General features: G+C 39.7%; 2 protein-coding genes and 1 long non-coding RNA gene across 7 annotated transcripts; 2 read left to right on the forward strand and 1 right to left on the reverse strand.

Moving 5' to 3' along the window:
- The first annotated feature begins 305 nt into the window (after positions 1-305).
- PPA1 (inorganic pyrophosphatase 1) lies at positions 306-33,130 on the forward strand. The gene is made up of 11 exons (XM_036438245.2): positions 306-519; positions 2,682-2,740; positions 18,254-18,307; positions 19,169-19,288; positions 21,757-21,843; positions 23,044-23,170; positions 27,442-27,569; positions 27,836-27,921; positions 30,645-30,714; positions 32,165-32,207; positions 32,785-33,130. The coding sequence occupies exons 1-11, from the start codon at positions 456-458 to the stop codon at positions 32,814-32,816; spliced, it is 870 nt and encodes a 289-aa protein (XP_036294138.1). The 5' UTR covers positions 306-455; the 3' UTR covers positions 32,817-33,130.
- LOC123652368 lies at positions 32,991-34,474 on the reverse strand. The gene is made up of 2 exons (XR_006741669.1): positions 34,372-34,474; positions 32,991-33,367 (listed from the first exon to the last, which is right to left on the reverse strand). It is a non-coding gene; the product is annotated as an uncharacterized LOC123652368 (long non-coding RNA).
- Positions 34,475-46,197: 11,723 nt separating this feature from the next.
- On the forward strand, positions 46,198-62,353 carry SAR1A (secretion associated Ras related GTPase 1A). 5 transcript variants are annotated; one of them, XM_036438256.2, is made up of 8 exons: positions 46,273-46,307; positions 46,338-46,367; positions 50,875-50,948; positions 51,089-51,208; positions 52,079-52,144; positions 54,735-54,838; positions 58,428-58,559; positions 59,941-62,353. In XM_036438256.2, the coding sequence occupies exons 3-8, from the start codon at positions 50,891-50,893 to the stop codon at positions 60,055-60,057; spliced, it is 597 nt and encodes a 198-aa protein (XP_036294149.1). In that variant the 5' UTR covers positions 46,273-46,307; positions 46,338-46,367; positions 50,875-50,890; the 3' UTR covers positions 60,058-62,353. The 5 variants fall into 5 exon arrangements, with proteins under 5 accessions (XP_045437724.1, XP_045437722.1, XP_036294149.1 ...); XM_036438257.1 differs by having other exon boundaries at positions 46,292-46,312; positions 46,343-46,367; XM_045581766.1 differs by having other exon boundaries at positions 46,200-46,367.
- Positions 62,354-64,118: the final 1,765 nt, after the last annotated feature.

Below are 64,118 nucleotides of genomic sequence, written 5' to 3' on the forward strand. Positions count from 1 at the left end.
CTGTGAAGAAGGGTGTGTGGGAACCAAAGGTGAATTCCCAGTGTGTGCGGTTGGTTGGGAAGAGGTCCACGGCCAACTCCCAGCGGGTCCAAACCGAGAACTGGGGCTTTCGCTCTGCCCAGTCCGTGCCCCAAAGTCCGCGGGCCAAAGGCTGGAGCCACCACGGGCCGCCGGCCACGTGGCCCAGCCCGGCAGCCAGGGGGCGGGGCCGTGGGGGCGGAGCCCGAGGGGCGGGGCTGGGGCTCAAGGACGCGCAGGCCGGGCGCAGTGCGACTGCGCGCGAGGTGGGCGGGGCGGGGGTGGGGGAGACCAGCGGGCGCGAGCCGCGTTAAAGGCGGCTCGGGGCGCCGCTCCCAGCCCAGTCCCGGCAGTGCGCAGGCGCGGGCGGCTCCCCTTGTCAGTCGGCGCCGCGTGCGGGTGGCTTTGCTCGGTGGCTGCGGCGGGTCTTCGGCATCATGAGCGGCTTCAGCAGCGAGGAGCGCGCCGCGCCCTTCTCCCTCGAGTACCGCGTCTTCTTCAGTGAGTGCGGCGGCCCCGCGGCCCCTCCCCGCCCGCCCGTCCATTCATTCCCGGGCTGTCCCGCCTGGGCGCCTGCGGCCCGCGCTCAGCCCCCTCGCCCCGGGCGCGGGATGGGCTCCTCCGGCCGGTCCGTGGGGCCTGGGCCTGTCCTTTGGTCCCATTTCACAGGTCCGGCCCGCGGGCGGGACGGCATGAGCTCGGTTGGACCCGAACCTGGGCCAGGCTAGTGTTGCAGGTGCCGGGCAGTGTGTGATGGGAAAAGGAAACCTCTGAGTCACCCTAGAAAGGTTCCTGGAGGGAAACTAATCCCTTTAAGAGGATTGTTCAATTTGGAAGAAAAGATGGGGGTTAAGGGGAGACGGGGGAGGTTCCCTAGGACCTTCATTCCTTCCTTATAGCTCTGACTTGCCGCCCCTCGTTCTACAAACGGGGAGACGGGGGCCCAGACCCATCCATCCCTCCAGGGGGATTTGCTGGCAGCGCTCCTGCCTGTGCCGCGTGTTTTCCCGCTGCCCTGATGCTGGGAACCGGCTGTGAAACAGAAAGCCATTCCCTCCCAGCGCACGGTGACGTCAGCCCGGCCGGCGGGGTCAGAAAGCGCCCAGCGCTGACCCCTGTGCGGGGACCGGGCGTCTGCGGGGCGCCTGCCCGAGCCCACCCGGAGCGGAGGAGCTGCAGGCCGCGGAGCCCCGCTCCCCGGGGCGCACCCCCTTCAGCCTTGTAGGTGCAGGAGAGCTACCCCGGCTTTATCCTTACTCTCTACCCCCGTCCCCAACCCGCCCCAAGCCATTAGGACTCGGTGATCGGAGTCGTTCAGCACTGTGTCACCAGAGGCACTTCTGTTTCACCTTCTTTACCGATTTGTTTGGAAGGGAGTGGGCAGGTGCACTCATTTCTGGGAGTTCCCCATCCAGTGTGTGAAGGAGGGCAGGGAAGAGCGGGTTTACAGGGAACAAATGGGATTACGGAAAGAAAGAACAGAGCTCCTATCCAAGAGTAGCCCGGGTGGGAGGAAAAGGTAGGTGAACTCTCCAAGTGTACACATCTGGTTGAATATTAGACTAAAATTCAACGTGTAATATTCAGCACGGCTGCGACTCACCACTATTTTAAACGTTCGAAAAAGCATCAAGGGCCTTGCAGGAACGTTTGGGACGTCACTGAACTATATTTTCCAGAGTTCCTGTTGGCACAGGAATTCCTCAATAGGAGGGTTTCAGAGGGGTGACTGGTTTGAAGGACTGGGGATGGTTTGGGTGATACTCCAGTTATGTTTGCAGAACAAACACAGTTTTTTAGGTTGTGTGTTAATTGCAAATATTTGATAGCCACTCTGGAAGACCAAAGCCACTCCTTGACTTGGGCACTGGCTAAAGTAACTTTTCACTAAATGGAACTCTCTGGAACTTAAGAATACCAATAATTAGATCCAATTATAACGTTATATCATTTTAAATGTTTGTTTGTTTTTTTAATCCTCTGTAAAGTTACATTTGCCAGTCTCTTTAAAACTGAGAGTGGGTCAGACAGCGGTCACAGTGACTGGATGGGATTGGGAGTGGTTGGTCACTGTTGGTTTCTAAACCTGAATGGATGCCATGTGGACTGACTCTGAAGTTTCCTGGAGAAAAATAGGGAAGTTTTTAAATTACTTATGGTAGTTTTATCTCCAGAATATAGAGTGTTGAAAAGTCAATCTCAGCTGGCTCTGTCTTCCTGGAACATTATTTAAGGCATCCTGGTTTATAATTCAGCAAACTGATCCACCTCCCTTCTCTTTGAGCCCAAGTATGAGGCAGTCCCTGTCCTTATTATAGAGGTTAGTACCTCTTAGATGCCTGAGGAGTGCAGAGGATGAACACTTAACCCAGTCTTGGGGCGAGTCAGGAAAGGTGGAGTGTACAGCCAGCTTTTTTGTGGGAATAAAATCTTGGTGTAAAATGTGTGCTGTTCCATTCTGGTGAGTGGTGTTGACAGTAGGGCAGGCTATGCATGTGTGGGAGCAGGGGGGGGGGGGGGGTATGGGAAATCTCTGTACCTTCTCCATTTTATTGTAAATCTAAAGCTGCTCTTAAAAATTACGTTTCTTTAAAAGTGTACTTCATCTATCTGGAAATATAATTAACCAAAAAAGTAATAACATTTTCTAATTTATTTTGCAGAAAATGAGAAGGGACAATATATATCTCCATTTCATGATATTCCAATTTATGCAGATAAGGTAAGATGTTCTTATCTTTTGAGCCTAGTCTCTTTACTGAGGTCGGATAGTTCCACATTTGGATTTTCTTGTATCTTAACTAGAGTCCTTAGTGGCTGCCTGCTGCCACCACCACCACCACCACCAATGCTGCCACAGGTGGCCAGGGCAGGGCTGGCCAGGGGGAGGGGCCAAGGACGGTTGGCTGGCCAACCCCACCCCCTGGTCAAACTCCCAGTGGAACACCTGATTGAGGGGACAGCTTGCATATTAGGCTTTTATTAGATAGGGTAAGGTCTTAAAATGCCTCATTGTGCTGTGAGCTAAGGGGCATCGACTAAGAAAGAAGTCAGTCTTAAATACAGATTATTTAGTTAAAGAAGCAACTATCGCTTGGGAAAGGAGTATAGGAATAGAAGCCAATGTTTTAAAGCTGCCTTGATTAACAAAAAAATTCACATTGGTCTTTTTTGTATGTGTGTATGGAACTAAAATCTTAGTGTTCCATTTGTGGTTTTAAAATTAAGTAGCCAGCCCAAAACTTGGGCTGTGGAATATTTACTAAATAATAAAAATTTTAAAAAACTAGATTATTCAGTGAATACAGAAAAATTCAGTACTTTTATTGGACTGGTAGAGTTAAGATCTGCAAATAGTGTTAATAAAGGTAAGTCCACAGACTTCTAAAAAGAGGTGCCTGTTCCTGTATATACAGTGAGCCAAACAGATCTAACTTTAGCACAGATTGGTAGGCTTACCACAAAATGGTAAGAATCTTTACTTCCCTAAGGAAAAAAAAGTCTTCAACTACATATTTCAAAATAGTCATGATCCTTGGGAAGTAACCTTAATTGCTAGTGGGTTACTTTCATTTTGCCTTTTTATATTTTCTAACCTTTTTATAAAGATCATTCAAAATTTGTACATGTTCAAATAGTCATTTAAAAAGAAGAAAACATGACTTTTTTTTAGCCTTCTTCCTAATAGAAGTTTGTACTGAATTTAGAAACTGACACAAAAACAAGTGTTCGATTCTTTTCTCTACCTTTAAAACATTTTTTAATTTTCATTTAATCAGGAAGCTTGATTCACAGTGAGTGCAAATCTTTTGGAGTTGTAAACACTACATAGGTTATTGATCTTCTTTAGCTAGATGTCTGTACATGAACACGTGAACATCATATTCCAGCGCACATCTAGAATACTAGTAAAGATGACATTTTATCCTTGGGTGTGCTGTCTCACTATTTGTCCTTATTTATCAGAGAGAAACAGACGAATTCATTTTACTACTACCAGGAAGTTAGCTGCAGGTTGGTATTGACACTTGGATATTGGCAGAAAATCCAACCTGTGTGTTGTTTCCAAGGAGACTACCTGAGCTGGGGCTCCAGCCGGAAGCCATGGAACAAACATCCCCAGGCCAGTGATGTTGTTACAGGAGGGACCTCTAATTGGCATGTGTTCTCCTGAGAGATTCTTAGAGTGTATTTACTCAGAGGCTCTACTTTGTTACATCTGATTTCCTTGGAGTTGATGTGGACTGCAGGATCCTTCCTCCTGAACAGGCATCATTTGAATATTTTTTGTATAATTAGTATGCATAGCAAAGTACTTTGCGGTAACATCTTACACCATTTTGAGTAATGAAGAGGTAAAAAGTGATGACCCTAAGTTTATTGATGGTACCTTGGCATACAGATGTACTAAGGAAGGAAAACATTTTCTTGACATACGGCTGTGTTGTGTTTTTTATTTTTATTTATTTATTATTTTTATTGGTTTGAGAGAGGAAGGGACAATGAGAAAGATATAGAAACATCAATGATGAGAGAGAATCACTGATTGGCTGCCTCCTGCACGCCCCCACTGAGAATCAAACCATGACTTCCTGGTTCATAGACTGATGCTCAGCTACCGAGCCACACTAAGCCAGGCTTGTTGTGTTTTCTTTAAAACAATGCTCCTGTCTTAATCCATTTGGGCTGCTGTAACAAAATTCCACAGAATGGGTAGCTTATAAACAGCAGACATGTATTGCTCACAGTTCTGGAGGCTGCAAGTCTGAGATTGGGGTGCCAGCGTGGTCAGATGAGGGCCCTCTTCTGGTTGCTGACAGCTCAGAGTGTCCTCATGTGGCAGAGGAGCCCAGGGCGCTCTGCAGAGCCTCTGTATAAGTCACGAGGGTTCTACCCTCATCATGTCTTGACCACTTCCCAAAGGTCCCACCTAATATGCCATCTTCTTTGAGGTGTGAATTCTGGGGGAACACATACATTCAACATACGAATTTTGGACTTCAACAAGAATTTCGGGGGGGGGGGGCACAAACATTCAGACCGTAGCAATAAGTGATTTGACAATATTCTAGCCAAGGACTATAATGATCGTAGCAATTGTTGTATCTAATCTTATTGCTTCAAGTTTCTTCACAATGGGAAACTGAAGACTAGATTGGTGTCATGTAAAACATCTTTACTCAGGTTATTCTGTGACTCTTTGAAGTCTCATATGGATTGGTTGGGATTACTTAAATGAAGACGTTTAGCCCTGGTTGGTGTGACTCAGTTAGTTGAGGATCCTCCCATTCACCGAGAGATCGCCCGTTCAATTCCTGGTCAGGGCACATGCCTAGGTTTCAGGCTTGATCCCCAGAAGGGGACATGCATGAGACAGCTGATCCATGTTTCTCCCTCTCTTTTCCTTTCTCTCTAAAATCAATAAGAACATATTTTTAAAAAATACTTTGCTCTTGTACCACCCAAAAGGTGGCTCAAAAAGCACAAGCTCTTGCAACAACTCTGTTTCACTAGTGTCCATTTCTCGGTGAACTTCAGTACTTCAGATTCCTGCCTGAGAAACAGGAAAGCGTCCTTTTGTTTCGTTTTTAAGGAAATTCACTGCGTACAAAACGAGTAAGGGTGTGGTACACATAAATTATTTTGGATTGTAGCCTAAGTAAAAAAACAGATTGACTCCATTGGTTACAGAAGAGTGTGATTTTAAAAAATTTTCCGCCCTAATTGGCCTGCGGACTGAAGGGTCACAGGTTTGATCCTGGTCAAGGGCATGTAACTCGGTTGCAGGCTGGATTCTGGCCTCCCCGGGTGCTTGCCAGAAACAACCAGTTGATGTGTCTCTCTCACATTGATGTTTTTCTGTCTCCCTCTCTCTCTAAAAAATAAAAGGAAAAAATATTATTGGATGAGAATTAACAACAACAACAACAAAAATTCCAATGTAATTAAATTTACATACATTTTTGTATGTGTGTGACCATAGGCCATATCCCTAACATGTTCACCCATTAGGCAGATGATAATGAGAGAGACGGTACCTCTAACATAACGCACTCAATTCTACTAAGGAAAATGCCCAAAGGATTATCCTACTCCAAGTCAGGACCTTTCTGGGTGGAGAGCGTTTGACTTGGGATACATGCCATTAGGTCATCAGTCCAGCCAGTCCTGGGAATCCTTATAACTCAGACACCCTGCTTGGATTATTTCCAAATCCCGTTGGGTGGAAGAAGGCAAGGGCAAGGACTCACTGACTTTTGTTGTTTTTTGTAAGCATGTCCTTTGCTCTTGGGTCTATTTGGGAATCAAATGTAAATGCACCTGTAGTTCAAAGTGTCTTCTGGCTTAAAATTTCTAAGATACCAGAAATTTTTAAAATACAAAAGAGAGTATAAACAGTGTGAAACATTGACTAAATTAAAACTTTATCTAAATATGAAAATATTCAAGTATGATTTGATGTTTTAGAAGTTTGATATTTTTTCTATTTATCTTCAAGTTTGACATTAAATCCTAGTTCTGTCAATATAGGCATGTGTTTGCTTTTCAGCGACTGTGGGGAAGCATATGTAAATATGGAACTATGTTTCTTTTCTCTCTTAAAAAAAAGTCAGACTTCTAATTAAATGGGTTGATGCTTGAGAAATATAAATATTTTTTGCAGTGTGTATTATTCTTAGCTTTTTAAAGATACTATCTCACTCTACCCAAATTTTTTGCCTTCTTTTAAATTTTCTATTTCTGTTTCATAAATTGAAGTTGTAAAAATATCACAGAATCTTACCTAATAAAAGAGAAACATGCAAATTAACCATCACTCTGCTATGCCCACAGCCAATCAGCGTTTGTATGCAAATGAACCCAACAAATATGGAGGTTAATTTGCATATACAGGTGCAGAGCAGAGTGAAGCTTGCTATGAGGAGAATTGGGGCGGCCAAGAGAGCTACTGGAATGGTGCTCTGGACCAATTGGGGTGGCCCGGGAGTGAGAAAATGCTGGTTCCCAGGTGGCTGGGGAGAGGGGACTTGCCAGCTCCCGGGCAGCTGGGAATGAAGCCAAGGGAAGGAAGGCCTATTCTTGCACAAATATCGTGCAATGGGCCTCTAGTTAATGATATAAACACTGTCTTTTTCAGCTTATTATTTATGTAGAATCGTTGGGTTTTCTGGGTTGTTTTTGTTTATCTTTTGGTTTTGCATTTTCGAAACCAAAGTTAGAACTCAAAACATAGATGAAAATTATCACAATTAAACATAATTGACATGTCATAAATAAGAATAAGCTCCTATTTCCCCCTCAGAGGAGCTTTAAAAATGACTAAAAATTGAAAATAGATATTCTAACCATGATTTCTGTGATTTATCAACTTTATAAAAAATTAATTTGTCCTGATTAAATATGTGTATATTGTTCTTAAAGCAAGTCTCAAAACACAATAACCAAACAAAAATATATTGATTGTGTTGATCACAATGATTGGTTATATCTGAAGACTTTGAGAACTCTATTTTATGGATAGCAAATCTTGATTTCAGTCCTGGTTTTATTACTGACTAGTTTTTTTGTTTGTTTGTTTGTTTTAAATATATTTTTATTGATTTTGTACAGAGAGGAAGGGAGAGCGATAGAGAGTTAGAAACATTGATGAGAGAGAGTCATCGATCAGCTGCCTCTTGCACACCCCCTACTGGGGATATGCCCGCAACCAAGGTACATGCCCTTGACCGGAATCGAACCCGGGACCCTTCAGTCCCCAAGCCGACGCTCTATCCATTGAGCCAAACCGGTCTCGGCATCACTGACTAGTTTTATTATGTTGAGCAAGTTACTTTACCTCTGAGCACTGTTGGTGTTGGTGGAATTTTATGTTATATTCTACACTGACAGCTCATGATTCTATATATATTTAACTTGCTGTTGAAGTCTTATTAAAGATTTTTATTTCAAAAGTCAAATAATATTGTTAATATTTATTGAATGCTTTCCATACCTTAGGCTCTAGGCTAAACCCTTTATGTGGATTATTCCCTTTAACCATCATGTCATTCTCTGAGCTAGGTTCTTTTATTAACCTATTATCTGGGATCACTGGCTAGAACTCATAGGCAATAGTCAGGCATTCAGGCTCAGAACCCGTGATCTTAATTACTGAGCTATACTACTTCCCATGAGGCATGTAGGTGGGTGGATTTTATTTAGTGCCTTTCTGTTTTTTTCTACAGTAAACATCTCTTTGATAATGCAGGAAAGAAAAACTTGCTTAATTAAAAAAATTTTTTTTTGTTTTGTTTTAGCTTAGAATGCAAAGGAAATAAGTAAGAGCTTTCTTCCTTTGGGGAGGCCATAAAGTTTTGTAGTTCAGGGTCCTTAATGGCCCTGAAGCCCTGGAATGCCCATTGGATGTCTTTCTGAGGTTCTGTGAATCCTCTGAAATTGCATTTTGCTATAAATATGCATTTTTTTTCTCAGAAAATGTATATTTATAGTAAATTGTAATTTTCTAGGGTCAGAATTCTCAGTTGTTGAAAATTTTAGAAAAGTTTTTAGATAACTGAAAATGCAGACTCTTTGCTTGATTTTTATAAAGAAAAGAAAGTAAAAATTATGGTTGAAATATCTGTTTTTAAAATTTAGTCATTTTAAAGTTCATCTGAGGGGACAGAAACAGCTTATTCTTAGTTATGACATCAATTAAGTTTGTTTACTTTCTATAGGTACACATGGCTCTAGGTATAATAAAACATAAGTGTTTATTGAAACTGCTATAAGTAGAAAATCTGTGTAATTGGGAAATAAATGAGTATTACTGAAAGGTATTGATTTTTAAATTTTAATTGAGTAACTATCTTCCCTAGACTCTCAACACAATCCTATATAATCCTATATAATAAAAGCCTAACATGCTAAGTGTCCAGTCATCTGTTATCCATTTAACCAATCAAAGTATAATATGCAAATGATATTCTAAAGCCGCTCAACTGCTGCTATGACGTGCACTGACTACCAGGGGGCAGATGCTCTGACTGGTAGGTTAGCTTGCTGCTGAGGTCTGGCTGATTGGGACTGAGTGAGTCAAGCCAGACATGCCCGCCTTCCCGAGGTCCCTCACCAGCTGGCCAACCTCCCAAGTCTCTTCCTGGCTCTGATTATGCACTGATGGGGTCCCTTGGCCTTGCCTGCACCCTCTTGAAATCCAGGACTCCTCAGGGGATGTTGGGAACAAGTTTTGGCCCAATCCCACAGGCCAGGCCGAGAGACCCCACTGGTGCATGAATCCATTTATAATATGAATGAACTCCAGGTTCATTCATATTGTTATAATTTGTAGGAATTCCTCTTTTTAGGCTGAATAATAGTCCATTGTGTATATATCCATTCAAGTGTTTACAGACACTTAGGTTGTTTCTATGTCTTAGATAATTGAATAATGTTACAATTAACAGCGGAGTGCAAATATCTCTTGGAGATCCTAATTTTATTTCCTTTATACTTACCCATCAGTGGGATTGCTGGGTTGGATGGTAGTTCTATTTTAGTGTTTTTAAGGAGCCTCCATACTGTCTTCAACACTTTTCTAATTTACAATCCCACTGACAGTAAATAAGGCGGAACCCATTTACTACTTTCAGCAACTCAGAGTTTATCCTATAATCACAAAATCTACTTTCAAGCCAAAATTTAAAACTAAGGGTTAAGAGCCATTTTTATTGGGTGAGCATTTTTTAAAAAATATATTTTATTGATTTTTTTTTTTACAGAGAGGAAGGGAGAGAGATAGAGAGCTAGAAACGTCGATGAGGGAGAAACGTCGACCAGCTGCCTCCTGCACACCCCCCACCGGGTATGTGCCCACAACCAATGTATTATACATGCCCTTGACCGGAATCAAACCTGGGACATTTCAGTCCGCAGATCGATGCTCTATCCACTGAGCCAAACCGGTTTTGGCTGGGTGAGCATTTTTAATAAGATATTATTGGAAATGATGAAATGTGCTGACCCTTTTAGCACCTTTATGGGAGTAGAGCATTTTCTTATCAACTATACAAGCTCTTCTGGTAGGGATTGTATGCCCAAAACTACTCTAGGAGTTTTTTTTAAAAAGCAAGATGACTTTGTTTTTTTATTAGCCTCTTGCTGTATATCTAATAAATTTATAAGATATAATAAATTTATACATTTATAATAAAATTAATAAGATAAATTTAGAAGAAAATTCTACCACCACTGTTTCCAAAATTTTATTGCAAAACAAAAATAAAAGGAAGGTTGGTAGAGTTGTGATTTTTTTTTATTTCTTCCTATAATCTGATATTTACTTAATTGCTGAAGTTATCTAGAGAAACTCATGTTGGATCAAATAGGAAATGCTAATTTGAGCCATGTATGTAATTTTTCAGTACAGCATGTCATGTTCACTAGGCTTCAGGTTCAGTGATGGAAACAGATCATATATCATGAGGCATTCATAAACCTCTCAGTAAAGATACATTTAACTTTATTGCTAGGGTTCAGAGATAGAATGCAATTAAGAGCATGTTTCTTGTTTATACATACTTAACTACATTACTAATAATAGCCACAGTCTATTTATTAGTAAATGACTTATCAGACTACTGACTTGATCCTCAAGAAAACGAACCAGTTTGGAGATGAGACCTAGGACTATTGTGCTACTGTTATATTCCTGTGAATTGATGAGGTTATCGGCCTAATCAAGGTATAGGTTTCTTGCTGGTTATATACCATATGATCTAGCAATCCACTTTTGGGTATTATCCAAAGGAAATCTGCATTCCTATGTGTATTGCAGCATTATTCATAATATCCAAGATGTGGAAACAACCTGTATCCTTTGATGGATGAATAGATAAGAAAAATGTTATTTATATATTTATATGTATATATGTGTGTGTGTATATATATATATATATATGTATGTGTGTGTGATCCGGGCCCCGCTCGGGGGGCCCCTCTTTGTCAGCCTGGCCCCCGATCAGCTTTCTTTTCTTTTTTTTTTTGGGGGGGGGGGTTTCATGGTTTTTATTCTTTTTTTTAAAATATATTTTATTGATTTTTTTTGCCCCCCTCCCTCCCTCGCATACATACCCTCCCTCCCCAGAGTTTTGTGTCCATTGGTTGTACTTATATGCATGTATACAAGTCCTTCAGTTGATCTATTATCTCCCCCACCGATCAGCTTTCAACACCCTGATTAGGGGTGGGGCCGGCCAGCCAACTGCCCAGGGCTCCCTTCTCTGGCCAGCCCTATCTCCAATCAGCCCCCAACATCGGGATCGAGGGCTGGGCCAGCCAGCCAACTGCTTGCAGCCCCTCCCCCTGGCCGTCCGCGCCCCTGATCAGTCCCCAACACCCCAATTCGGGGAGGGGCCGGCCAACCACCCTCCCATGGCCTCTTCTCCCTGCTGGCCGGGACCAATGGGCCCCATCAGGGTGGGCCACCGGGACCTCACCCATGCACAAATTTGTTCATTGGGCCCCATAATATATTATGACAACATGGCTGAATCTTGGAGGCATTATGCTAAGTGGAATAAATCAGAAAGACAAATACTGCCATGGCATCACTTATATATGAAAAAAAGTCTAAGTCGTAGAAAGAATGATGGTTATCAGTGGATGGAGAATGGGGGAAATAAGGAGAGGTTGGTAAAGGGTACATACTTTGAGCTATAATTTTGTAAAATGTGACTATAGTTGATAATACTGTACAGTATAATTGAAATTTGCTGAGAGAATAGAACTTAAATAATCTCTCCCTCCAAAAAATAAAAATAAATGTGTGAGGTGATGGATGTATATAGGTATGTCAGATCATCACTATGTAAACTTTAAATATCTTATAACTTTGTCAATTATACCTCAATAAAGCCAGAAAAAAGAGAAAGGTTACATTTCTTCTATCCATTAAAAAATTATTTTAAAACACTTTCATTATTGGAATGGTATAATTTAAACTTGTTAAGTTTCTCATCTCCTTAGAATCTGGACATTTTTAATGTTAACATTCTTATCTTATTGATTAAATGATTGCTATAGTTCTAACTTTGGGAAATCAGAGCTAATGCTAATTAATCAGAGCCTCCTTTAGGCTGGTCAGAATCCCGCCACTAAGAATATTATTATCAACCTCTGTCTCCCTTTCCCTGTAACTATAAAGGATCTGAGAGCTTAGATCCCAGAGTAGGGATTTAAAATTCAAAACACCGAAACCAGTTTGGCTCAGTAGATAGAGCATCAGCCTGTGGACTGAAAGGTCCCAGGTTCGATTCTGGTCAAGGGCATGTACCTTGGTTGCAGGCACATCCCTAGAAGGGGGTGTGCAAGAGGCAGCTGGTTGATGTTTCTCTCTCATCGATGTTTCTGACTCTCTATCCCTCTCTCTTTCTCTCTGTAAAAAATCAATAAAATATATATAAAAAGATAAAATAAAATTCAAAGCATAGGAGTGGAGAACAGAGTTCCAAGAAGTCCTAACAATGGGGATAATAAAACCATAAATTCATGATGAGCTAAATAATAGTTGAAACCAGTTAGAATTAAATAAAAAAAAAGCATGAATTCCTGGGTGATATTAAATTTTCTAAAAACTTGTCTTGGTATTTTTAAGTAATAAACATTGGAAATATTAGAATCCACAATTTCCCTCCAATTTATAACTTATAAAGTACATAAAACATAAAATTTGTCATTTTAACCACTTAAAAGTATCCAGCTCAGTGGTATTAAATTCATTCATATTGTTGTGCAGCCTGGCCAGTGTTGCTCAATGGTTGAGTGTCCATCTATGAACCAGGAGGTCACGGTTCAATTCCTGGTCAGAGTGCATGCCCAGGTTGTGGGCTTCATCCCCAGTGAGGGGCTTGCAGGAGGCAGGCAATCAATGATTATCTCATCATCAATCTTTGTCTCTCCCTCTTTCTTCTTTTCTGAAAGCAATAAAAATATATATTGTTTTGCAACCACCTCCACCCTTCATCTCCAGAGCTCTGGTAAAACTGGAACAATATACCCATTAAACAATAACTTCCCTTCTCCCTGTCCAGCCCCTGACTCTTGAATTATTTCATGTGACTAGAATCTTATTTCATTCTGTCTGTTTTACTTCATTTTGCATAATATCCTCAAGGTTGTAGCATGTGTCAGCATTTCCTTCCGTTTAAGGCTGAATAATATACCACATTTTGCTTTTCCAGGGATACTGAGGTTGCTTTCATGCTTTAGCTATTGTGAATAGTGCTGAATGTGAACATAGGTGTACAAATATCTTTAAGACCCTATTTTCAGTTCTTTTGGGCATGTACCCAAAAGTGTAATTGCTAGATCATATATGTTACCTAAAATTTCCCAGAACCAAGAAACCGGAAAAGAAGCTGATAACTCTGTCATTACATTAAGAGTTTAAGAGAACTCACAGATGAGGTGCATCTTGGTGGCGGCAAGATGATATGGGTATCCTTTACCCCTTTCCCTCCTGCCCCCTCCTATGGCTCTATCTTACAGCTAAAAGCACTGAGCCTCTGTGCTGGAAAAGGAGTGTGTGTTTGTAATGTGAGCACGGTAGCAAAAAGACCACGATAAGTGGCTTATCTTAGTGCCCTTTGGTATTGATTTTTGTCCATTGTACTGGTACACAGTTTCGATGACAGACATCTTATGCCAGAACATCTCAGATTTCCAGGAATTTCAGGAGCATCTGTGATATATACAAATACAACACAAAGAAGGCTCAATGTTATTTACTTGACAATGTTTCCCATGTAATTTTAACAAACCAAATAAGCGCAATTAGTTTAATATTTCTCTGTTAAAAGAGAAAAAGCAAATATTTTAAGGTACTCCAGGGACATTCCCAAAGCCATTTCCAAATCAAGAAAAAGACTTAAATTTTGCATCAGCTTATTTTTTATATTTAAATTTATATACTTAATTAAATTTATTCCAGTCTTATTCAGCTTGACACAAAATTTCCATTCTCAAGATAATCTTTTCATAAACCTTCAACAACTTTTTTTTTTTTTAACAATAGATTTTGTTGTTTTTATTCTTTCTGATTTTTGAAACAACCAGTCTCATTTTAGGACAAAATTACTTTTTTCCCCTCTTAAAAATACATATTTATACCTTACACTTTTTATTATTGAAAACATTATTTTTATAAGCTGCAAACATAGGTTTTTAATATATATATATTTCAGAGAAGAAAGGACAGGGAGAAAGAAATATCAATGATGAAAGAAAATCATTAACCGGTTGCCTCCTGCATGCCCTCCACTGGGGATTGAGCCTACAACACGGGCATGGCCCTGACCGGGAATCGGACCATCACCTCCTGGTTCATAGATCAGTGGTCAATCACTGAGCCATGCAGGCCAGACATAGAAATATGGGTTTTTACTGGCAAATATATTTCATAATTTTTTGAAACTTGCTTTCTCAACAAAGCATAAGAAGTATTTATTAACAGATTTAAATTTAGTTTTAGCTCTACTAAAGATTAATCTTAGATCACATGAACTTGAAAAACATTTCTGTTCTTATATTTTTGAGAATTTTAGAATAGCCCACCCTTATATGTGCTTGATTTTTAAACCAATCATGTAGGGTTTTTTTTAAGCAAATAATACCATTTGGACATAGAAAATGCTACACATCTACAAACATATATAGACACATGAACATACAAACATGTAAACAGATTTCATGGCTAGCATAAAAGAAGTAGGATCTATTAAAAGGATCTTTACTCCCCATCGCCTCTATCAGCCAGTCTAGCAACATTGTAGATATCTTTTTCTAGTTTCAGTTCTAATTTTCTAATCCTGGCTCCTGCCTCTAGCTGGGTGTGTGTGGCTATCTGAACCACCCCTAAGAGGGGCCAGCTTGAAGCTGTGGCCATTTACTTTCCTTCCTGGCCACAGTGTGTAATGTGTACTTCTTCAAACAAAGGCATAAGAATAGCCAGTGTGTTGGGGGTGTCCTTGTACTTACATGGCAGGCCACAGGAATCTAGTATATGGGCCACCCTTCTCCACAGGGAAGTAGTTGGTCAACCGGGGTTTCCCATTGGATGCTTTTTTCCTAAAGGCCCATTTCTTAGGTCTCCTGCCTGGCTCACCACTTTTTACTTAAAATTTCCCAGGGCTGAGAGACTAGAGCATGAGGCTGACAACCCTGTCATTACATTTATTAAGGCACCTAAGATATGAGAAGCATCTTGGGAGGTGGCAAGGTGACTTGGATATCCACTGCACCTTCTATCCCCCAGAGTCTGTTTTATAGTTAAACTAGAGGCCCGTTGCACGAAGATTCATGCAATAGGCCTTTCTTCCCCTGGCTGCTGGCACTGGTTTTCCTCTGGCACCCTGGACCCAGGCCTTTGCTCTGGCTAGAGCCTTCTGTCTTCACTCTGGCTAGAGTCTTCAGCCTTCCCTCCAGCTAAAGTGTCACTCCTTTAGCTCCCTCTGCCCCTGCCCTCCTCCTCATAGCAGGCATTCCGCCCTGCCTGGCTGCTCCACTCCTGCATGCATGTTGCCCAGAGGCCCAGAGCAACTGGAGGGGGGCAGGGCTGCCACCATCTTTGTTGGGTTAATTTGCATACTTTCTCCCGATTGGCTGTGGGCATCATGAAGTGATGAATAATTTGCATATTTCTCTTTTATTGGTTTAGAAGCACTGAGTTTAGGTGCTGGGAAAGAAATGTGTGTTTCAATTCACTGTAGCTAAGATTTGGAAATAGCCTTCTGTGGGTGTGTATATGAGGCCTGGTGCATGAATTCGTGCATGGGAGGGGTCCAGACAGCCTGGTCAGCGCGAGGGGATATGGGTGGTTGGACGGCCTACCTGCTGATCGAACTCCTGGTAGGGGACAATTTGCATATTAGCCTTTTATTATAGGATATACACTAAATGGCCAGATTATTAAGCATTCAGAGATCATAATAATCTGGCCACTCAGTGTATATCAGCGTTTTTCAACCGCTGTTCCGCGGCACATGTTGCCTGGTGTGCCGTAGGTGCAGACAAGACAAGAATTTTATAATTTTTCACTATTTTGTTTACTTAATATTTCATAATAAAGTAATTATAAAATACTTTCTTTGTGTTTATTTTATTCCTATTCAAGAGAATTACTTTATATATAGTCAATATAGGCACAGAGTTAAATTTTTTAACATTTTCTAATGGTGGTGTGCCTCGTGATTTTTTTCATGAAACAAGTGTGCCTTTGCCCAAAAAAGGTTGAAAAACACTGGTGTATATGATAGATTAGATAGATAGATAGATAGATAGATAGATAGCCACCTAGTTTTCAGCGCCTAGGAAAATGTCCCTTACTAGTGGTTAAAAAGTGAATCAATTGGGTATGTGGCTCCTTGCAGAATACTCCGCTATTTTTAGCCCAGCTAATGTGGTTTTGTTTGTTTTTGTTTCTATTAGTTACACAGATTTGTAATATTAGGCAATGTGGTTTTGAAATCTATATGTATTTATCATTTAATTCCATTGAAGTGTTTGATGTAGTTTCCAAACTTTGAATTAGTGATTTCAGCTCTATTTGCTACTTTGTTTACTCGAGGCAATATATTCATTCTGTATATTTTCTTTAAAAAAAAAACACAAAAATTAACAACCCATCTCCTAGGTTTTGCCATCTCAGAGTAACAGCTCCATCTTGTGAGCCTTTAGGCTATTGCAGCGAAAACTTTAAAAGCCCTTTGTTCTGGTATCATAGACGGACAGATCCTACATTTTAAAATGCCAGAGTAGTGGTACCAGATAGATGTTGAAAACGACCTGTCTCCATTCTCTGTGGTCTTTATGTTGTTAGCAAGTAGGCAGCAGGATGTTTAGAACAAAACCCAAGGAGTGTTTTTATCTCCCCTGGTTGACCAAGGTTTACACTCTTGATTATAAATCTGTGTAGCTTTTCTGCTTGGTTAAAAGTAGCAGCAAGGTAATTATTGGCTTGAAACCTTTGATTTAGTCTCTTGTAGCTCATCCGTCCCTGTTTTTTGTTTGTATGTTTTTAATTTAATTTATTGGGGTGACATTGGTTTATAAAATTATATGGGCTTCAGGTGTATAATTCTATAAGTCCCTGTTTTGTTTTTTTATACAAAGTAACAAAGATGTAATTCTAAGAAATTGTGTGACTAAATGATTTTTATTTTAAATCAACTTTAAAAATACATTTTATAATACAGTAATTGACTACTTAGCTTCTTCATGTGTGCTTTTTATTGAGGCTATCGACTGAAAACTGAATTTAAAGTTTTGTTCCTTGGTAAAATTAATTTTCTGACTCCTCAAAGCTCAGTTTTAATTAGAGATCATATGTCAAGTTGGTATTTGACTGAAGTATGCAAAATGAGATGACTGATTTTCTTTCATTGTTTTTCTAAATAATAAGCACTTGGAAATTTTTTAAATGTATCATTCATTTTAAAGTAATCAATATTAATCTCTCTCTAAAGTAATCAATATTAAGGCTGGAAACTAATTATACTTAGAAATGCTTTTGGTAAAAATATTTTTGGAACATATTATTTTATTTCAATGTCCTTTTGAGGAGTGCTGGTTTTTAAAAACAGCCAAGTTGATTCGGCTGTTAAAAACAGCCAAGTTGGGAGAATAATGTGGGTAATTGAGCTGATTAATTTTGTTTGAGGATAAAACTAAATGATGACAAAGTAATTAAACTGATCTGGGATTTGTTTTTCAAACCACCTTCTGGAATAGGTGATCCAAAAACATTTTGAGTAATTTCAGAGTCACAATGGAAATGAGTAGGCATTGGAGATGGTTGTTTTGAAGATGTACTTACTCAGTGATACAAGTTCTGTTATGTTTAAAAACTACTTCCCTTCTTTATAGAAACATTCTTTCCACACACACCCCTACTATTTTATTATGAAAAATATACAACATCCAATAAAATTTGGAAAATTATACTGTGGATAAACGTACACCCACCACCTTGATTTTGTAATAGTTTAGCAGAACAGTATTTTGCAAGAATAATACCTTGCAAAAATAATATTTTGTTTTGTCTCTTCACTAGTCTGTCTTATTTTTTGATGCATTTTATTGATAGTCCATTGATTTCAAAGATCAGATACAATGAACAGTTTCCCTTTGGAGGAACCAGGGCCTGCTTATTGAAGAGAATGAATTAGCTCTTGTGACCATCTGACCTTCTGTTTTTCAGGATGTGTTCAACATGGTGGTTGAAGTACCACGCTGGTCTAATGCAAAAATGGAGGTATGTGTGCCTTTGATAGTCAGGTGTAGGATATTAGTTTTGATCTAACCCTACTGATTTGCTCAAGGGTTAAACAGCTAAAGTCCAAGGTTACCTCTTTCTAGTCCCAATCTGTTTTCCAGTTGTATCTCCCATTGCCTGCCAATTATTCCTCTGTGTTCCAACTAAACTCATCTGTTTACAGTTTACAAATATGCTACAGACTTTTCTTCTTTTACATCTTCGCTCTGGAGTTCCCAAAGCCTGGAATTATCTTTTTCTCCTCTGTCCTGTTCTTTTTAAGTTCATTATTGACTTCTCAGAGTCAACAGGCTTTCCTTGGTCCCCCCAGCCACAAATGATCTTATTGGAATTTCTGTTGCATTTCCTTCTGATGTTAATTGTTAATTTCCTTCTGATGACACATAAGATATTTGTTTTTCTGTTAAGGATATTTATTATGTGTTTTATGTCAATTGAGCTTTTTAAACGTAATCACACTTAGCATGTAATAGATATTCAAATGCTTCAATAATTTTAAATGCTCTGAAGGAAAGCTGAATTTGGTAATATTTATTTTGCCCTTTTATTAAAAATCTTTTATTTCTTAAATGTTAGGATTTATTCTAGGTAAGTTTAATTTTTTCCCCCTGGAATTACTAAATGTTCTTGTCCCCTTCTTGATAGTTCCTATATACCTCAAATGTTTTCCACTTAAAGGCTGGCTATGGAGGGACTTTTATTTCAAATTATAAAAATGTTACAGATAAAATATGTCATTACAGTGGAGCTAGTGGGTGTGCATTCCATAATTTCCTCAAATCCTTATTTGAATAGTATTTCACATCCAAATATGCAATGATTAGAAAATTTTTATTTCAGATTGCTACAAAGGACCCTCTGAACCCAATTAAACAAGATGTGAAGAAAGGGAAACTCCGCTATGTTGCAAATGTGTTCCCTTATAAAGGATATATCTGGAACTATGGTGCCATCCCTCAGGTATGTCTCTGTGCAATTGTTAGAAATGTACTTTGTAGCTTACAAAAATATTAACTTACTGGTGTTAGTAAAAAAAATATTTAAATATCTTCAGAAAGTTTTTGCTATAATAGATTTTAAAAACATAAGGTAATTAATTTTAATACTTCCTTGAATATCTTTTCAAGATAAACTAAAAGGTAAATATTTACAATGTTTAATTTCATATTTGAAAGTTTGTTCTTTTTTGAAATATTTATCTTTCTATATGGACTAGCAATAAATTATATAAATTCTTTCTTTACAGAATGAGTGGCGAGTCTATATTAAGAGAGACTGTGTAGGCTAATGGTGATAAAAGCACTGATTTTTGGCACCAATAAGGCTAGATTCAAATTCCAAGGTTGCCACTCCCTAAGTTACCTATTTTGTCTCTGTTTCTTCCTCCCTGAGACATGAATATCTCCCCCTGAGATATTAATAGTACTTAGCTCATATGGCTATTGTGAGGAATAAAGCACTTAGTTCACATAGCTGCTGACCTGATTCCCTCTTTAAGCCAAGCTCTCTGTGGTAAAGCAAAAATAGTATTTTCCTGAACAGTCAACCCTTTGAAGACGGGAGATATCTGTATTGTTTACAAATTTATCCCCAGCGCAATGTCAGTGTTATGTAGTAGGTCCTTATGTAACATTTGAGTGAGGAAACACTAAAATCATGTCTATTATGAGTAATCAACAGATTAAATTCCAGTTTGGTTAGGCTAATGCTGTGGCACTTAGGATTTTTACATAGAATATTCAACTTATTTTTTCCCTTATGATAAGTAGTTTGTTTTTATTAACCATTAAGTCTATTAAGTGGAACCTATTGTGAAACAATCTATAACTTTAACCAAACATAGGCCAAACACATCTAGCTTGACTTAATTATATGATTTTGTTTTGTACTTCAACTTATTTAACATTTAGCCTTGAAATACCTTCCCTCTGGGAAAACATTGCTGAAATTCTTATTCTTCTGTGGGCTTGGCTGGATCCGGTGTTCTCTATCACCCTTCATTTTTACCTTTCTGGCTTTACTCCAGCTGAGAGACAAACAAATCCAAGAAAGTGTTCTGGATCAGGAGAGAAAACCAAAACAGCAGCTACATTTTAAACTTGATTTTTTGGTAAACATAGGTCATCTGTTCTTTTTATGGGATTCTCTTTCAATTTAGCAGGAAAGAAAGCCAGTAATTTAAAGCTTCAGAAAATTCTGATCAAACTTTAAAAATATATATATATTTTATTGATTTTTTTACAGAGAGGAAGAGAGAGGGATAAAGAGTTAGAAACATCGATGAGAGAGAAACATTGATCAGCTGCCTCCTGCACACCCCTACTGCGGATGTGCCTGCAACCTGCAACCAAGGTATAATACATGCCCTTGACCAGAATCAAACCTGGGACCTTTCAGTCTGCAGGCCAACGCTCTATACACTGAGCCAAACTGGTTTCGGCCTGATCAAACTTTTTAATCTTAGCTCCTGTCAGTGATGGTACTTTTACCATCAGAACACAGTTTCTGTTTTAGTATTACTGCCTACCTACTTCTGCTTTGGAAATTTATTTTAAAGAAAATCTAGTTACTAAGTACCAAGAGTTCCTCAAAGCAGTTTTCTTTTCAGATATTTTTAAAGTAAATATTTGGGCCTGTATATGTGTTTGTATTTGTCTCAATTATTAGGTGTGTGTTTTTTCTCTTTAACCTTCACCTGAGGATATGTTTGTTTGTTTTTAATTGATTATTTTAGAGAGAGGAAGGGAAAGAGAGAGACAGAGAAACATTGGTTGATTGCCTCCTGTTCATGCCCTGACTGGAGATTGAATCTGCAACCTAGATATGTGCCCTGACCCTGTCCGGGAATTGAACCCGTAACCTTTTGGCGTGCAGGACAATGCTCTGACTGAGTCACCCAACCAGGGCATAGTTGATTTTCATTTGTTTTAAATAGGATTACTGCCTGTTTTATTTATTTTTTTATATTTTTAATTGATTTTTATTGAGAGAGGAAGGGAAAGAGATAGAAAGATAGAAATATCGATGAGAGAGAAACGTTAATATCAATTGACTGCTTCTTGCATGTCCCCGACTGGGGATCGAGCCCATAACCTGGGTGTGTACCCTAATCGAAATTGACTGGTGACCTCTTGGTTCCTGGGTTGACACTCAGTCACTGAGCCACACTGGCTGGGTGATCATTGTCTATTTTAAAGCTTAAATGAGGTTTAGCATTTCTATGCATAGTAGGAACCCTGGCATTTAATTAAAATTATGATGTGTAGGTAAGATTCTTAAATGTGAATAAAAGTTTTTCTAAATGAGAAAAAATAGCTGAAGATTAACATTTTTTCAGAAAGACTCATATGATATTTTAATGTCAACATGATCCATTCTGTCAGTAGCATGTATAGGAACGATATGCTCTAAGCATTTTTCCCCCCTAGACTTGGGAAGACCCTGGACACAATGATGAGCACACTGGTTGTTGTGGCGACAATGACCCGATTGATGTCTGTGAAATTGGAAGCAAGGTAATGTAATCTGAAATGTTTTTCTTTAGTGCTAAGATGATATTAATGTAATATATAAAGTTCGTGCTTTAAAAAATATTATGAATAATGATGTCACTTGAGATGATTAGAAGCTTCCATTTCATTTAAAGCATTTGTATAATTTGTATAATTATAATTTGTGTACTTAAACCTAGCCTAGAAAAAAATGTATGGCTATATATACAGGGTATCCCCCAAAATTATATATACTTTGAATGATTATAAAGTCAGTGTTTATTATTACTAAAATGAGTGAAAATTAAGTGAGTTATCAGCTGCTAAAGTGTGTATACTTTTTTTAATACATTTTTTTTTTATTGATTTCAGAGAAGAAGGGAGGAGAGAGAGATAGAAACATCAATGATGAGAAGGAATCATTGATCGACTACCTCCTGCACACCCCCTTCTGGGGATTGAGCCTGCAACCCGGGCATATGCCCTTGACCAGAATCGAAACCAGGACCCTTCAGTCTGCAGGCCAACTCTCTATCCACTGAGCCAAATCGTCTAGGGCAAAAGTGTGAATACATTTTGGGGGACACCCTATATATGTGGAAGAAGTAGACATGTTCTGCTTTCGAAGGCAGATGACTGGTCCATAGATGAAGGGTACTGAGAAGCAATTGTCATCTCAACACAAGACAAACCTTGCAGTTGACCTAAGCCCAGTAGATTTATGGTAGGGACTCCTCTATCAAGAAGGGGTGCTTTAAGATTCTAACTGTAGTTATATGTCTTTATGAACTTTCTCAGGCTTGGGAAAATAGTAAGCAACTGAAAAGAAAGTTGTCATTGAGTTTCTTAAGTCATCAAGTTCAGTCATATTGTATGATGTCTAACTTAGTGGCTTCTATAAAATAAAAGGTAGAGAAAGCAGATTAAAATATTTATTTGAAACAAAATTATGGGGGGGTTTATAATCAGTGACAGTTGAAAGGAAGATTAATTACCCTGGACCATGTTACTGGTTTTCCTAGGACCCATAAGTAGTGAGGGTGCGTTTTCTACTTCCATAAGACTGATGGGCATTTACTTGTTTAGCTTTTAAAAAACTGCTTAAAGGATCAATCTTAAGGGAAGTTTGCAGAAACTTGGTGTCTTCCTTATTTCACCGAGTAAAGTTTTTCTTCCAAAGTTTCATTCTGTGGTATTGTCCTGACTGTGGTTATTGACTCTCAGGTCTGTGCAAGAGGTGAAATAATCAGGGTGAAAGTTCTGGGCATATTGGCTATGATTGACGAAGGGGAGACTGACTGGAAAGTGATTGCCATCAATGTGGATGATCCTGATGCAGCCAATTATAATGGTAAGAAAGTTTAAGGAGTCTGAAGTATTTGTGCTTACATCTGATGCACCATTTAACCTCTAACGACAGAGTTGTAAGCTCTGGCCTTCAAATTCTTAAAGAATGGAGGAGAAGCAAAACATTGTTATTTCTAATGGGGAACTTAGTAATTCACTGAGTAAACTTTCTCCTTCATTCTAGGAAAGACAAAAATCTGATAGTTTGTGTTTACTATTTTTCTCCTTCATTCTAGGAAAGACAAAAATCTGATAGTTTGTGTTTACTATTTTTTCCTTTCCTTCTCATATACTTGCCCTCAGTAGGTCTATTTAGTTATTTTAAAATTTTGTTTCCATTGAAATGTAATTCATATGTCATTAGAAGTCATCATTTTTAAATGTTTATATCATCACAGAAAGGTTTATGAACAGCATGAAAGAGTCCTTAAGGATTTCTTTTTTAAAGAAATTTTTTTGTATTTCTATTACAGTTGACATACAATATTATAGTTTCAGGTATACAGCCCAGGGATTAGATATTTATATAATTTACAGAGTGATCACCCCAGTAAAACTAATATCCATCTGACACCATACATAATTATTAAAATATTACTGACTGTACTGTATTTTTTTAAAATATATTTTTATTGATTTAAGAGAGGAAGGGAGAAGGAAAGAAACATCAATGATAAGAAAGAATCATTGATCAACTGCCTCCAGCACACCCCCTACTGGGGATTGAGCCCACAACCTGGGTATGTGCCCTTGACCAGAATTGAACCCAGGGCCCTCAGTCTGCAGGCTGACACTCTATCCACTGAGCAATAGTGTCTAGGGCTGTACTGTACTTCTTACATCCCCATTACTGTTTGTAACTACCAATTTGTACTTCTTAATCCCTGTACCTTTTTCATCCATTCACTTGACCCCTTCCCACCTTGCAACCATCAAAATGTTTTCTGTATTTATGAGTTTCTATTTTGCTTGTTTGTTTATTTTGTTTTTTAGATTCTACATATATGTGAAATCATATGGCATTTGTCTTTCTCTGATTTACTTCCCTTAGCACAATGCTCTCTAGGTCCATTCATATTGCCGATGGCAAGAATTCATTCTTTTTTAAGGCTGAGTCATAGTCCATTGTATATCTACACTACTTTATCCATTCATTTATTGCTGCAATAAATATATGAGTGCATATGTCTTTATGAATTAGTGTTTTGTATTTCTTTGGATACATATCCAGAAGTGGAATTACTGGTTCCTTCTTTGTCTCTTATATAGCCTTTCTTTTAAAGTCAATTTTGTCTGGTATAAGTATTGCTACCCCAGCTTTTGTTTGTTTTCAAAATATGTTTTTCCATCTCTTTCCGTCTGTCTTTCTATCTGAAATGAGTCTCTTGTAGACAGTATATGTAAGGGTCTTGTTTTGCTAGCCATTCAGCTACCATGTGTATTTGATTAGAGTATTTGATCCATTTGCATTTAAAGTAATTGTTGAGCCAGAACCGGTTTGGCTCAGTGGATAGAGCCTGCGGACTGAAAGGTCCCAGGTTCGATTCCGGTCAAGGGCATGTACCTTGGTTGCAGGCACATCCCTAGTGGGGGATGAACAGGAGGCAGCTGGTCGATGGTTCTCTCTCATCGATGTTTGTGACTTTCTGTCCCTCTCCCTTCCTCTCTGTAAAAAAATCAATAAAATATATATTTTTAAAAATGAAATAAAAGTAATTGTTTATAGATATATAGTTATTGCCATTTTATTCATATTTTTCTTCTTTCTTCCTTTTCCTCCTTTTTCCCCTCTTCCTTCTCCTTTCTCCTTCTTTATTAGTCCTTTAATATTTCTTGTAATACTGGTTCAGAGGTGATGAAGTCCTTTAGCTTTTTCTTGTCTGAGAAGCTCTTTATCTGTCCTTCAATTCCAAATAATAGCTTTTGTTGAGTAGAGTAATTTTGATTATGGGTTCTTGCTTTCATCCCTTTGAATATTTCATGCCAGTTCATCTGGCCTGAAAAGTTTCTGTTGAGTAATAAGCTGACAGTCTTATGGAAGCTCTCTTGTAGGTAACTAACTGCTTTTCTCTTTGTTTTTAACTTTTGGCATTTTATTTGTGATGTGTATTGGGTTCATCCTATTTGGGACTTTTTTGCTTCCTGGACTTGTATGTCTTTTTCCTTCACCAGGTTAGGGAAGTTTTCAGTCATTATTTCTTCAAATAGGTCCTCAATCCCTGGCTCTCTCTTTTCCTTCAACACTATTAATTCCAGGACATTTCTCCACTCCAGCAGGAAACCCATATCTATTAGCAGTCACACCCTATTCCCACTTCCCTCAGTCCCTGGCAGGCACTTACCTATTGTCTTATCTCTATGGATTTTCCTATTCTGAACATTTCACATAAATCTCATATGATGATATGTCTGGCTTCTTTCACTTAGCATAATGTTTTCAGGGTTCATCTATATTGTAAAATGTTCAGTACTTCATTCCCCTTTTTTGGCAGTATTACTAACTTTACACAAAACTTACTTTAACTATTTTGAAGTATACAATTAGGTGGCATTTAGTACAGTCACATTGTTATGCAACCATAACCATTATCTAGTTCCAAAACATTTTCATCACTCCAGAAGGAAACTTTGTACCTTTATGCAATCACTTCCTATTTTTTCCTTCTCCCAGGCCATGACAACCACTAATATGCTTTTTATCTCTATAAATTTCCTGTTGTGGATATCTGGCATTTTTCAATCACAATTGTGTAAGCTAAGAGATCTCATAGCACTATTATTCTGTCATTATCAGGTAGTTCCAAGAAAGGTTTTTTTTTTTTTTTTTTTTTTTTGTTTGTTTTTGTTTTTGTTTTTTTAATCTTGTTAAGATTTGTCTTGCTAAGATTAATAAGAAAGATTTCTCTTGTTGCAAAGAGCATTGGACCAGGTGCCGAGATGTAGATTCTTGACTTATTAGCCATATATTAACTTGGTAACATTCATAATTATCTGTAAATACCATTTTGTGGAGAAATCAAATGAGAGACCATAGGTGAATAGGGTTTGTGAATTAAAAAGCACCATCTGAAAGGAGGATAAACTTTTACTTTCACCTTCTACACAAGAAATATTTTTTAAATATCCCAAATTAAATTGCTTTTTAGAGCATTTATAGAAAATTGGCATTATAACCAGTATCACTTTGACCCGCTTTTAAGTGTCTGTTCCATGGAATTCCTCATAAATATATGCAAAGATGTATGTACAATGGGACTGAGCCCTTTAATTTGTGGGATCAGACGCTAATTCCACTAGTGTCATTATTAAATTTAATTGTTGGACACTCACTAGTGCCTGAAGAATAGGAGAATTGGTGAGAAATTTTTTGGGAAATACCCCATACTTGGGATTTTTGGATTTTCAGATTAATTCTGTATTAGGTGATACATTTTAAGTGAATTATAAGTTCCTTGTAATTGATCAGTGTTTTAAATAGTTCCCAGTTCACTTTGTGAACTTTCCATACTTTTAGTGGTACTATAAACAAAATGTGTGATATTTGTTTAACTGTGTGTGATATAAATTGGACTTAAAGTTATTTTATACAAATACCAATAAGCTTTTGTTGTTAAATGTATTCCTCCTTCCAAAAACACTTTTTCTAATTGATATTTTTAGCACTTGCATTTTCTGTTTGCTTTCATTGAGGGGCAGTTTGATCAATTAAAGTTGATGGATGTACAGAAACTTTTTAAAAGTTTTTTTAAACACTTTGCTGTTGGCCAGAACAAGAGCATTATGATTTAGAATGCCAACACTTCACTATAGTTAGAATAGTCTAGTCACATTTAATATATAATTCATCAGTGGTTATCCATGTCATCCATTTTTCTTGTCTTTAGTATGTAATTGTGGTGAATTGAGGCTCTATTCATAGAGCCTCAACCTGTCTTTCTTAGTATCATCTGTCCATCTCATAGAAGATACCCAAACATTTGCCAAACTGTTCTTTCATTATTTAGCTCCAATCATTTCTCCTTTTTCTCAACTAATAGAAGTTACCATTGTACTGGTTGTTCTCTTACCACTTAGTGTCAGAGATATTCTAAGATACTAGTTTATTTCTTTTGAATGTGTATATGCATTCCCTTCTCAACAAAATAGTTAGCTCTAATATGATCTTGAACTTTTTTCATAACCATCCCATAGTTCTTTCAAAGTAAAGATGTACTTGATATTTTATCACATAAGTAATTATGTATGCACCTTGCAATCTGCTTATTCTCTTCTAAGGTATTAATGATGTCAAGCGGCTGAAACCTGGCTACCTGGAAGCTACTGTGGATTGGTTTAGAAGGTACAAGGTTCCTGATGGAAAACCAGAGAACCAGTTTTCTTTCAATGCGGAATTTAAAGATAAGGTAATGTGTCATTCAGAACTGTGGCTTCAAGTCTGTTTGTATCGAGGCTTATAATTTAACTGCTGTTACCATTTAAAGACTACATGATCATTTAAAAAATGTCTAAAGACATAACTTAATGTTGATTTATTCATTTGAATGTTTTCTTCCATTTTTGACCCAAGGAATGATTCAAAAGAGACAAAGTTATCGGGCTTTGGGAAAATGATGATACTAAGAAAAGAATACTTTTCTAACAATGTAATGCATATCTCTTCAAATTATAGGATTTTGCAACTGACGTTATTAAAAGCACTCATGACTATTGGAGAGCATTAGTGACGAAGAAAACCGATGGAAAAGGAATCAGTTGGTAAGCACTCACTCTTTTCATGTTTATCACACAAAGTAGACCAGCTTGCTCCAAAGGTTTTAACAGCCACACATTATCATCACTTCTACTTATAAAAGAGCTTCTGTTGTTGAATGTATTCCTCCTTCCAAAAATATTTTTCCTAGTTGATATTTTTAGCATTTGTGTCTTTGTATTCAGTGCTCAAGTGAGTGGGAAGGTAAATAAACGCCTGAAAAGTGCCCATAAGATACCTGAAAAAGGACAAACTAAAACTGTGAGGGGACAGTGAGATCAGAACATTCTGAGAGTAAGTAATTAGGAAAGGCATTAAGGAGTCAGAATGGAATGGGTGAAATAAGGCTGAGGGCTAGGGTAAGTATTCTCTGATGTAAATGTGTAAGGTGCATCACAAATAACCAGTATCTACCATGCACACAACCTTTACTGCCACTAACAGTAGGTAATATTTACATGTTTGCAAAGCATGTAACAGAGAATAAGCAGATTGAACTTAACCAAAGTGTTTTCAGAGTTAGGACTCGTACTCAAGTCTATCTGGCACTCGATATTCAGGCCAATATACTTCCTCTGAGCCTTTGAAGATTTGTAAGAGAATGTCCATTATCATCTCTTAACTAATGTCTTGGAAATAATAGTTAATGAAGAAACCATGTGTTTTGATGTAGGAACATTGAAAAGGGGGAAGCATATTGTGGTAGATGATATGATTGGTGCCCAGAAAACACTAGAAAAAATAAAGAAGTCAGTAATTACAGAATGAGTATGTATGTACAGTTGACCCTTGAACAATCTGAGTTTGAATTGCTTGGGTCCACTTACATGTGGATTTTTTTCAAAAAATTCATACAGCACTGTAAATGTTATTTTCTCTTCCTTATGATTTTCTTAATAACATTTTCTTTTCTCTAAGCTTACTTTATTGTAAGAATACATATAACATACAAAGTATGTGTTAATAAACTTTGTTATCAGTAAAGCTTCCGGTCATTAGTTAAGTTTTGGCAGAGTCAGAAGTTACATGTGGCCCTAGCCAGTGTGGCTCAGTGGATAGAACGCCATCCTGCACCCAGGCTCCTCCCTGGCCGCAGCCCTGGTCCGAGCTTGTGCAGGAGGCAACCAGTCAGTGTGTTTCTCTCACATCGATGTTTCTCTCTGTCTTTCCCTCTTTCTTCCACTCTCCCTAAAAATCAATGGAAAAATATCCTTGTGTGAGGATTAACAACAGCAAAAGTTATATGTGAATTTTTTTACTTTATGGGGGTGGGGTTGGTGCCCTTAAGCCTCATGTTGTTCCAGGTTCAACTGTAAAAATGAGATCATATGGTATTTATCTTTTTCTGTCTGACTTATTTAACTTAATGTCTTCAAGGTCTATCCATGTTGTTGTAAATAGCAAGATTTCATTCTTTTTTTAGTAGCTGAATAATATTCCATTTTTATAGCTGAACAATATGATGTTTTCTTTACCCATTCATTCATCAATGAACATTTAGGTTATTCCATGTCTTGGCTATTATAAATAACTAGGGGCCCATTGCACAAATTCGTGCTCCTTGAAAGTAACAGTGGGGCCATGAGGCCGCAGTGGGCACAGGGGCAGGTCTCATCCCATCCTCCGGCCCCCTCACCCAGCCCCTCCTGCCATGGCCCCCCATCACTGCTGTTCCCATGTGCTGATGGCGCCGGCCCCACTTGCACCCGCTAATGGCGCCGAGCAGCAATTGGGGCCAGCATTGTCCGCAATCATGAGCAGCGGCTGCTGCCACGATCGCCCCTCAGGAGCAGGGGGAGGTAGAGAAGCCCTCAGGGTGATCACCGCCACTCACACCATCTGACAGTGCTAAGTGATCAGAGCCAGCAGTGGGTGCGAGTGCTGGGTGGGACCATGGCATGCATGATAGCAAAGAATTTTCAGTAACCACAGAAGCTCGCCCCGATGACAGCAACTGGTGCCCCGCCTTGTTCTGGTGCCCCTGCTCACCTGCTCCACCATCCTGCTGCGGCCAACGCCCACCATGTTCTGTGTGCACCCCCTAGTGTCAGCACACATCATAGCGACCAATTGTTCGGATGTAACGCCATTCAGTCTATTTGCATTTTAGGGTTTTATAATATACAGATGCTTCAATGAACATGACAGTGCATATGTGTTTTTGAATTAATATTTTCATTTTCATCAGGTAAATACCCAGAAGTAGAATTCTAGATCATATGTTAGTTGTAGTTTCAATTTTTTGAGGAATCCCTCCCTATGCTGTTTTCCATAGTGGCTGTGTACATTTTCCATTAACAGTGCACAAGAATTCCCTTTTTTCAACATCATTGCTGACACTTGTTGCTTGTCTTTTTGATGACAGTCATTTTAACAGATGTGAGATTTTCTCATTGTGGTTTTGATTTGCATTTCCCTGATGATTATTGATGTTGAACATCTTTTCATGTAGCTTTTTGGTATGTGGGACAACGCTCCAACCAACTGAGCCACCTGGCTGGAGCAATGAGATTATTTTCTTAATTTCTCTCTGTGATAGCTTTTAGTAATGTACAGAAGTGCAGCCGTTCATGTATACTGATTTTATATCCTACAACTTGAGTAAACCTGATGTTCAAGTAAATTGAACTTGAATCTCCTGTGGCCTACCATCTTTCAACATGTTTTTTGACTCTTGAGAGAAGTTTTTGTTACTGCAACTCATGACTGCCTTTGTTTTATTTAACAGCATGAACACCACAGTGTCTGGGAGCCCCTACAAGTGTGATCCAGACGCTGCCAAAGCCATTGTGGATGCTGTACGTAAATGCTTCCTTGAAAAAGGACAAATATGGTGCTAAATGGGGAGGGAAAGCACTGCTTTCACCAACTGCTAGAGTACCTCCTGTATGCATATTACTGTGTGAGGTCTTGAACTTACAAAACATGAACACACGTAAGCAAACATTTGACTGCATGTAAAAGCTGAATAGTGTCCTAGTCCACCCTCAATGGGGCAGATAGCAAAGTAGTACAATTTGTACTACTAACCCAAGTGCCTATGTACCTATTACAGGCCATTTTTCACAAAAGAATCAACAGGAACTTACTTGTCAAGGTCAGTTAAAGTTATCACATTTTAGGTATTGTTGCAGGGGTGGTTCATAATCCTAGAAAAGATTTTCATGTAAGGCAGTTAAATTTTTAAATTATCTATTTCAGAGAGGAAGGGAGAGAGAGGTAGACACATCAGTGATGAGAGAGAATCATAGATCGGCTGCCTTCTGCATGCCCCCCACTATGGATCGAGCCCGCAACACAGGCATGGGCCCTGACCTGGAATCAAACTGTGACCTCCTGGCTAATAGGTTGATGCTCGACCACTGAGCCACGCTGGCCAGGCTAAGGCAGTAAACTTTTCATCAAAGAAATATTGTAATTTTGTTTCTGTACTATTTTTTTATCTGATTCAGATTAACCAATATATTTAACTAGATCATCTTAATTTATTCTCATTTACAATATTAAATAAGGAAAACAAAATTAGATCTGATTTTGTACTGCTTTTTAATTGAGTAAAAGGAAAAATAATTTAGTTATAAAGCCAATAATGGATATTTATTTTTATGTATGAATCCTGACAAAGTTGAAACGAATAAGAAAATTTGGATAGGAAAAGGTATTGGTTGGCAATCATAATGTCTCAATGAGAACACTCTGCCTACATTATATATTTATAATATATATTAAATCACCATGTGTGTAAATCATGCCGGGACCGGTTTGGCTCAATGGATAGAGTGTCGGCTTGGGGACTGAAGGGCCCCAGGTTGGATTCTGGTCAAGGGCATGTACCTTGGTTGCGGGCATATCCCCAGTGTGTGGGGGGGGGGGAGTGCAAGAGGCAGCTGATCTATGACTCTCTCTCATCGATGTTTCTAACTCTCTGTCTCTCTCCCTTCCTCTCTGTACAAAATCAATAAAATATTTTTTTTAAAAAAAATCACTATGTGTGTAAATAAGTTTTTATTCTTTATTTCAAAATACGTTTATTTTTATTATTCTCATGTGTGTCATTAAAAGGGGCTTGGATTTGTTAACTTTTTTAGCAGTAGAGCAAACATTGCCTTATTCCTATATTATTTTTTGAACCTAAAAATTAGAATAGTCTTCTGTTCAGATTCATTTTCATTTTTGTCAGTATACTTTTTTAGTTTTTTTTTTTTTTTTTTAAGGATTAGACTAATATATTTTAATATTTTGTTTTAGTTACCACCACCATGTGAATCTGCCTGCACAATACCTGCAGATGGTAAGAACAATATCCTAATAAATTACATTAAACCTTATGTGAATGTGTGGGAAAATTATATCTATAGATAAATCTTACATACCGCATCCATACAAAGAAAGAAAAGGGGAGAGGAAACATTTGTCGAGTTTCATAATGTCTGTAGAAAGGAAGATGGTTGTACGCACCACCTCTGGTGTCAGCCCTGATCACAGCCGTTTCCGCACCATGGCCCACTCTGGCGTCTGGGTACATGCTTCATGGGCACTGGAGCAGGCTGGGCTCTGGGTCCCCATCTGGCCCCAGGCTGCTTCACCCAGAACGAGTTCTCTCCCCCTCTAGATTGAGAATTCGCTATCAGGTTCCTCTCATGAGAAGCACAAGTTTATATGATTAGTATCAAGAGTAAGGAAGCCTAAATGAAAGCACTGGTAAATTACCTATGTTTGCAATAGTGAAACTTGTAAGTATGAAAGTTTGTTTTAAGATAATCAATAATAGGACACATTAAAGCAAATATATTCTTCTTTGTTACATGTTGGGTATATTTTGATTCTTAATGAGGGTTCTAATTTGTTTTTCTTTTCTCTAAATATAGTGGATAAATGGTTCCATCACCAGAAAAACTAAGGAAATTTCTCCGGAATACAAGCTGATATTACTGCATCATATTCATCTGGAAGTATTAGATGCAAAAGTAGTGGCTTTTCTAAGCTTTAAATTTATAGAACTAATCTAACAAAGAAAATTCTGCTGTGACCAATCCAATATATTTAGTATGTTATCCATATGTAAGCATTTTTCATCTCAGCTAAGATAACTATGAGCACATGCTTAAATATCAAAGCAGTTATTGGAATTTGGAAGTCATTTGTGAATAAATGTGCGAGATATTGGATGTATATGTTTACTATGTGTTAGGAAATAAAATTATTTTGCTGAAATTTGTCTTATATTTTCATTTTAATCTGAAGCCAGACATTACCAAGCAGGCATGGGTGCTATTTGTTGTTCAATAATTTTTAGACTAAAACTGATTTTACTTTTAGGAATCTGAGAATGAAATTCCTTATTTTTACAGTAGTCTTGCTACTGTGGTCTTGCCTAATTCCTACCATCCCACTGTAAAGCAAAAGCTTTTAAATTTATATCATATTAGCAGAAAACACAACCTTGCTCACCTTTTTTTAAAATTACTTTTTTGAGTAAGGTATCACATATTTGTCTTCATCCCCCCACCCACCCATTCCCTTCCCAAACCTCTCCCCATGTATGCCCCCTCGCCCCTGTTGTTCGTGACCACTGGTTAGGCTCATATGCAAGCACAAAGTCCTTTGGTTGATCTCTCTCCCTTACTCCACCTTCCCCTTCCTTCCCTCTGAGGTTTGACAGTCTGACCGATGCTGTTCTTGTTCATCAGTCTATGTTGTTCATTATTTCCCCTAGATCAGTGTTTCCCAAAGTGTGGTACGCGTACCCCCAGGGGTACGGGAAGAGTTTGGTGGGGGTACGCACTGCACCGTGCTTAGCTGCGCCTAATTCTACGTTCTCGTGAGTGCGAGGGGTACTCAGCGTTACGAAAATTATAGAAGGGGTACACATATGTCAAAAGTTTGGGAAACACTGCCCTAGATGAGTAAGCTCATGTGATACTAGAAATACATTTATAAGAACCGAAAATGAGACAAACAATATTGGTTCTGCCGAGAGGCAAATTAATCAGTCAATAGTGAGTTTTCTTTCTGGGCCAACGGTTCTTTTGAGTCCCAATTTCTATGTCAAACAGTTCCTTATGTGTATATATCAGCAATGATATTTCACTTCTGGATGGTGGACAAATGGTGGTAATGCAGGTCCGACCCTCTCTGGTTTGGTCCTGGGCAACCTGCAGTGACACACAGCTGCTGACTGTTAGTATGGCAAGGCGTCGTCAGCGTCTTCCATTTCTGGACTGCTTCTCTTCTGTCTTCATGGCTTGAGCACTCCTGTCAATTCCTCTCTGTTGCAGGAATCCCCATGGTCTCAGAGTTGTTTTCTGAAAATATGTATATTCTCAATCAAAAGTTAATAAAGGAATCTTCTATAAATTTGACTTGTGATCCTTTTTCATTTTTTGCCCAAATGATTTTCCTTTGGCTTGTTTTGACACCATGTATGTTTTACATGGGTGTCTTGCCTTGCTCACCGTTTGAAGTGATAGTTACCTTCTTTACTTCCCTAGGCAACTAATTGAACTCTTAAGTTATTTTCATTATTCTCTGAGTTATCAGCCAGAATAGCTTTGTGATTAAGTTCGTGGGCTGTGGACCTGTACAGACCTGAGTTTTTAATCCTAGCCCATCTACTTATTAATTCTGTAATCTTAGGTCAGTTCCCACCCAATTCCGTTCCTTCATTTGTAAAAAGAGATGAGCCAGGCTGGCGTGGCTCAGTGGTTGAGCATCCACCTATGAATCAGGAGCTCACGGTTCGATTCCCAGTGTGGGGCGTGTAGGAGGCAGCCAATCAGTGATTCTCTTTTTGATGTTTTTACCTATCTCTCCCTCTCCCTTCCTCTCTGAAATCTATACAAATATATATATTTTTTAAAGTGAAGAGTTGCCGAAACCGGTTTGGCTCAATGGATAGAGCGTTGGCGTGGGGCCTGAAAGGTCCGGGGTTCGATTCTGGTCAAGGGCATGTACCTTGGTTGCGGGCATATCCCCAGTGGGGGGTGTGCAAGAAGCAGCTGATCAATGACTCTCTCTCATCGATGTTTCTAACTCTATCTCTCTCCCTTCCTCTCTGTACAAAATTATATATATATATATATATATATATATATATATATATATATATGAAGAGATGTGATTCACATATATTAAGCCAACATTTTGAAATTTTTAATGAGATCATTGTGTCACAGGCAGCAGTAAGAAATAGAGGGATTCTCTCTAGATTTCCCCAAAGGTAAGATTTTGTAAAACTATAGTATATCACAGCCAGGACACTGACCTTTATACAATCCATCGATCTTATTATACAAGGTAATCACCTATGTAAGTTCTTGCATCCTACAAGATACTAATTCTTTCCTATGTTTTTCTCTAAAAGTCTATGGTCCATTTTGAGTTTGTTGTATAAGGTGTTAAGGTTTAAGTCAAAGTTCTTTCCCCCCCCCTTCCTATGGATGTTCAGTTGCTTCAGTTCGATTTGTTACAAGGTTTTTCTTCATTAAATTGGTTTTGTGCTTCTGGTAAGTACCAGATGCCTGGGTCTCTTTCTGGGTCCTCTGCTTGTTCCACTGACCTATGTGTTTGTCCCCCTCTCAGTACCACACTCTAGACTTCTGTAGCAACATGGTAAGCCTTACTACCACTTGGAGGACTTCCTCCCACTTCAGTCTCTATCAGGATTTATTTTACTAGTTGTTTAAATGTGCCTTCTCATTTAAAATTTTTTTCTATCTTCTCTATTATCCTCACTCAAGGATATTTTTCCATTGATTTTTAGAGAGTGTGGAAGAGAGAGGGAAAGACAAAGAAAACACCGATGTGAGAGGAACACATCGATTGGTTGCCTTCTGCATTCACCCTGACCAGGTCCAGGCAGGGAGGAGCCTGCAACCAAGTTATGTGCCCTTGACCTGAATCAAACCAGGGACTCTTCAGTCCACAGGCCAACGCTCTAGCCACTGAGCCAAACTGGCTAGGGCAGTGATAGCCAAACCGCGGCTCTGGCCCCTTGAGTGTGGCTCTTTCACAAAATACCACGGCCTGGGCAAGTCTATTTTGAAGTGGCATTAGAAGAAGTTTGAGTTTAAAAAATTTGGCTCTCAAAAAGAAATTTCAATTGTTGTACTGTTGATATTTGGCTCTGTTGACTAATGAGTTTGCCAACCACTGGGCTAGGGCTAATTTAAAAAATTATATATATATATTTCAGAGAGTAAGGGAGAGAGAGGGGAGAGATAGAAACATCAATAATGAGAGAATCATTAGCTGCCTCCTTCACTCTCCTTACTGGGGATTGAGCCTGCAACCTAGTCGTGTGCCCTGGCTGGGAATTGAACCCTGACTTCCTGGTTCATAGGTCAAAGCTCAACTGCTGAGCCACACTGGCCAGGCCTCATTTAAATTTTAAAATAATACTTTCCTATGTCTGTTGTTGAGGCTTATAAAAAATCTTGCTGAGATTATGATAGATCAATTTTAGCCATGTGCTTACTTTCCTATTGTGTTTGTTAGTGATTTCAATTCCATTAAGATCAGAAAACACACTATGTATGATTTCAATACTTTTTATATTGTTAAGGTTGTTTTATGGCCCAGAATGTGGTCTGATTTGGGGCATGTTCCACGGGTGCTTAGAAAAAAACGTATTTTGATGGTGTTGGGTGGAATATTACATTTATGTTAACTAACTCCTGTAGATTGGTGGAAGTGTTCTGTATCCTTGATTTTCATCAGTTTTATCAGTTGCTGAAAGGAGGGTGTTGAAGTCCTCAGTGATGACTGTAGCTTTGTCTCCCTTTCCGGCTCTCTCAGGGCGTGTGTGTGCTTTCATGTATCGTATTTTGAGGCTCTGTTGTTTGGTGTGCACCCACTTTAGATCTCTAAGTCTTCCTGGTGGATTTATTTTTACATCATTATGTAATTTCCTCCTTGTCTTTAGTAATTTTCTTTCTTCTGTAGTCCACCTTATCGGAGATTAATATATTATAGACACTTTTTAAATTAATGTTGGCAAGGTCTATCTTTTTTATTATTTTATTTTTCAACCTACATATGTTGTTGAATTTGAAGTAAATTCTTATAAGCATCATATAGTTGAGTTGTAATTTTTTTTTTACCCATTCTTTTAATTGATATGTTCAGACCAGTGATTTTCAACCTTTTTCATCTCATGGTACATTTAATAAATTAATTACCAAAATTCTGTGGCACATCAAAAATAGGTATAATTTTGATTCATTCATACCGGATGGCTATTGTTGTGTTGGCTGTTGCCATTTTTTTATTTGACAGTCTAAGGGAAAAGAGGTCACTGTCCCTGACTAAATAGTCAGTTATTGCATGTTTTAAAATATTTTGTGGCACACTGGTTGTAAATCACTAATTTAGACCATTTTCATTTAAGATAATTATTGCCAGATAGCACTTTATCCTGTTTGGAGTTTGCTCTGCTTCTTGTGTCTGTAAGTTTGTGTCTTTCACCAAATCTGAGAAAATGTTCAGCCATATTTCTTCAAATACTCTTTCTGCCCACTCTCCTCTCTTCTGAGACTCTGATAATATGAATGCTGGGTCTTTTGTTATTGTCCCACAGGTCTGTAGGTTCTGTCTCACTCCACCCCCCAGACTATTTTCTTTTTCAGACTGTGTGAGCTCTCTTGTTCTGTCCTCATTCACCGAGTATCCTGTCATCTCCGCTCTAATTTTTTTTATTGTTTAAAGTATTATAAATAGAAGTACATGTTTCCTTTTTTTCCCCCCAGTTGACCTTACCCCAGCCCAGCAAGTCTTTTCTTTCTGTTAATTTTTTTTTTTCAGTTCTACTATTTCCATTGGTTCTTTTTTTTTTTTTTTTTTTTGTAACTACTATTTCTTTGCTAAGAGATTTTAAAAAATATTTTAGCTTATTTCAAGGGAATTTCTAATGACTGTCTAATTGCAGCTGCTTACAAATTTGTACAAATATTCACCTGTTGTCATCCACTGATTGTCTTTCCACATTCAAGTTGTGCTTTTCCTGGTTCTCAATCTGATGGGTGGTTGGTAACAGTGCCCTAGACATTTCGCCTGCTGTGTTAGGAGACTCTAGGTCCTATTGAAATCTTCTGTTTTTGCAGGTATCATCCTTCTTGGGTTAACAGGTATGTTTTGGTCTGCTTTTGTGGTCTCAAGGGCAGTATGATTTTCAGAAGCTTTGCAGGTTCATTTTGGCCCACGTGGTTTATCCGGTGCTGCTGGGACTTCTGTTGATCCCTGCAGGTGCTGCCTGAGGGTAGGTGGGTATCTCCTGGTGGAGGAGGGGTGTGGAGGTCCCCCAACTGGTCCTCCCAACCCACCCATCTGCCCTAGTGCCTCTGGATGGGAGAGGAGAGTCTTAGGTCAAAGGAATAAAGAGGCTTCCTGAATCGGTCCACCCATTACAACTGGATTTCTCCCTCAGGCTCAGCTCCACTGCCCCACATCTAGATAACTCTTGGAAAAGGGGCGTCTCAGGCCTTGTGTGGAAGGAGAGTGCCTCCCCTGGGAGATATAGATATATATATATATATACACACACACACACACACACACACACACACACACACACATATATATATATATATATATATATATATATATATATATATATTTTTTTTTTTTTTTTTTAGAGGCCTGGTGCATGAATTCGTGCATGGGTGGGGGTTCGGCCAGCCTGGCTAGGGCAAGGGGACATGGGCAGTTGGCCAGCCTGCCTACTGGTCGAACTCCTGGTCAAGGGGGCAATTTGTATTATTAGCCTTTTATTATATAGGATATACACTGAGTGGCCAGATTATTATGCATTCAGAGATCATAATAATCTGGCCACTCTGTATATAATAGATAAAATAGATAGATTATAGATAGATAGCTGGTCCTCATTATTTCTCATTGTTTGCAGATTCCAGAATTTGCCTTCTCTCTAAAATTTACCTGTAACCCCAAAATCAATACTTACCGTGCTTTTTTAATGGTCATTTACAGACATGCAGAGTGGCAAAAAATCTGTCACCTGATGTGTTCATTCCAGCTGAGGTCAAACAAGGGGACACTGCCTTCTTGTTCCAGCTCTCATATTGTAAACAAGTGTCCACTGGGGTCTAGGTTTTCCCCTCTGTGTGCTTTTTTTGGTGATTTCGCTGTTTAAGTAGCCCCTGAGTGCGGTGCAGTGCTCTCTAGTGTTTCTCAGCAAAGGCTGTGCTGTGTTTTAGGGAGAAAATACTTGTACTATATAAGCTTTGCTCAGGTAGGAATTAAACTCCTGTTGGCCATGAGTTCAATGTTAATAAGTCAACAAAATATTTTAAATAAGCGGCCTTTAAGCAGAAACACACATAAAATAAGGCTATGTATTGTGAACAGAGGATTGCAAGAACTTGCTTCTGTATTTCCCCCACCAGCAATGGTGCAGTATAGGCTAATTCTGTGTTTGGGGTGAATTTATAGAACATAACTACTGCGAATAATGAGAATCAGCTGAATATAGGTACTCATGTATATTTTTAAAGCAAAATTGGGAAGTTGACTTACACCTTTGTAACCTGCTATTTCAGCTTAAAGTAAACTTTTCTCCTTTTATAAAAGCATTTAACACTATATAAAATGACTCAATTAATTACATAATGAAGATATATAATAGTTCACTAACTAATCATCTATCATTTGCCTTTCGGTTTATTTCTAATTTCTTCCGATTTTAAATTATTGCTGTAATGAATTAACATTTTCATCAAATTTTAGAAAATGTCTGATTTTTTTCCTAAGGATACATTCCTAGAAGGGCAACTATGAGTATGCAGATTTCCAGAGATTTTGAATAAGTGCCCAACTGCCCTCCAGAAAGAGCTTATGTTTGCCTTCTTGCCCACTGCTTAGGAAAGTGCCTCAAATCTCAGATTTCTTAATGTAATAAAAAAATCTCTCTTCATTTATTAAATGTGCTTTCTCTTTCTTCCTAGTAATGTCTAAATAATCCTCAAAAGAATGTTCAAACCTTGTGTTTCTCAAACTTCAGAGGGCTGCCCTAGCTGGTTTGGCTCACTGGACAGAGCGTTGGCTTGGGGACTGAAGGGTCCCAGGTTCAATTCTAGTCAAGGGCATGTACCTTGGTTGCGGACACATCCCCAGTGGGGGGTGTGCAGGAGGCAGCTGATCGATGCTTCTCTCTCATCGATGTTTCTAACTCTCTACTCTTCTTCCTCTCTGTAAAAATTTAATAAAAATATTTTTTTTAAAAAACACAAAATTTCAGAGGGCTTGTTAAAACCAACTGCTAGTCCCACCCTCAGAGATCCTGCTTTCTTAGGTCTGCAGTGGAACCTGAAAATGTGTTTCTTTTTTAAAAATATATTTTTATTGATTTCAGAGAGGAAGGAAGAAGGAGAGAGAGAGAAAAACATCAATGATGAGAGAGAATCATTGATTGGTTGCCTCCTGCATGCCCCCTACTGGGGATCCTATATACTCTATAACCCATTTCTATATTATTAATAGCTTGCATTACTACAGTACATTTATTACAATTGAAGAATCAATATTGAAACATTATTAATAAATCCCTCATTTTAATTAGATTTCCTTTTATTTTTGTTTCTGGATCCCACTAGGGATCCCATATTGCATTTAGCTGTCCTATCTCTTTAGGTTCCTCTTGGCTGTGACAATTTTTCAGACATTTCTTGGTTTTCATGACAGTTTTGAGGAGTACTGGTCAGGTATTTTGTAGAATATTTCTCACTTGGGACTTGTCTGATGTTTTTCTCACGATTAGACTGGGGTGATGTGTTCAGGGGAGGAAGATCCTAGAGGGAAACAGCCATTGTCATCATATCTTACACAGGGCACATGCTATCAACGCGATGTGTCACTGTGGATGCTAAACTCTCACCTGGCTGAGGTCCTTTGGCCATCGCATCTTTGCTACAGACAGTTTTACCCATGTAACTAACTGGCCGTGAGGCAATTTTGCTGTAAAAACGATAAAATAAATGGCTGACAGCAGCTTTGTTTCTTGTTTGTTTGATTTCATTTTTCCACCGACTCATCAACTGCCCTCCGCCGCCTTAATCTATTTAATTAAGCCAGGTTTCAGTTAGGCTTCATTTCTCCATTGCTGGACCAACCGCCTCCAACACATTAAGGTATGTAAGCTAGTTGTCAGTTAGCTTTCATTCTCCATTGACGAACTTCTCAGTTACTCTCAGGTTCATATGACAAGTAAATTCAGCTAGTCCTCACACTGGCCTCACAGTGACACGCAGACGTGCTGATAGTCTTCAAACAGTGAGCAGTTCTTCCAGAAGATGACTTGCCCCAGGAGTTGTCTTCTTTTGAAACGCACTGCCTTGGGAGTAGAGAGGCTGAGGGCCCTCTTTGAGAACGCAGAGCTGAATTCACACTTCCCAGAGAATGAAGACACTGTTGTAGTGTAACCCTCATCTTGCAAAGGTCGCCTCAAAAAAGTTTATTATGGCGTCATTTATTAAAGGCCGGCGGCATACGAGGGAGCAAAAGTGCTTCAGGCCTCACAGCCCCGACAGCTTGTCGCTCTGCCTTATATTGGCAGCATATCACAAAGGTATCGATTACGTCTTTGCGTCTGGAATGAGGAACCTGTTTCACGATTTTACAGAAGTGAAACTGAGCAAGTTAGTTATCCAAAGTATCTACGAATCACTGAATCGACAGAAGCACATTACCTGGGAGCACCGGGACAATTTAGAATAATTGTGCTGTCCAGATTCTGGGACCACTGAGTCAACAGGAATGCACTATCTGTAGCTACTAAGGCAATTTAGGATAATTTGTGCTCTTATTCTGGGACCACTGAGTCAACTGAAACTCAGTTATCTGTCTTAGTTCCCAGAAAAAATGTGCTTCAGTAACCAGTGAGATCACAATCGATGTGATATTCAAACCATCATTGGGATAGCATACAGATGCTCAGAAAATCAAAATAACTTTCTATTGTTTTAGCAAACAAATAAGTATAGAACCCAAACAGCAGTTTCTACCTGAGATGATTGCTACCATACTTCAATACGTGCTTGGGTACAATCCATAAAATAAAATCAGCTATTTGTGTAGTATTGCCCTGAATCTATTATACATATATTTTTAATGAATTAAAATATTTTGTGCTTTATAACAAAGTCTTAAATTTTGCAATATCCTTTTTTAATGCCTCTTTTTATTTCTTTGATTTTTATTTTCCTTAGGGCAAAATTGCCTTATAGGCAATTAGTTATGCAGTGAAAATGTGACAAAAATGCTGGCAGCAGAGATGTGTATGACAAAGATGTGTACAGCAAAGATTCTGGACACTCCAGTAAAACATTATTTGTGTGTGTGTGTGTGTGTGTGTGTGTGTGTGTGTGTGCGCGCGCGCACGCGCGCGCGCGCGAGCGCGTTTCTGGAAGAGGTTAGCCTTTGATTCAGTTGATGGAGTAAAGAGATCAGCCTTCACCAAAGTGGGATGGCTTCATCCAATCCACGGAGGCCCTAAATGGAACAAAAACACAAAAGCTCTTTGAGCTGAGACATTAACCTTTCCTGCCCTTGGACATCAGAACTCCTGGTTCTCAGGCTTTCTGACCCCAGGACTTACCCCAGCAGCAAACCCCACCCTCACCCCCACCCCACCCCGCTCCACCCCACCCCGCCCCACCCCACCCCACCCAGTTCTCAGGATTTCAGACTTGGTCTAAATCATACCACAGACTTTCCTGGTTCTCCAGTTTGCAGACAGCAGACCATGGGACCTTTCAGCCTCCTAACCATGTGAGCCATTTCCTTTAATCAATTTCCTCTTAGATCCATCCATTTAGATTCTATTGGTTCTGTTCCTTTGCAGAACCCTAACACAGTTGCTTTTCAGTCTCCATTTTAATTTCTGAGTGCATATCTAGCCAATGTTGAGTATATGTAGGGAACAGAATAGAGTGGAGAGGAGAATTACATAAAACTCCTCTGCTCAGCTCCTCTGTTGGCTCTCCAGAGCATTCCCAATGAAAGATGAAGTCCTCACAGTGGCCTAAGGCTCTAAGCTTTGCTCCCCATTTAGAGACAATTCTCCACAATCTCTTCCATTTCTGCTCTTCTTGGAGCAGAAGTGCTGGCTGCCTTTATTTGGACTATCTTTTCAAGGATTTTATATATTTTAGGAATAGCCTTGAAAGACAGACAGACTGTCTGGGGCATGGGGACAGGTTTACTGTCCAGTGTAATAATGTCTCCTTCTGGGTCCAAGGCCAGGCAGCTTTGCTTGCAGTCCATTAGGAAAGACTTGAGTTCCCTAAACTCTGAGGGTTAGCATCACTGGGGTGTGCTCTGACACCCCCAGGGCACTTGGGTGGGCAGGGAGGCAAGTGGAAAAGACACAAACATGAAGCTCATGCTACTTGCTGTGCTTGAGGTAATACAATCCTTTGTCTCTGCCCTAGGAGTTGGGTGTCGCTGTCAGCATCCACCAAAGCATACTAGACTAGGTCGTTAGCTTGCAAGTGAGGTAAAACCTCAGAACATTCCCAATTCTTAACTGCCTACCCCCTCACCTCTCTCACCTCATCTGCTATGCCTTCCCTTGTCATCTGTCTAGCTACACACTGGTCTCCCAGCTGTTCCTGGAACCTGTCAAGCACACTCCTGCCTCAGGGCCTTTGCACATGGCTCTGCTGTCAGCCTGAAACCAGATGTCCTTCAGGTCTTATCTAAATGACACCTTCCTTGACTACTTTATTTAACATAGCCTTGTCACCAGTAAACAGGTGGACTTTTGCCAACCTGATGAATGAAAATGATATCTCAGTTTATTTACCTTTTATTATTTTCTACATATATAAACAAGGTGTTTCACATACAACTGTAAACCTACTTTTGCCCCACTGTGTAATCTGGAATCTCTACTATATTTCTATTATTAGTTTATGCGTTTAAGAGCCATTTATAGTTCCTTTACAGTGAATTGTCTGGTGCTAATCTTTGCCCATTTTCTAACAATAGTCTTTTTCATATTAATTTTTCACTTGCCTTGGATGTGATTACATATATATTTTCTTAGCTTGTTATCTGTTAGTTTATGGTGACATCATTGTTGTTTTAATATAAAAATTTCCTATATTTCTGTAGTTATATTTGTCAATCTTTTATGACTTCTGGATTTTCAATCCGAACCAGAAAGGTCTTTCCATTCCACAAATATAAGGCACTCATCCATGTTTTCTTCTATTTTTCTAGTACTTTTATGGTGTCCATTAAAAATATACAAATCTTTTAATCACTTGGAACTTACTCAGTGTAGTACGGGATTTGTAAATTCACCTTTTAGGTTTTTTGACTACCCAATTGTCCCAACCCTTTTATTGTTTTTAAATACATAATTGAAACATTTATTGAAAACACTAGAGGCCTGGTACATGAATTCATGCATGGGCAGGTTCCCTCTGGGCAGCCTGAAAGAGATCAGGCCTCAGCTCATGCCCCCAAGCCTCGCAGCCCCGCAGCCCTGCCTGGCACCCTGCCTTGCCTGGCACTGCCCCCTTACCTGCTCCACCATCCCACTGCTGGTTGCCATCTGCAGGGCAATTGGATCCCTGATCGCACCCACCTTGGCTGGTGCTGGCATGGTTCTGCTCTCATCAGGGCCCATTAGGATCCATCAGAGCCAACAGCACCTCCACTGCCGCCTACTGACAGCACCATGTTGCTGAAGCCCATCATGTTCCATGCCGCCCCCTGTTGGTGAGCACATGTCATAGGGAGTGGTTGAACTCCCTGTTGAATGACCGCCTGAGGGGAAAATTTGCATATTAAGCTTTTATTATATAGGATATTCTAGAAACACTGCCAACATGGACAATGCCTCTTTCACCCATCTTAGAGGTGGGGACACTGTAGCCTGGGGCACTTGTCAACTAGCCCCAGGCTGCCCAGCTGGTGTTTGCTGTTCTGAGAATTTGCCAGTGTGCTCCTTCCTCCCCAGCCGCCCAATCATCCTTATGGTCTGGGAACCTCCCACTTCTTGCAGCCAGACTTCTATCAGGGTCAGTAATCTAATGCACTGGCCAGCACTGGGGCAGCCCTGTTTCAGGATGCGCACAGTGGGGTTCTAAGCCCTAAGGATGGTTCCCCTGGTTTAGCCAAAGCTGGTGAGAATTCTCAGAGCATGGACTGATCCCTTTCTGTGTCTGTGTCAAACTCAAAGTGGAAGACCCAAGGACAAAAGGAGAGAAGGTGGTGAGCTTGCCATCCACCCCCATCTGAGTATTGCCACTTTCATTTCATTTCTGTATGTATTTGGGTCTATTTCTCTACTTTGGCTTTTTGTGCACTAGCACCAAACTGTTTTAATTACTGAGGACCTATATTCTGCTTAACTATCTGATACTGCTAGTTCCTCCCTTCTCGGTCTTCTTTTTCAGGGCTTGTTTCCTGACTTGTGTCATTTTTCCATTTGAATTTTAGGCACAAACAGGGTGGTTTAAACACACACACTCAGACATAACGTATTGATTCTATTAGCACTTATATATGAATTCTGTTAACTTTATAATTTTACTTAGATAATTTAGATCTTTGGGATATTGAGTTTCCCTATCCAAAAATATCCATCTTCTCATCCGACTCAGTTTTCATATTTGTAAAATGGGAGTAATAATACCCATCTCATGGAGTTAAATGAGAAAATTCATATGAAGGACAAGATAAATCGAGTCAACGTGTTGCTCTGCCGTTCCTAGCGTATGAACTTGGGAGCTTCGTCCCTTCATTTGTAAACTGGAGGTAACGACGGCGTCTCCTTCGTTGGGCTGGACGAGGGTCGAATGAGATGAGGCATTCCAAGGACTCGGTGCACACGGCCTGGAACATAACTTCTCCAGAAACAGTAGCTGTTCGTCTAAAAGACAGGCGATCACAGGGCCAAGAGACTTAAAACAAAACCTTGCAGGGATCCATCCATCTTGGGTCGCGGGCTCTCAGGCCGGTTCTTTCCGAGAATCTCCCTAACCGCCACCCCTCGCGCCTGGGAAGGGAGTCGGCATTCGAGCCGCGCTGCCCAGCGCCTGGGTGCCCTGCCAGGCGCCAGGGGACCGCCCCCACCCTCCGGGCCACCGCGCTGCCACGTCTCGCGCATCCTGCCCTCCTCACGGGAGGGGGCGTGGTCAGGCCTGGCCCGTCCCCGAGCGCGTGTCGTCACGCCGGAGGCCCGCCCCTCCGCGGCCGGACGCGCCAGTAGGGCGCCCCCGCGGCTGAAGAGCTCCTCGACGCTAGAAGGGGCGGGGCAATCACGCGCCCGGAAGTCCCGGGGGAGGGGTGTGACGTACATCCGGCGAGTAGCTGGCGGTCCCGAGTGCTGCCTGGCTGTGTGCTCAGAGGAGGGTCGAAGCCGCCCGCCGCCGCCGCCGCTGCCGCCGCCGCCGCCGCCGCCGCCGCCGGAGGAGCCTGCTGGGCCGTAAGTGTGGCGGCTACCTCGAGGGAGGGAGCCGGGGGCGGACAGGTCGGGGCGGACGACTGGAGGGTCGGGGCGGAGGCCGGCGCCGGCGGGGAAGGGGGGGGAAGTGACACGCAGGCGGTTCTGTGAGGCCGTGGGACTGGTTCTGGGCGGGGATGGGCCGCCTCGGCCCGGTCCGCTCGGTGCCGTGCCTACCTTTTGGGGTACCAGGCCGATCTGCATTCCGCTCGGGGGTCTTGCAGCTGCCGGATGGGATAACAGTTTTCCTGTGTGTACTGTGCGCTCTGGTTTACGAAACGGCTTCATATATCCCCGTCTGTGTAGAGCCTTGCATTACAGCCCTGGGCGGGCGAGAGACCTTGATGATGATCCTTGTTTTACAGACGCGGGGACTGAGGCTCGCCGGGGCGCCGCGAACTGGCCCAGGCCCCAGAGGTAGCAGGTGTGAGCGTTGGAACCTGTTCTGCCTCCCAGTCCCGGCTCTTCCTCCATCTCCCCCTCCTTCCTGCTCCCCCCCCCCCCCCCACACACACACCAGCTCTGTTATCATCTGATGTCCTTAGGTCTGTCTCCCTCTTCTATCACCCCTCTGTCTTCATTTCATGGCAGAATTTCTTCGTTTTGTTTGGTATAGATGAATGTTTAGTTCAGGATTCTAGCTGAGCTGCCAGGAGTACTCTATCTAGTGAGCATCCATACCAAATTGCCTGTTAGTATTCTCTCTTGCTCTTGTCTTTTCTCCTGACTTGACCTATCCGCTTAGGTTGTGACGGGGGCGGTGGTGGTGGTGGTGGGGGTCTTATGGAGCTTTGCAATGGGTCTGGCCTTTGACACATACACCTGCAGCTAAGCAGGTTTCTTAGCTACCCCAGATCAGTCTGGGATGGTGTTTCAGAGTTGCTCAGAGTATGCGCAGAAGTAATGAGTATGTATAGGAAGTGAGGGATGCATAGACTCTTGATTGGCTAATGGTCAGTCTAGTGCTTTTCCTTGTTATTTATTTGGTCAGTCAGTCTTGAAATTTGTAAATTTTATTTTTAAATTTTAATTGTAAATGAAATTTGCAAATTTTAGTTTTGGGTATGTTGGCAGTGCTTTTGTTGATAGTTCAGAGTCCTTAAATTGTAGAGTACTCTAGTTTGCAATAAAATACCAAATTGCCTGATAGTATTCATAGGGTGGTAAAGGGGATCATGGATAGGTCAGTGCTGGTTAACATACCATTCAGAAGGTGTGATGCATTCTATGGAAGAAAGCTTTAGAAGATTATCAAGAGTGTAATTGGTGGGTTGAGGAAGTTTGTTGTTTTTTAAAAGCATTTTGTGACTTCAATTTGAATTTTTTTTGTGATATTAACAGGAAGAGCGGTGACTTTGGTATTAAAAGAGGAAGGTTTAAGTTCTGGCGCTGTTACTTTTTCAGCTGAACAGTCTTTGTTAAACCAGCTAACCTTGGAGTGTCAGTATCCTCAGAATGTTACGTGAGGCCAAGGATTCCTGCCCAGTAGGATTGGTGTGAAGAGAGATTTGTGCAGGCATTGCATAAACTATATAAAAGCAAAGCTCACTAAGGGATTCAGACCCTAAGATCTCAAGAATGGAGGTGCCGTGAAGTTAGAGTAGTAATGCAACACAGTGCTTTGTGCCCAATAGGGTTTTTTTCTTCTTTTAACATCACCCGAAGGGTTTCTGCACTCTCCATAGATCATTCTGACGGGAAGAATTATAGGACTTTCAAAGCAGGTTATGTCAAGGAAAAATAAATTGGAAAATCAAAGTAGTTCATTTAAAATGAAAAATTCCTTCAAAAGGGGTTTTCCCTTGTCACTTTCTGAGAATTCATTTCGTTGGGAGTTCTAAAATGAGTGGTAAAACTTGACAAAGGGTCTGTAAAGTCTGACTGTAAACCAGTGAGGTACAAATGGGTATGTGCTGGGTTTTAACGGAGTGATCAGAGTGGGAAGCACCTCCGAAGGCGACCCGCACTTCTCCAAGCGGCAGACGGAAAATAGGGGAGGATGACTGTTGGTGGGGCTGAGAGGCGGGGCACAGGGTCCTTTTACCTACTCCAGTGGAAAGTTCAGCACAGGATCTTTGTAAGTGTGTTAAGTCATTGGACTTCTTAAAGTGCAGGACAAATTTCCAGACAAAGCTGTTACTTAACAAGCTAAATTTGTTCTTTCTGCCAAAATATATATTGATGTTACTCAAAGGGAAAAAAACCTTACTATCTTTTCATATTTAGTTTTTGCCTTCAGTCTCCATCCTGACTCAAACTCCCACCCTTCTTTTGGCCATTTTATGTTCAGAGCCATAGAAAATAAGCATTAGCAGTCCCTACAGTTTATAGGTGAGGCCACGGCTTCATTTTAAAATAACAAACACAAAAGCCAGTAATTGTATGAAGAGAAAATTAACACACATCTCAATTTTTTAATTTTTTAATCTAGCATTCTTTGAATGAAGAATATAGATAGGGTTTGATTTTTTTTAATTGTGCTTTTTTATAAATATTTTTTAATTGATTTCAGAGTGGAAGGGAGAGGGAGACAGAAATATCAATGATGAAAGAGAATCATTGATCAGCTGTGTCCTACACGCCCCCTGCTAGGGATGGAATCTACAGGCTGACCCTCTATCCACCGAACCAAACCGGCTAGGGCTATAGATAGGTTTTTATGAGTAACCCTTTTACAAGTTAGTAGTAATAGTAATGCAACCAATCTTTTGTTATTTTTTTTTAAAATAAAACTTAATAAAGCAGTTGGTCACAGCTGTATAAAGCCCTGTGTTCACATGCTTTTGATGATGGACAGGAGTGAAAATGGGGAGTCTTTCTCTTTATCAAATCTGGGATATTGAGGCAAAAGTTCGTTGTGATCAGGAAATGCTAACGAGGTGAGAAACCTTAACACCTACCATGGGCTCTAGGGCCTCTAAACTTCACTCAGAGATCCTTTTGCTTATTACCAATGTATGCAGACCTTGTAGCTTTGTCAAGGCCTATGAGAAACAGTCTAAAAAGTGATGTTAGTATTAGTACTGACTAAGGCATGTACTTGCTGGGTACCTACTATTGTACAATGTCCTCTTGAGTATTCTCATTTTAAGAAAATCCATACTTGTACTCTTCTTATTGCTACCTGGCTCTCCAAAATAGTGGTATCTCTTGTAAGTTGAGACATTTGTAAGAGGGGCTAAACTACTATTTAAGAAGAGATAGCAAAAAGAAAATGAAAGCAAGATAACAAACCCCAAACAAACATATGAGAGACAGCATTGATAAATGCAGCAAGGCAAATTGTGACTATGCTGTGTGTGTGTGTGTGTGTGTGTGTGTATGTGTGTGTTTTAAGACATTAAAAAACTTTTATTTGTTGATTTGAGAGAGTTGCTCCATTTATTTATGCATTCATTGGTTGCTCCTTTCTGTGTCCTGACAGAGGATCAAACCTGCAGCCTTGGCATATTGGGATGATGCTACCTGGCCAGGGCCGCGAACTATGTTTTTCAGAGCAGTTTACAAGGATGGGTTAATATGCTTTTCATTCTGGTTAATTGTCCCTTTTTCCTTCATTTTCTACTTAATGAATTGATGTGAAATTTTGATGCAGATAATTGATGGGACTGATTTTCTACAGGTTTGTTAACTGGTAGACAGCAATGGTGTATCTAGGGAATAGGAATGAGCAGCTTCCTGAGGAATAACATTCAAAGAGGAAAATATATTGTAGGTTGAAAACTGTTAGGAAATCAGGAGTTTGTGCAGATCTGAAGACCCAGAGCAAGTATGTCAAACTCAAAGGCTAACACGGGCCAAATAACAAGGTTAAGTTTACGTGGGCCGACAAAAAACAAAAGCTTCAATTTTCATAGAAACGTAGGTTTATTTCGATAGAGACATGCTGAAAACAAAGGGCTGAAGTAAATGAGTAAACATTAAAAAATAATAGAACATTTTAATAAAAATTAATTTCTTTTCTTGAACATTAATTTACCAGACACTGAATAACTGCACAGATTAATAAGTGTAATGCAAATAAGCCTATTTTTCTTGTTCTCCGAAAGCAAAATATTTCCTGTTGTGAACACCAAACAGGTCAGTACAAGACTAATGACGAGGCAATCGGCTGCTAAAATATTCACTGCTGGTCTTAGTGAAGAGAAATGGTGCGCCTGGAAATAAATGCAATACGGTTATAGTAGTCAGTCATTTATTAGGGAATGTATTAATAATTATGTATAATAGGATATTATAAAAATTAAGTTATGAAATTTTTATTAAAACGTTTCTTACATATATATGGTTATATTGGCTGGGCCACAAAAATATTCATTGTGGACTGTGAGTTTGACATGCTTGACCCAGAGACTTACCTCCAGGTGTAAAATCCTTTGTTTCTCTTGGGACTGTAAACATGCATCAGGGCCTGGGAATAAGAGTTAACTTCTCCGGAACTATATGGCATTAGGAAAGCTAATGTTTGCTGTTCTCATATTTTACACAGGTAGTAAGCATTAATAATGTCTTTCATCTTTGAGTGGATCTACAATGGCTTCAGCAGTGTGCTCCAGTTCCTAGGTAAAGCCAATATCCTTGAAATATATCATAGATTTCAAACTTTCTGCATTTCCTCCAGCAATTTAAATATAAGTAGCCTTTGATATATAGAGAACAAAATGTTAAAGTTTTTTTTTTTTTTTTTTTTTTTTCTCTTTTAGGACTCTACAAGAAATCTGGGAAACTTGTATTCTTGGGTTTGGACAATGCAGGCAAAACCACTCTTCTACATATGCTCAAAGATGACAGATTGGGCCAGCATGTTCCAACATTACATCCGAGTAGGTTTGAAAATACCAGCTGATCTTTTGATATTTAAAGGTCAATATCAGGGTTGGAGGATGAATCCCCAATTGAAGTAGTTCTCTTTCTTTTTTAAAGATGTGTTTTTATTGATTTTAGAGAGGTAGAGAGGAAAGGAGAAGGATAAAGAGATAGAAACATCGATGAGAGAGAATCATTGATCTGCCTTCTGCACACTCCCTACTGGGCATGTGATTGAGAATCGAGCTGGGAACCTCTTGATTCCCGGGTTGACACTCAACCACTTAGCTATACTGGCTGGGCAGTGTAGTTCTTTTCTTTTTTAATATATTTTTTTATTGATTTCAGAGAGGAAGGGAGAGAAAGAGAGAGAGAGAGAGAGAGAGAGAGAGAGATATCAATAATGAGAGAGAATCACTGATTGGCCGCCTCCTGCACGCCCTCTACCCAGGCATGTGCCCTTGACCACGGTGGAACCTGGGACCCTTCAATCTGCAGGCCGACACTCTATCCACTGAGCCAAACTAGCTAGGACTAGTTATTTTCTTAACTGAGTTCCCAAAAGACAGCTCACTTGAAAAAAAATTCTCTATAGGACACACTCAGGTCACATACTTAAAAACTGAACTTCTGGAACTTGGTCACTCTCTATTCCCACTATTCCTATAACAGGGCACATCTCTCATGTCTACTTCTAAGAATCAGCAGACACATTGGAGAAAAAGAAACTTGGCTTTTAAAACTAACAAGAATGTTTTTACACTTGTATTCTTTTCTTTACAAGGTGAAAGCTTTACTAAATTTTGGCTTTGTATTGGCTTATAATACTCAGAGCTGGGCCTTGTGTGGATGGAGAAGTTGATTTCTTCTTTTTGATAATTTTTCAGCATCAGAAGAGCTGACAATTGCTGGAATGACTTTTACAACTTTTGATCTCGGTGGGCATGAGCAAGGTAAGAAAAGATTCACCGAAGAGATGGTATTGACTTATGGTTCATTTTGTACCCTTCTTTGTTTAAAAGCACTTTGTCATTTTTACCTTTTAAATTGCTTGCATTTAGGATTGAAATCTTACTACTGTAATGAAGTTGGTTTATCCCCTTATTCTTTTTAATTAATTTCCAAATTGTGAAAAGTTTCAAAAATAATAGAGAACTCCACTGCTTTATACCTTTTATCCAGATTTATTAGTCTCTCTCTCTCTCTATATATATAATACATATTAATACTTACTTTAACCATTTATGAGTCCATCATGCTCTTTTTGTTGTTGTTAATCTTCACATGAGGTTATTTTTCTATTGGTTTTTAGAGAGAGTGGAAGGAAGGGAGTGGGAGGAGAGAGAAACATTGATTGGTTGCCTCTTGCATGGACCTTGACCAGGGCCAGGGACCAAGCCTGCAACCGAGGTATGTGCCCTTGACAGGAATCGAACCCAGGACCCCTCAGTTATGTGCCTGATGCTCTATTCTGGCTAGGGCCATCATGGTCTTATATTCCTTAGTATTTAATGTATATTTCCTAAGAACAAGAATACTTCCTTATCTGATCTTAATAGTTATCAAATCCAGGAAGTTTTGTTTTTATCTACTCTATTGTGTGTATTCCTTTTTTTTTTTTTGGGGGGGGGGAGGAGATATCAATTGTCCATATCTCATTTATAGCATTTTTTTCTTTGAAACATAATCCAGTACAGTATTAGCCTGTCTGTTTGGTTCCCAGATTCCTATCAGGTGTCTTATATGTGTTTTAGAGATATACAGAATGGGCCATGTTTATCTGGTAAAAGATGTGGGAATAAATATCCTGGGAAGGTGGGAGAAAGAGCCTATTGAGAAGTTTTCTTTTGGAGCATTATGTTAGACTCTAGTATGGCTTTTTAAAGGTCTAGTTAAAAAAGAGCATCTTGGGCCCTGGCCAGGGGGCTTAGTGGTTAGAGTGTTGGCCCACACACTGAAGGGTCATGGGTGGGTGGCAGGTTTGATCCTTGGTCCCTGTGGGGGGGTGTGTGGGAGGCAACCATTTGATGTTTCTCTTTCTCTTTTTCTCTTTCTCTTTCTGCCCTCTCTCTCTTTCACACTCTAATTAAAGAGCAATGAAAAAAATATCCTCAGGTGAGGATTAACCAAACAGATAAATAAATAGAGTACTGATAACTTTAATTGTTCAGCTAAAAAATGTTAGCCAAAAGGCTGGGAAGCAGTCCAAATAATTTTATAGTCAGATTTCATTAGCATATAATTATATGTATTTTATTTATTTGCAGATTTCATTAGCATATAATTATATATTTTATTTATTTAATACTTATATGCTTCCAAGGCATATATGTAGCATGGATACAATAATATAAAATAGCAGTGTGTGTGTTTTGATGGAGTATTATAGATTATCTTGATTTGTTTGTTTAGGTTTTTTTGTTTTGTTAATCCTTACCTGAGGATTTCTTTTTCCCATTGATTTTTAGAGAGAGGGAGGGAGGGAGAGAAGGAGAGAGGGAGAAAGAGAGAGAGAAAAAAGAGAGAAAGAGAAACATCTGTGTGAGAGAGAAACATGGGTTACCTCCTGCATATGCCCAGTCCCATGCTGGAATTGGGCAAATAACATGCCCTTGACTGGGAATCAAACTCAGACCAATGTGCAGACCAATGCTCTAACACTGAGCACCGGCCAGGCCCCCCCCCCCCCCCCCCCCAATGAGCTTGCATTACTTTCATTTGGGTTCAAAAGGGTTTATGGTGTATTTCCTGCTTTTTAAAAATATTTGTAACTGCTTACAAATTTATATTCTGTATAAATTATAATAGTTATAAGCTGAACTGAAGTCATCTGGAGAATATGGAACAGTAGGTGTTTTTAAACACCTGAGGTGGGAATTGTGTATTATTTGATGTGATAATTTAAGTATTGCTTCACAAGCCATTACCATTTCATATCATAAGCAAATAAAAAAGGTTATAAGCACACTGGGCTGAAGGGGGAGACCGAGGTGATTGGCCTGGAAACTTGGACCACCTGTCAGCCCAGTGTCCCTGAGGGCTGAGCGGGTGAGTGTGTCACTACACTTACACATCAGTTAGGAGCTAACTTGGGACTGAAGTTATATGGACAAGTAGTTGGCATCATGATATTTTAACTCAGAGGCTGCAAGCTAAAATGGCTCCAGAGGCAAGGAAGGTGATTTAAGTGAGTGAAATGAACTGGGTGTAAGACAGTAAGGCATAGTGGGAACTTTGACAAACCCAGCAGCCCAGACTATCCAGAGGGGCATTGGATGGGTGGGCATGGGGTTGCCAGATGTTGCAGTCTTGGAGAAAGTTATGCAAAAACTCTTAGTTTTTGAATTTTAAAATCATTTAGTTCATGGACCATCAGTTTATACCTTCTGTTCTGACTTTTAACAATGGCTAGAGTTGGAAAATCATACGGAGTTTAATGCTCCTGAAACCCGGCCAAGATTTGACCATTTCATAGATCATTAGATTATTCATTTTCAAAAATGGATATTTTTTACTGATGCAACTATGAACTTTTCTTTTTAGCACGCCGGGTTTGGAAAAATTATCTCCCAGCAATTAATGGGATTGTCTTTCTGGTGGATTGTGCAGATCATCCTCGCCTCATGGAATCCAAAGTTGAACTTAATGTATGTTGATATATTTTCTCTTGTGGTCTGTATTCTAAGGAATACAGCTTAGTGGTGCCTATGCTTAAATGTCCCAGTTAACATTTGGTAAAGGTCCTACTTTCGGAAGAAAGTGTTTTAAAATCTACAACATTGCTTTTCAATGTCCTAAGGATACTTAGCTTGCACTTGAGTAAATTAATTTTGTTTATATCTAGCATAGGCTAACTCTATGTCCAGTTTGCTCAGGACACTCCCCAGTGTATGCCTGTTGTCTCATCATAATTAATGCCATCCCTTTCACATACTATATATAGTCACTCTTTATGAAGTATCGGCATAGTGATACCTTAAGGGATTAGCATTCGTCCTTTACATTTTGAGTCGGCCTTCTCAGGTTGTGCCTACCCACCTTTGCACTGAATGATTTGCCAGACTGTAATAGTCTTCTCAGTCTTCAGGTTTGGTAACGTGCAGGGTCTGGTACTGTTAAGAACTTGCTTCAAGTTTTCTCCTTTCTCAGTATTGCATTTTCTTGGCTTGACAATTTCTGTAATGTTGCCTTTGTTATTTTACTGCTTTGCCCTTTGCCTATTCTTTCTTTTTTATTTATAACTATCCCTTTGCATTCTTGTTCCTGGCAATTTGAACATGTCTCAAGTTAATTTGTAAGTACATTTCTCAAATCTATACTCTTGTGTCATGTAAAACCACCTACAGGGCAGTCCTTCCCTTACTTAACTCCTTGACACAAGCCATTCTCTTTGTAAACTCCTCTTTACATTCTTGGTTTTCCCCCCAGAGTCTAGACTTACTTCTAGGCTGGTCCAGCCTACTCCCATTCCTTCATTTGCCACAGTGACTCCCAAATGTATTTCTTTGGACTACCTCTCTTGAGCTCCAACCTCATACATAATGCTGCCCATTAGACAACTCATCCTACCAATTCTGTTCTGAAATGGAAACTTGATCTTCCTCCCCATCTATCTGGACATGTAGTCCAGGACCCTGTGAATTACTGGAGATTTCATCACTACGCTGCTATCCACTGTAATAATGCAAGAAGGAACTTTCTCAAGACTTATCATTGCCTTACTTAATATCCATTAATAGATCTTTGTCATCTTCAGAACAAAATCTACAAATCTGCATAGCTCATAAACTCAAGAGCATGCTTCTGTTTATTTCACTAACTACTTTTCTGTTGCTTACCTTGAACTATATATCAAACAGTTTGCCCTTTCTCAAGTATACAGTTGTGGCTATCCTGCCTGGCTTTCTCACCTGACCCCCTACCTCCTTTTGCTGGCAAACTTGAAAATGTCCTTGAAAAGAATTCAGAGTTCAGGCATGACCACTTCTAGGAATCCTTCTTTTCCCTCTCAGATTGTTAGACTCTCCACCTCATCAATATCTGTTGTTTTTCCTAGGTTTTTTTTATTGGTCTTTCCCACCAGACTGTGAACTTAAATGGTAGAGATCTTGTCTTCCTTCTTTGCGAAACCCCTGCACCTAGCAAAACATAGGACACATAGGCACTTTGTTAGCATGAATGAATGACTTCCTTACTCTGATTTTATCATTTCCTGGAACTTAAATGGTCAAAGCATGTTTCTATTTATCCATTCAACTCTAGTCTTTCTTAGCTTTTCCTTTCAGTAAGAACTAGATTCCCAGTGTAATATTGTGATTTATAAAAAATATATATTTGGTAATTCAGAAATATATTTTGATAATCTGAATGACCAAATATATTTCTCATATATATATATATATATATATATATATATATATATATATATATTTGATTTTTATCCATAGTTCCGGCATACAGTTCTTGGAATTTTCTAAGTGAGGGGAGCCACATAGATACCTTTGGTTATGTTAATGAGGTAGCTTTTAGACCTCACCTAGGGATGAAGCTGGTTGCCAGGAGAACCAACCAGTCTGAGGTGGGAACTTTCAGCCCCAGCTCCTGACCCCTGGGGAAGAGAGAGGGGCTGGTGGATGAATCAGTTGCTAGCGGCCAAGGATTTAATCAATCATGACTATGTAATAAGCCTCTATAGAAACCCAGAGAACTTCTGGGTTGGTGAACACCGGAGATTTGTGGGGAGAGGTACACCTGGCGAGGACGTGGACACTCCATGCCCTTTCCCCGTACCTTGCCCTGTGCATCTCTTTTATCTGGCCTTTTGTAGTAAACCAACAATCCAGCAAGTAAAGCGGTTCTCTGAGTTCTGTGAGTCATTCTAACACATTAAACCCAAAAAGGGAGAGGGGTATGGGAACCTCTGATTTATATCCAGTGGTCAGAAGTACTAGCACTAACCTGGACTTGTTACTGGTGTCTGAAGAGGAGTGGGAGTCTTGTAGGACTGAACCCTTAGCTTGTGCAATCTGATGCTTATCTCCAGGTAGATGATGTAGAATTGAGTTGAATTGTAGGACACCAAGCTGGTGTATGAGAATTGTGTGTTAATGCTAAGAAATGATGTCCCCTCACATTGCACTAGGTACAGCTCACCCATTCTTGAAATCTCTGCCAGCTTTGACTCCTCTTTTGTCTTTTATCATTCAAACTTCAGTCTCTACTCCAAATTCCTGCAGCACTGTTCATTATATGCTGCCACCTTAGGCTCGATCATTATCTCTTACTTGAGCCCTACGGGTAGATAATTGGGAATTCATTGCACTAAAAGTATATAGATTCTCTCTGTATTTGGGGTCTTTATGGTCCGCTGCAGTTAGCCTCTCAGTCTAGCACCATAATGTTGGTTATCCCTTGCCATCCCATTTACTCTGTTACTGCATGTCAACATAAATGTGTTAATCCAGCCAGTTGATACTCCATAAAGCTTCCTGAATTCTTCCCCTATTGTAAAGCCATTGGTTATATTCTTCTTCCTCTTTTTCACCTGTTCTAGTCCTGTCCCTCCTTCACTGAGCCAAACCAGCTAGGGTTCCTGTCCCTCCTTCAGAGCCTAGCTAGGTTCTACATCCTTGCTAAGACTTCCCTCAAGTCCACGTCAGCATTGTATTTCCTTGATTGCCTTTCAGAACTTATATTCTGTCCCCATTCGTCCTGATACTTAATCATGCACTCGCTTTGTTGACAGATGTGTGAACATAGAGTGAGGATTTCTTGAGGCCAGGGGGATGTGTCTTACCCTCCCTTTCATGTCCGTCAGTACATTTTGCACACATTGGGCACTCATTGTATACCTGGGGAGGTCCTGTAGTCATTTTTGAGCCTCAATAGTCAGAGCATTCATGCTTCTCAAACTGCTCAGTGGACAGCCCAAGGATGGTCTGTGTAAGCTACGGTTGGGGTGGTTCTACTCTTTGTAAAAAGACAGCCTTAAGTTGCCATTGTTTTGAAGCCATTGGGGGATTTCTGCCTAATATCAAAGTATTTTTAGGGGCTTTTTGCCTAATATTAAGAGTGTTGTATATAATGTCCAGAATAAACTTAGAGTTAATCACTCAAGTGTAAAAATGATTAGATTTTTACTTTACATTTGCTGCCTTTTAGACAAATGAAAGTCAAAGTGATTTTCATTATCTGGTAGCTTTTCTGGATCCTCACTCTTTTTTATCTTTTCTTCAGGCTTTAATGACTGATGAAACAATATCCAATGTGCCAATCCTTATCTTGGGTAACAAAATTGACAGAGCAGATGCAATTAGTGAAGAAAAACTTCGTGAGATATTTGGGCTTTATGGACAGACCACAGGGAAGGTAAGAGAAAAATCTTCAGAGGACATACAAAGGGAATTCACAGCTTTGCTATCTAGAATTTACTTGTTTTTCTAAAGTTTAACTGGGTTTAGGATTTGTTGCATTACAGGTAATTCATAGACTGTGAAAGCTGGAACATAATCTTCTTTTAACTGTTTTCTAATGTGATACATGAGAATGAGGTAAATGGTACAAATGGCAAACTTAATATTTTAAGATTTTTTTTTTTTACTGTCTTTTAAATTTAATTCTTAGAAATCTCATTTAAAAAACATTTTTGAAGCTAGAAGTAATTTTTTTTTTTTTTTTACTGGAGATTTCAGGTTATGAAGAAGAGTGTTCATTTATATATATATCATTTCCTTTTTAAAAAAATATATTTTATTGATTTTTTTACAGAAAGAAAAAGAGAGGGGTAGAGAGTTAGAAACATTGATGAGAGAGAATCATTGATCAGCTGCCTCTTGCACACCCCCTACTGGGGATGTGCCTGCAACCAAGGTACATGCCCTTGACTGGAATCGAACCTGGGACCCTTCAGTCCGAAGGCTGACACTCTATCCATTGAGCCAAACCGGTTTTGGCTATATATCATTTTCTAAGCATTGAATTCAAAGCACTGGATTCTTGGACTGTTATCCCCATTCTGAAGATGAAACTCTGACAGTGATTTGTTTAGGTTTACACAGCAAGTCAGTAATAAAAAGCAGGAGTAGGACCCAAGTCTTCTAGATCAATAGATCATGTTGTCTCCAGTTTATAGAAGAAAAGTATGCTTGAGAGAGAAAATTTAAATCAACTATAATTAAGCAGGAATGCTAGCCTTCTCAGCTCAGGATTTTGGCATATTTAATCTATAATAATTCTTTTACTTTTTTAGATAGTTCTTTAGTCTTGCCCCTGGGCTACCTATTCCAGAAATGCTTTCTCTAGTCTGTTTAATTTCCCCTTCTTGCATGAGTATTACACACATGAATTCTTCATTTCTTCAGTGTAACCTGTTGTTAGTGTATCTTTCTGAATGTTTGCATCAATGAGAATATTCTAAAAAGTCCAGGCTTTTGTTCCAGAGAGCATGCTGGCTCTGTGGGTCCCAGTGGCCTTTTTCTTGGTTAGCTGCCATAGCTGGCAGTGAATGTTGGTGTGTTCAAAGCAATTGCACTTCATAGGGAGAGGCTGGGAGTGGGACTGTGCTGCTTACTCTATCCTGAAAGTATGAAGCCCTGGGGAAGTCATTTGTATGGCCTGGACCACACTTTTTAAATTAATCCCTCCTGAGATTTGCTTTTGAGGAACAGGGAAAGTGATTTTTGTGATCACCCTTTCCAACTTTCCCACCAGGAAGGTGCTAACAGGCCTTTCTTGACTTTGCCTCCCTTAGGGAAATGTGACCCTGAAGGAGCTGAACGCCCGCCCCATGGAAGTGTTCATGTGCAGTGTGCTCAAGAGGCAAGGCTACGGCGAGGGCTTCCGCTGGCTCTCCCAGTACATTGACTGATGTTTGGACAGTGAAAATAAAAGAGTTTTACTTCTCTGGACTGATCCTATTCACAGCTTCCTCATGAACTTTTCTAATAGACAAGGAAAGCTCTCCACAACCATGCCTGGCGTTGAGAAGCCAAGAGTCTGTCAGCTCTCTCTTCTCCCAGTGGTGACATGTGCTCTTCACACTGTCGGGAGGTCACGCTGCCCCATGTGCTGGTGCAGTCAGCATCCCAGGACTTGGAAGCTGGCAGGATTTGCCGGGAAAAGCTGTGCGCCATCCTGGGGCACCTGAACAGAAAAACACGTCTCACCACTGAGGTTGATTTCAAAAGAAAGCAATTCTATTTTTTAAAGAAAGTGTTGTTTATGTAATTGGTTTCCCTTCTAACTTTTTGAGTTTACAATTTACTTGGTCCAGAGTTTTCTATTCCTTTTTTTTTTTTTAATCTAGTGAATGGCATATAGATACTTCATAAAATTATTCAGAGGTACATGCTGATGGCCAGAGCTCAGTCAAGTGTGAACTCACTGCTGTTGAGTTAGCAGTTGGTGGGAGAAGCTCCCCTGCCTAACTGCCTGGAGTAGGCGGCATCACCTTAGGCACAGAGAACCGGAAAGGGGCAGGCCTGGCCTCGCAGTTGCTGTAGGTTCCCACTGTGGCCAGCTGGGGCTGTTCCTCACGGAGTGCACAGCTCAGTGTTCACTGCAGGCGAGGTCATCATTCAGTGGGTCATTGCTAGTATCATTACCTGTAAAGTTACAGATGTCAGCCAGTCTCTGCTTTGAATTGTGGTTTCATTTCTCTTTGTAGCACTTTTCTTTTCAGTTATAGAAAAATGACTTTTGCCTCAGAATAGAGTTGAGACCATCTCCTATGTTGTCTTGTACTGCAAGTGTGTCAATTACTTTTGCACAGATTTTAGGGGGATTTTTCCAAATAGAGTCACACAAGGACACAGGTAACAGCTTAAGGGCTCTTAAATCTGTGATTTGAGAACTTAAAAATCTGGTAATGTAGCATGTGGTTGAACCTGGGAGGGATTTACTTGGTGGACTATAAATTTTCTACTTGCAGCATTTGGTCTCTTTGGACTTTTCATGAGCTTTTTTTTTTTTTTTTCTCTTTAAATCAGTTATCAATTGTTTTGGTTAACAATTTAAAGGTTAACATCTTTTCCAGAATTTTGTTTTTATGGCATTGCCTTTCTCCATTCCAGAAATAAGCTGGGGGAACTCTTAATTCAAGAACTTCGAGTAGGGCTTTCCCTTCTGAGCCAGCATCACTTATTGTCAGCAAGCACTCATACAGAAGCCGCCACATCCCCAGCAGAGTGATGAGGGTGGTGTTGATAGCTTTCCATTTTCTTAATGCCATGGGTGAAATGGGATTTTCTTGATCCTCACCAATTTTCTACCCTTGCATTAAAAGACAGGATGGGAGGTGGTCTTAAGGTGGGAAAATATCTTCATTTTTCCTTTAATGAAAAATTAGAGGTAGTTTCCTCCAAATTGAAAAATGGTGATGATGATGCCGATACGCAGATGATTGAATTCAGTGGATTCTTGCTTATAATAAGAAGGTAGGGAAAGTGTGGATAACATTTTTGGGGTAAGAGAGTATTGTTCTTTAGTTGGATTTCTCATTGTTAACAATATCTTCAGTACTGTTAGGATAGCATACTTTTTCACTGCCAGGTACCAAATGCGGAGGCTCAGTGGAGTATGAGTCTGGAATGAACATGGACTATTTATGAGCAAGCATAGCTGGATTAAGACAGTTGCTGGTTTGGGAAAGGGTTAAAGCCTTAAGTGAACAAATTTAGCTAATGGTGAATTAACTTGCATACTTTTAATTTACTTTGGCTAAAGGTAATCTATCCTTCTCCATCCAGAGATAAGAGAGTCTGATCACTTCAGTGTTAGTTTTCCTGTTTTTCTCTTTCCCCCTCTTTCCCCGTACTCACTTTGTGGCAAGCTAGAAAACGATGGATTCTGCGCAGGGCAGCTCTTGGTGAAAGTGGCTTATGTTCGCCACTGGAGAAAGAGGGGTTGGAAAGCCAAGTGGCACCCATCTGTCTGTTGCCCCACGTACAACACAGTTCCTGTAGAAACAGCAGAAAGAAGCAGCTGTGAGGAGCTTGGCTCTGACAGTGAGGATCTGAGCTTTGGGCAGGAACTCCCATGCATTGAGACTTTTCACTCTGTTTTATCAGAGCGCATAGAGGTCCTATTTCAGGAAAAGTAAAGCAGTCATTTACAGAAGAAAGTCAGTCTGTATCCTAAGCATTTTAATAAAAAGTTAAAACAAACTTGGTGTCTTGCCTTTTTTTTTTTTGCAATGATTTTGAGTTTGAACATATCACAAGATTTGTGCTGGGGGAGGCAAAAGTTCTTTCCTACTTGTGGGAAGAAATATATACAATGGATGTGAGACTTAAATTTTGCTACCATGGGAGAAAAAAAGGCTAAGCCAATTTACGCATTCCGCTAGAAATAATGAATTTAGTACTGTTTGAGAGCCCTAGAACATGCAGTGGTCCCAGGATTGGTGGTAATCTCTGAGAGAGAATAGGGAAGACTTGAACAAAATATTGTATTAATATGCTAGTAAGGACTGCATTCATCTTTAGCTGTGTTTCATCATTTCTCTATAAAATTGGAGAGATCCAGTTAAATGCAACATTTGGCAAAATAGAAAAAAGAAACCTTGTGCATTTACTAGGCTTGTAGGAAGACCTACTTTTAGAAAATCCCAAATGAGATTCTAAAACTAAAGTACCAGCATGAATATAATGGGAACAAAATGCAACAGGTTCTTTTTTAAAAAAATATATTGATTTCAGGAAGGGAGAGGGAGAGAGAAACATCAGTGAGGAGATTGGCTGCCTCCTGCATGCCCCACACGGGATGGAGCCCGCAACCCAGGCATGTGCCCTGACCGGGAATCTGACCATGACCTCCTGGTTCATAGGTCGACATTCGGGCTTAACAGGATCTTTTTGACCAAGTATGTATTCAAATTGGAGGCACCCTGTGACTGAATCTAGTGTCCATGTTTATGATAGGAGGCCATGGGTTCTACGTTCATAAGCATTTGTGTTTTTTAAGAAGGAATGGAACCAGAGAATTAAAGGGCTGAGTCAGTGAGCCCAATACTCAAGGGGTCTCACCTTGGTTGTTGGCTGTGACTTGGGACTCTATACTGTGATGTGCCATCAACAGAAAAACCTGACAGAACATACTGGAGGCTTGAGAGTCATTAGAGAATCACTGGACCAGAGAGAAAGAAACTCATAATTGCCAGGAAGTTGGGACAACTGAGAGATTTTGTTGTACTCAAGCATGTGTGTCACAGAACCAAAAAAGAAAACTAGTGTGTGCTATGGTAAGACTGCTAATTGCAATCCTGCCTTATACTGAAATGGATCATCTTTTCCTGTTCTCCCAACAGTTACTGGGAACACTGAGCATTACCCTGTGCTATTTTATTTTTTTAAAAAAATTGAGACAGAAATGTAGTTTAGTAATTGAATATTTTTCATTAATGCTAACAAATATATCCTAAAATAAACTTATTAAAATGTGTATTTTAGAGATAACGGTGATAAATGTCTAGCATGTGGCTGCTTTGGTGATATTCTGAACCCTTTCCCACAAACATCCTTATTCATGTTCCTTATCCTCAAAGATATTTCTTTGGAAAAGAAGGGATATTTGTGTTTGCTTAGGTCCGTGGTCGGCAAACTGCAGCTTGCGAGCTACATGCGGCTCTTTGGCCCCTTGAGTGTGGCTCTTCCACGAAATACCACAGCCTGGGCAAGTCTGTTTTGAAGAAGTGTCGTTAGAAGAAGTTTAAGTTTAAAAAATTTGGCTCTCAAAAGAAATTTCAGTTGTTGTACTGTTGCTATTTGGCTCTGTTGACTAATGAGTTTGCCGACCACTGGCTTAGATAAAAAATGACAAACTGCCCCCTGGGCTAAATCTGGCTTTCTGTCTATTTTTGGTCTGTGAAGGAAAAAAAAGAGTGTTATTTTGTGACATGAAAATTATATGAAATTCAAATTTTAGTGACCA

The sequence above is a fragment of the Pipistrellus kuhlii genome, unplaced genomic scaffold (genome assembly GCF_014108245.1).
Source record: "Pipistrellus kuhlii isolate mPipKuh1 unplaced genomic scaffold, mPipKuh1.p scaffold_m20_p_15, whole genome shotgun sequence".
NCBI classification, from domain to species: domain Eukaryota; kingdom Metazoa; phylum Chordata; class Mammalia; order Chiroptera; family Vespertilionidae; genus Pipistrellus; species Pipistrellus kuhlii.

Bases quoted from the DNA above. Each gene is read 5' to 3' on its own strand.
- PPA1 (XM_036438245.2), top strand. From the start codon at position 456: ATGAGCGGCTTCAGCAGCGAGGAGCGCGCCGCGCCCTTCTCCCTCGAG. The intron at 18,308-19,168 runs GTATGTGTGCCT...TTTTTATTTCAG, and splicing joins GGTCTAATGCAAAAATGGAG to ATTGCTACAAAGGACCCTCT. The intron at 27,922-30,644 runs GTAAGCACTCAC...TTTATTTAACAG, and splicing joins GATGGAAAAGGAATCAGTTG to CATGAACACCACAGTGTCTG.
- SAR1A (XM_045581766.1), top strand. From the start codon at position 50,891: ATGTCTTTCATCTTTGAGTGGATCTACAATGGCTTCAGCAGTGTGCTC. The intron at 50,949-51,088 runs GTAAAGCCAATA...TTTCTCTTTTAG, and splicing joins CAGTGTGCTCCAGTTCCTAG to GACTCTACAAGAAATCTGGG. The intron at 52,145-54,734 runs GTAAGAAAAGAT...TTTTCTTTTTAG, and splicing joins TCTCGGTGGGCATGAGCAAG to CACGCCGGGTTTGGAAAAAT.